The sequence below is a fragment of the Centrocercus urophasianus genome, unplaced genomic scaffold, assembly GCF_019232065.1.
Source record: "Centrocercus urophasianus isolate 14NV4802_14NV808 unplaced genomic scaffold, USGS_Curo_1.0 seq_5, whole genome shotgun sequence".
Classification (NCBI taxonomy): Eukaryota; Metazoa; Chordata; class Aves; order Galliformes; family Phasianidae; genus Centrocercus; species Centrocercus urophasianus.
The window spans coordinates 7,951,879-8,023,967 of record NW_024885088.1 but is presented as its reverse complement, the minus strand read 5'-3'; the positions used below and the strand labels follow the sequence as shown (position 1 = coordinate 8,023,967).

The 72,089-nt window shown below is 37.6% G+C and overlaps 3 protein-coding genes across 14 annotated transcripts in view; 1 reads left to right on the top strand and 2 right to left on the bottom strand.

Annotated features, from left to right (window-relative positions):
• Positions 1-28,832: 28,832 nt before the first annotated feature.
• KLHL42 (kelch like family member 42) lies at positions 28,833-45,941 on the bottom strand. Of its 2 annotated transcripts, XR_006171526.1 has the most exons (4): positions 45,043-45,941; positions 37,673-37,866; positions 31,959-35,890; positions 28,833-31,457 (listed from the first exon to the last, which is right to left on the bottom strand). XR_006171526.1 is itself a non-coding variant. In XM_042835137.1 (3 exons), the coding sequence occupies exons 1-3, from the start codon at positions 45,909-45,911 to the stop codon at positions 35,448-35,450; spliced, it is 1,506 nt and encodes a 501-aa protein (XP_042691071.1). In that variant the 5' UTR covers positions 45,912-45,941; the 3' UTR covers positions 28,833-35,447. The 2 variants fall into 2 exon arrangements, 1 of the variants encoding a protein (XP_042691071.1); XM_042835137.1 differs by having other exon boundaries at positions 28,833-35,890.
• On the top strand, positions 45,020-67,060 carry MANSC4 (MANSC domain containing 4). Of its 11 annotated transcripts, none has more exons than XM_042835139.1 (9): positions 45,020-45,208; positions 46,819-46,865; positions 47,928-48,040; positions 49,500-49,548; positions 50,214-50,312; positions 54,182-54,320; positions 59,573-59,911; positions 64,398-64,532; positions 65,378-67,060. In XM_042835139.1, the coding sequence occupies exons 7-9, from the start codon at positions 59,683-59,685 to the stop codon at positions 66,034-66,036; spliced, it is 1,023 nt and encodes a 340-aa protein (XP_042691073.1). In that variant the 5' UTR covers positions 45,020-45,208; positions 46,819-46,865; positions 47,928-48,040; positions 49,500-49,548; positions 50,214-50,312; positions 54,182-54,320; positions 59,573-59,682; the 3' UTR covers positions 66,037-67,060. The 11 variants fall into 11 exon arrangements, with proteins under 11 accessions (XP_042691073.1, XP_042691072.1, XP_042691080.1 ...); XM_042835138.1 differs by having other exon boundaries at positions 49,500-49,741; XM_042835146.1 differs by having other exon boundaries at positions 49,500-49,741; positions 54,159-54,320.
• A 4,536-nt stretch (positions 67,061-71,596) lies between these two features.
• MRPS35 (mitochondrial ribosomal protein S35) overlaps positions 71,597-72,089 on the bottom strand; it is an 18,063-nt gene continuing 17,570 nt past the window's right edge. Inside the window, exon 8 of the mRNA XM_042834954.1 lies at positions 71,597-72,089. This exon is cut by the window's right edge and continues 30 nt beyond it. Within this exon, the coding sequence (XP_042690888.1) occupies positions 71,841-72,089 (249 nt within the window). The 3' untranslated portion in view covers positions 71,597-71,840.

The following is a 72,089-nucleotide window of genomic DNA, read 5'->3' as shown; positions in this document are numbered from 1 at the left end:
CCCGTCCTCCCAGGGAAGAGGGAAAGTTAGTGGGAATACAGTGCTATATTGGAGGGCTCACCTCTTTAAACAAGATTTGATATCCAGAACTATCAGTATATATCAAAATCAAAACAGGACACTATCATAAATACACTTTTCTTTCAGAGGCTAACCAGCTCCCAGTATAGTCAATATAGCCAGATCTATTTGGCTGAGGAAGAGCATTTCACTAGTTCTTCACTACAACTCTTGTTCCTTTTTTCTCAAGTTAGGATGTCTACCTCTTTGTGTCTGCAGAAAAACAAAAACATTCCTGAATCTTTTTTTTGCCATACCGTTTAATGTAAAAAATGTAAGTTCCATGAAAACAGAAATCTTAATAGAAACTTATTAATTTAAAATAAACTTCTGCCATGAAATCACTCCTAAATTTTGAATGAAATTTTGTGGAAAGTTTGGAAGTTGGGAGTAGTCCAAAACAGGTTAAAAATATTCTGCTCGGAAGCTTAGTAGAATTTTTTTTCTCTTTGTGGAAAAAAATTGAACATTGAAGTCCTTTAACTGTGTATCAGATATTAGAGTGCTTGGAAAAAAAAAAAACAGGAAAACTAAGGACCGTGCTGATGTGAGACAGAAGAGAAACACATAAGAGGCTGACCAAGTAAATCCAATGTAGATGACAGCACAGTGATCGAGGCTGTCAGCTAGGATATTAAAAAGTACATTTAAACCTCCACTAAACCATTCTCTGACAACCCACAAGAGTGCCCTAAGTAGACTTAGCTGTCCCAAGTCGACTTTGCATATGTGTGTGAAAATATTTTACAAGGTCTTTCAGTTCTCCCTGGCCTCACCACTAGGAAAGTAAAGAATCTTTTATGAACCTCAAGCACTCTCATTGGATGAAGCACTCTCATCTTTCCGCTGTTGAAAGTTGTGCCCTTTTAAAGCTCAAACTTCTAAAAATTTTGACACAAAGGAATGGCCTGCCTTAGTTCTGTAGAGGATTCTGCTATGCAAATAGGAACTGAAGTAACAAAATAATCAAAGCAGTGTTAGCTATTCAACAATGAGCTGCCATTTGTAGAAATACTATGTTGAATGAAGTGCATTTAGAAAAACTTTACTGCAAAGAGAAAATATGGGTAATCAACCTAAAGCAATGAGCCATGGAAGCCTGTTTAGTGGAATGTCTTCCAGACTGTCTCAAAACATTAGACATGTTGACAGAGATATCAGGGATGTTTTCTGTTATTTTTTATGTAGATGCTTTCAGTTGAAGATATATCATCCCACAGCTATAACATCTTGGTCTACCTGTCAAGATAATATTTTGAACGGAAGAGACTGAAAGTTCAAATGTCATAAGAGAACCTGGAGGAACATAATTCCAACCAATATATTCATGGTTATGCAATTTTTTAAATTGTTTTGTGAATGTCCTTTTCTAATTCTTCCACATGAGTTATCCTTTCATGAAGACAGAGCATCAAATCCCAACCCTTGAACAAAATAGTGTATGAAAAGAAGCTCTTATATGAAAAGAAAAGGAAAATAACACTTTAGAAGCATAAACTGAGATCTCCAGAAAGACCTCTAGCTTTGAAGTCTCATTTGATTAAATCCATAGGCTTGAAATGTAACAAAGCTTAACTGACTGATGATGAATCAAGAATTCAGTCCACATATCATTATCTTTCTGCACTGACTCTGCACAGAAGATTGCAGAGTAATCTTGTAATGTGGACTAGTACAAAAGTAACACTTTCTTCATCAGAAGCAGTAAGACTGAATTCAAAAGGAACCTTGGTTCTTCAAAGCATACCTTCCTCTTTTATGTTCTTCTGGAGTCACACAACTTTGGTTTTGCTTAGGATGAGAAAATTATCAAGAAATCAAATAAAAACACACTGTTGGCCTCCTTAGCCTCCTGGATGATTTTAATAACCTGAAAATAGCAAATTAAAAATGAAATTAATAAATTATACATTAAGTATGGTAATACTGGCATTCCATATAAGAATACTAATGCAATTTTCATCTGCCCAAAATAAATACTAAGTATATTGACAGTATATCTTCAGATAAAGATAACGCAGTGCCTACAAAATCAAGAGTTTAGAAGAAATGAAAGATTGAATCCATTGAATTTAACTTTTTCAAGGGTATAGGATGAGCTGTGAACTTAACAAAGTACACTTTCAGGTTTCTGGGGAGTCAAAGAGAAATTAAAAGTGAATATTAGCTTCTACCTGAGCTTGGAACTTTCTTGATGGGTTGATCAACAGAGCAGGAAGGTAGAAGAAAACAAAGAAGATCTAAATCCCTTTGTATCTTATTTAGCTGTGAAAACAACATTAAACTGTAAAAACTGAATTACAGCAAATTGTTTTCTTTCCATTTGGTTTTTGTCTGTCTTGTTTCAAACATTAGCTAATTTAGGTGACTACCTACTTTGTTGAAATTCTATCAGCTTTATTATATTGTTTCCATTAGGTGCACCTTTCTGTTTTGTCTATATTTCTTAAAAAGAAGTGTCATCAGAATTAAAACACTTGGGGTTAGGATTATGCCTAAGCAGTATCCACTACTTTTGCTTGAGGAAAATAGGTTGGTGCTGTCACTTGATAAGTACTTCATGCATTACAACAGGATCTTTTCTGTAGTTCTGCTTCTACTCACTGATACATCTCCTATCCTGAACATTTTTTCCTCTGCCCTTACATATTTGTCATCAGCTAAGAAAACAAAATTCTAGGCATGTAGCTTGTTGTAACTCATAATAGGCACAATGTCAGAGTCCCTACCAAGCAGGAATGTCTGTTCTATACTGCTGTCATCCCCTGAGGACATTTTCTAGCTCCTCTGAAGCAATCCTAATGCTAATCCAGATAGAACTGAAGAAAGATGGGTAGCTTCTCAAAAGTAAGTGAAATGGAAAGATATATTCACTTCTCTAAATCATATTGCATAAATATTTCTGGTAGAGAGCATGCTAAAAATTCAAGTGATTTTAGACTTGATCTCTCTCCTGTACTTGGAGTGCTATTGAAAAAAAGGCATTAGTATGGACTTGCTGTTACTGCCTACCTACTTGAGTGCTATAGTCCAGTAAAACACTGTTGATAATCAAGACATATTGGAAATGTCCAGAGAAGGGTAGCGCTTCATATCACAGAAAAAAGGGCAGAACTGGGACTAGATGGACTTCCAGCATTCAGATCTTTCTTTGCTTTTATTGCACTATCCAAAACTCTTCATTTGAATTACCTTCATACTCAGCAGTGACACAGGAAGTTTGTTGTTTTCCTAGCGGTGGACTGAAAGCACTCAATTCCTTTTTTCCTACGCAAAGTGAAGCCCAGCCCAAAATTCATTTATGCCAAATGAAGAATTGTCTCCCAAGTGCCTCTGAATGGACTAAAGCAGCTGAGGAGGAGAGATTATTCCATATTGTCATTACTCTCATGCATACTTAGTACCTCATGGTCAGCCTCAGGCATTCAAGAACTATGAGTAAGCACTCTGCTGCCACACAAAGAAGGCAAGATTTAGTTTCTTTGAAAACAGAAAACAATAACAGTGGGTTTTGTGCATGCTCAGTTTTTAACTCCCACTAGCTCACTTGTGACATTTAGTTTTGCCAACTCCGGCAAATTCGTAGCAAGTGATCTCTGGTCCCAGGATCCCCACAGGAATTAACTACGCACTCCTTTGGCTTCATGATAATTCTCTTGCATTCAGAGAATTTTGTCTTTTGCCTCCACTACATTTCTGCTTCTCCTGTATCTGCAACAGATTTTCCCCTTCTGATCAAACCCGGGAATGACAGTTTCTAGATTTCTCTATACCTTGCTTCCAATACCAAGGCAGAAGTAATAACTTAAGAGGTATTTTTATTCCTATTCCTATTCCTGTCCTGGGATGAAAGTTAAAGGAGGATATTGAGGAGAGAAGAGGGAACCAAAGCGCAAACTGATTCTTTTTTTTTTTTTTTTTTTTGTACAGTAATGAAGCCAGTCCAGCTGTTCTAAAATGATGGTTAGTTTCTGTTTCACTTCCCTCCCAGGAAAACAACATCAGATGCTGTTTCTCCCTCAGGTTCTCTGGCAACCTGAGCAACATTAACAGAGGAAAGGAAGGCATAGCCTCCTACAGAAAGCCTCACTGCCTGTTCTTCCTCAAAAGAAGTCAGAAGTGGAAAGCCAGCTGTAGGCTGCAGCTTGGCACAGATACTTGTCTACTAGCAGCAGGGGTCAAAAACATGATTTAAGGTGAGAGGTTCACCAGCGAGCATGGCTGCTCAAATGAGCTCAGAGAACAGGGTGGCTTGAGATGGAAATGGTTTCTGATTGTATAAATAATTCCTGTGTTTTCTCTCCAACTCTCCAGCTCCTCTATGCTCTCCAAATATCAAACTAGATTAGAAAGTAGATTTGGGCTTCTTCACACAACTCCAGCAACAGAAAATGGCAGGAGCTAACCCTGCAGTGTATTCTTAGCCTAGGGAACTTTTCTGAGTGGCCAACAGAAGGTATCATGACCTGCAGCTCTCCTAACATTGGGATGACTGAGGAAGTAGCAAGTGTCTTGAGCTGAGGCGAACTAATTCAGCCTTGTGACTGTTACAGTTCATCGTTTGCCAAGATTGGGATCTGACTTAGCTGATAGTATTAGTGTTTGGCATAAAGCCAGCTATGCCATCCCCTTCTGAAAGGTTCCAAAGCTGCAATTCAAATTTTGTTTGGCTGAGTTGCTGTCCTCCTGCTTTGGTAGGCCAGACATCTTTTTTAGATATTAAATTTTACATGCATGTTTTAAATAAATAGCTTATATTTTAGGAGCACTTAGCCATAAGTATATAAACTGCTCTGAGGTTTACCCCATTGGAATTAGAATGAACCTAATTCATAATTCAGACATCAGGCTAGAAACAGTTCAGCTTCGCTCCATGGACCTATAACTTGATGTCTGAACTGCCCACGAGACGCCCTCTAATCCCAATAGCTGTAACCTAACCTCAGAGTGGTTTCTAAACTTACTAAATAAATACACTTTTTAAAGAGGAATGCACCATACTTCTTAGGGTTTTTTCTCCATTCGGGCAGACTATCATTTTAGAACAGTTCCTGTGGGAGACTGTGGAGTGACGCTACATCCAAGAGAAATTAAACAGAATGCTTTTTTTTTTTCTTTTTTAAGGAAAAATCCAGCCTACTTACCTAAACACAGAATATACCTGAAGATGCAAATCCTTGCACTGCAGAGCATTACTTCCCTTAGGCACTTATCCACTCAAAGCATTCTTGTACGGGTAACCGCAGTAAAATCAGTGTGATGGCCACTGAATAATGGACCCAAGCTGCCTCCTCTCTATTCATTCTTCAGTTAACACTTTTTCTTATAATCACATGTAGTACTCAGTTAAGTAAAAAATTATCTTCCTAGTTAACAAGGAATGGGTGCATTTCATTTTTCACTAACGTGTCAATTCAACCTTCATTCCCACTTTGTATTGGAATGTTGTTAATTACCAAGAACTATGTTATAAGCATCAATGTAAGAGGACAGAAAAGCTGAATTTAGAAAGTAGTGTTTTTGCAAGTGGAAGAATACAGCAATAGCATGAAAGCCTGGCTGTCTGAACAGATCGCGGTTTTCAGATTTGATCTTCGTTGATAATTTTTCAACTTCACTCTACACTTCATATACTGGGAAAGGGATGTGCAGCAGAGACTTTTCTGAATGCCTTAATACCATAAACTGTATCTGGTCAGTCTGACTGCTCTCCATGTGTGCCTGGCTTCACAGCAAATAAATGCCAGAAACAGCATTTCAACAGGATTTCCAGTTCAGAAGCCACAAGAATGCTCTTTCTCATGGTATGGCACCGTGCAATAAAATGGTGTCATCTGGAAAATTGCAGTCTTGGAAACAAATGCTTTTCCTTCTTCACTGATTTAAACCATCTAAAAATAGATGGGTTGTTCACATAGCTTATATATTTGTCAGGGGAGCCCCTCATTTCTTCCTGTGGCAGTACAAGAAATATACTCCATAACAAGATAGACAGATCTTCCTAGGGAATTCCCTAAGAATATCTTTTTTCTTCAGTTGTGCAAAATTCTCAGAGATAAAACCTGAAAGCAGTTCATCAAAGGTTGAGAATCTGTTTACGGCCACTCCAAGCAATAATTTCAGGGAGTATTTATATGATACAAATTCAGTGGGAGAAGGAAGGAAGTGTCACGGACTAAAATTTTCTTTGGTTCGTCTCTCTGTTTTCTGAAGACTTCCTAAATTTGAGTCTGTATAAACACAGACAATCACATCAGTAAGACTGAGAGAAACATCCTCTAATCCATCTGCCTAATCAGTTCATTTGAGATAGTCTTGACTTATATTTATCTCTCCAAAATCAGGAAAATTTCACATGTGAGAAGTCATAGAAGTATTTCACTTAAGAAATTAAGGCTCTTCAATGTTCATCACAGCAAGAAAAAGTCTTTGTTTTTTGACTAAGATAAAAGTTCAGAATGATTAGGATAGATTATTTATTCCTTATTATTTAAGGATAGTCACCAAAGCATAAAGTCTATCAGTGTGTTCTTCTCTATCCTCATTATAGGATTTTATTCCTTCTTTTTTTTTTTTTTTTTACAGTTTTTGCATGCTCAGCGAACATGAACTGCCCCATTACAAGTCTAGGTCATTATTTCATTCTGACAGGATTCATACTTTCACTAAAAAGTTCGAGGGTTCACTGATGATCTGAATAAGCACAGACAGAAACTATGGCAGTTACCTGAATAATACATTTGCAACTTTATATATGATCTGTATCACAACAAGCATCAGAGATTTCTGATAAGCAAAATAACCAACAAATTGCAGTGCCTGAATCCATCTTTGCAGATTACAGTGACTCACTTCTGAGACACGCTGTTGATGCAGAAAAGAACATGCTTACAGGTATGAAGTTGAACACCAATTATCATGGCGGGCATGCTAAATTCCTTTTCAGATAATGGAAGGGTATTACAACAATTAAAAATAATGTTTTAATAATTGTTTTCTTCTGGTAACAACCCTGTTATTATTTCTTACTACCCTACCTAGTAGTTGTATGCATGCAAAATACCAGTACACTTTATAAAACCTCTTATCCTAGAAAAATAAAGTTTTCCTGCTGGCTTCCAGCTTTCTGATAGCAGCTCAATACAAATTTGTAATAATGTACCCTACAAATTGCCCTATACATTCTGGAACAAAAATACATATTAAAAAGTAATTTTTCTAAGTGGAAAAACCTGCCCTTCCTCAGAGAGAAAATTCTTTGCCTTGCTCCAGTAATTTGCATCTCCTGGGCTGAAAATACCTCTGTTAGGCACACATTAAACAAAAAAAAAAATCCACATTAGCTCTCATCTACATACTTTTGTTCAACAAACTCACAAGATCAGCCAGGACAGCCATACGACATTCTTTCACACGAAATGCACATGTGAGCCATAAGCCTGCTAGCAATTCGCATAACCACACTTCACTTGTCATATTTCTTGGCTTCAGTCTTACACTGATGGAGTTTTATCTTTACATCCTCACTAGGAAAAAAAGGGATCTTATATATTACATTCAGGCATTTGGTCACTCATTAACAGCAGTATGATGTCCATGTTTCAACCAGATGTCTTTATTTTTCTTCATCTTTCCTTATATTTTCTGAAAGGTTATCTAGCAGTTTTGAGCAATTGACGTGTACTTCTGTTGTGGGTTACAGCATATCAACAGCTGACAACAGTTACAACACAGGAAGAAGTACCTCAAATCTTGTATGGAAAAAATAATCTGATTATCAGATTTATAAAAGTAATTGAGTACCTGAACAAGTAGGTAGAGATCTACTAGGGTTTTTAAATGACTAGATTTTTAATCTTCGAAAAACCTTTAGAAATATAAACCCTTTCAATATATGTAAGATACAATTAAGCAAGTCTAAATGTTGTGCTACATTTTGTGAATATTCATTCTGAAATTCTTGGCAGTTTGCTTTTTAGTTGACTGTTCCTTCTCTGCAGACCATCAGTAATTGTGCCTTGGGGCATACCCGCTCATCTGGGAAAGACTAAGGACAACGGTGGAATGAGTAAAAGCTGTGTTGCTATAAGCTTGTGAAGGTCAAATTTCTTTCACCATGACTTCCCACTCTCCCAAGCCAAAACTCAAGAGTGCTTGTGAGAGGATAACACTATTTGCAAAAGCAACAGACTGAGCTATTTTCATCGCAAGAAGGAAACATCTGCAGTGGAATAATTATATCAAGTTGTATAAGTCAGAACCAAAGAAGTTGTGTGTCCAGGTGGATCTCAAAGTGAGTGGAATAACTCTGTGAAGGGTTCTTCCATGAACACTAAAACTTGGATTGAGTTGGGACTTTTCAGTCAGAGTACGAAAATATCTCAAATGTAGATGAGTATATAATGCCAGTCATAGAGTGATATTGAGTTAATTGGCATCTATGACTATTCCTTTGAGCAGCCACGCACACCACATCTCTCCCAGCTGTAAAATGTTATGAAAGAAAGTTCATGAAGGAGTCCTGAGTGGAGAAGAGTGTATATAAGATTTGTTTTAGGTTCAGGAAGGGAGTGCCTGGACACTTCTTAGATGGACACTTCTCAATCTAAATGTTTAAGCACTAGATTATTCATATAAACTCATGTCTCTATTAATATCCCAAGTCCACATTAATCAGTGCAAGTCCCAGAGAATGTTTGAATCACCACTTCATTTCCTAGTACAGATTACATTAATAATCATGACTGTACTGACCATGCTCAAGCAGTGACAATTTCTTGAGAAAAATATATACAAAAAATGTATTTCAATTATTTTTTGTTTTCTCCTTCCTCACAAGAATGACAATATTTTTATTTGGAATTTTATAGAAACCAAGTATTCATAGCAAAACTGTTGCTAACTCAAAAAATGCTGGACTCTTTGAAAGCAAGATAAGGTCTGTACAAGAAACTCAGAAACCATCAGAAATAACTATGGTTTGGCATAATTGTGTCTTTATGTAGGCATTGTTGTTCAATATGTCAGTGCTTGCTATCAAATTGAAGATTAAATATATATTCAGCCCATGTCCACACATGTCCTGCCAGCGTGAAAAACCATGTACTTTAGAAATAGCAGATGAAAAGAGCATTAGGAAGCAGGAAGAATCCTGGACCAAAATACATGTTTTGTTCATTAGGCATTTTTGTCCCCATTACCAGAAATGGAAACAGCAAAACACAGCTTGTTATAACAATTTTAATCTTTCTGCATAATGAGATCGCCTTGAAGAGAATTATGCTGGTGAAGACATGACTGATACTTTTAGAGCATTTTCAGAATTCTAGAAATATGTTTAACCAATTTATGAGTGGTTATATGTCTAGAGAATTTGAATTTGTCTAAAATGCTAATAAAACGATCTTGTAAATTGTCCTTTATAATAAGTGTTGCTCTGGGCAGATCAGAGACTATTTCAGCAGTGAAAATTTTAATATAATAGTTTAATATCAGTGAGAACGTAAGTCCCTAAGGATCACATTCAGACTGTCTACAACCTATTTAAGTCCCTATTCTTACCTGGTGAAGAGAGCCAAGGATTTCTGAAGACCTCTCATGTAAGTTCAAGAGGACCAAAGTAAGCTGAGTTTGGAGATGTTTGGAGATGGAAAATGCCAGGCAGAGGCATTCATGGGATTTAGTCTGTCTGATTATGGCCTTAGTGTGTAAGCATACTGACCCTTAGCTTCTATGCATGTTTCTGTCATCTGTCAGTGCTAGACAAAAGTCTTATTTCAAGCAGCAGGGAGCTCTGTTTCAGAGATGCAGTTTTAAAGTTCTAGCCCCGTTCTTCCAGGTCTCTGGGATGTCAGGTTCTTTGTCACGGTTACTTTAATAATTTTTGTAATTTGAAAATCAGGGTGCACTCACACATACAGCTTAATCAACCTCTTGTATGTTTTACAAATGTTTTCAATAGGCACTTTTTAAATTAAGCCTTCTTGTGCAAATACGGCTTCGGAAGTGAAGCTTCCTATTTTATTATCTTGGCCCATAGCGTTCGAGGTGGATGTTGATGGACATACAGTAGAGACTGAACCATCTCACCAATATCCTGCTACATTTTTTGCAGCAGAGGGGCAGTTTGACAAAAAGCATGACATGGAAGTGCGTGTGCAGCAGAGATAAGGAATTGAATTCCCGTATATGGAAGAATTCATCAATGCTTGCTGAATGTTTGTGAAGACCAAGCCGTGGATGTCAGCACAGTGAGGTGGGAGTTGATGCGCTTCAGCAGTGGTGAAAGCAACAGTGGGCCACTTTCACTGATGCAGATTTTGACAAGCACATCATGCAAGCTCTTGTTTATTGCTGGTAAAAATAGTTGATGGTGCTAACTATATTGAAAAGTAATGTTCTGCAGCTGGGAATTAGCTCTACCAAATATCTTTATTGTGATCTTTGTGTTTATTGTAGTTTCCATGGAAATAAATTGGAGGCATTACTTTTGGAATGAGCAACTTCAATGCTTTCAATGCCCATCTGGATTGAGATCTTTGAGACAAAACAGACCAATCAGGAAGATTTTTAAAAGCAGAAAGCACAAAATGGAAACAAAATTTACACTGCTGGAAAACAAGATAATTCTCTTAAGAACTGCTGTGGAGACAATGGTTGGTCTCAGAACTCATCAGGTGAGTCTTCAAGATGCAAAAGAGATTCAAAATCAGGTAAAGTGACTCCTCATCCTGCATTCCCCAACAAAATGCCCCCCTGAATTCAGAGAAATTTTCCAAAGGTAGTAGCAAAGGAAAAGAATCTTTGCCAGAGGTTACATAGGGAATTTGCAGCAAAGCCAGGAACAGAATCTTGCTTGCTAAGGAGTTAGGCACAGGTCTTATCCATTAGACCACAGTAATCTCCATATTTAGATAGATAGACCAAAAGTAGTCAAATAATATCCGTCTTCTAACTTTACTGAATGCACTGATATTTCCAGATGAAAAGTATGACATGTGCTTAAAACATTACTAGTCATCATTTTCAGACATGAAATTATGCAGGTTTCTACCACAGCTGAAGCTTAAAAACACAGTACTCCATTGTTACTGCTACATTGTATTTTACAAAGTTTTAACCGTAACTTCTCACAAATTTTTAGTGTTAATTAGAACTCCTCACTTCTTCAACTGCCACAGATATGTAATGGAAACCAGAAGCCATAATCTGACTAACTAAGGCCTTTCTTATTCTAATGATTTCTACTGGCTTACATCAGTACATGTAATTTAGAGTTGACCAATAGTCAATATTAGACAGAGGGATTTAGTTGGAATTTAAGGGTGTGTGAACATGATTTCAAGCACTGCTCTGAAAGAAAATGTTAAAAAATATGTCTCCTGCTGTGGTGAATATAGCTACTGAGCCCTGAAAAAACGACATCACTTTGAAACACAACTAAGATGGTGACAGTAATAAAAAGAGGTTAAAAAGAGTTAAGTTCTTCCAAACCTGTATGTAACTTTAAACCAAATATTAACAGAAAAAAACTGGCATTGAATTTGGTGCTTAGCTCTAGTTAATGAGGAGTTCAGATTTCCATTCTATCCCTCTTTTTCTGTTGCTTGTAATTTTCTCAAATAAACTCCATTTTAGGCTGAAATTTTCCATGCTTGAGATTTTTTTTTTTAAAGTTTATATAAAATTGGCTAAGCAGTTTATTTATGTTAGTATTGAAAATAAAAAAAGCCACACACACACACAAAAATTCAGTGTATGTTCTCATCAGACATTTTCTGCTCAATGAACTCAAAATCAGCCACAGTAAAGAATTCCAAGTTTTGTTCGTACATATCACTGATCTCAGTGATTTCAGAAAAATAAGCAAAACAAAAACCGCAAGCCAAAAATGGTCATTGAAAAATTTAGTGTTATAAATTTTAAATTTCACCTTCAGGGTGCAACTTTAATACTTTATGTCTTTGAAGATGCAGTTTGAAAACTTACAAATATTTGGAGTGGAATAATCAACATTAGCATTATAGTATTCATAGGGTGCGTTCATACAGCGCTAAAAAGCATTTTAAATAGCATCCATTACCATAACATGCCTCATATCCTGCCTTTATGGCTATATCATGGATTGTGCATTTTTTTCAATCAGTTTGCTGAAACTTATCTGAGAGTGCAGCAATTAGCCTTGTTGACCTACACAAATGGATTTCCACTTGTAAGGGCTGTGCATCATTCTGTGAGCTATCTTCTAAGCCCATAAACCTACTTTCAATTATCTTAAAGTCGCTGATTTCAATGGAAAAAAAAAAAAAAAAGATAATGTTTATTAATGGAAATTCTCCATAGTTCTACCCACAGAAGCAGCAAGTCTTCCCATATGTGAATAATTTCTTCTTTGGTGAGAAATTGTAAGCAAAGTTAATGTGCATACAGCTCAGTGTGGTCTTGTTGGGAGAAAAAAGATAAGGTATTATTTGTTTAACGTATTCATCAAAGTACCTAAACATATACATAATTAGATATATACATGTGAATACATATATATGTACTTATATACAAGATACAAATAGACTTGCAGTATGTATAAGTAAAGTGGCTAATTTAGCTCATTTGAAGAAGTTTTTTCCTCATTGAAATGAGTAAAAGGATGCCAAAATGTAGTTTAGCAGAGATTTTTGTGCTGTAAACACAGGACAGTTAGCTATGCAAAGCACTTCAAATATGTGTGACATTTCCTAATGTGAACAAACAACCAAAGCAAGATAAATCAATTTCCCCACTGGAAATGTGCAATATCCTTTGTTTTATTCACTACTAACAATTTTGTTATTAATGGCTAGGCATGTTCAGCATGCTTTTGAAGAATATATTTTAATCCCTCTGATGAACATCTATACATGGACTAAATAGTTTATTTCCACCAAGAAATCTTGTTAGTTGTGAAAAAAAAAAAAAAAAAAAAAAAAAAAGAGAGAAAAAAAAAAAAAAACGGGGAAAAAAAGAGGTCATTACTTACAACTTTGTGCAGTCAGGAAGAGTTCACTTCCTTTGTGTTGTACTTTTTAATGCAAGCATTTCATTTCTGGGGAAAAAAAATCTCATTATTCTCATAAATGAAAAAAACATATTTAATTGTAGACTAGCCTAAATGAAGCCTTTCTCTTTCATTCATTTGCACTGTGATTAAAGCCTCATTTTATCAGTGGGAATATTGAACCAAAACACAACACTGGCCAGAATTCACAGAGTTACTGGGTCACAGTTGCACAGAGTGAAAGTACTTTTGCTGTATAAAATACAACCTTGGTGCTAGTTCAGCTAAATAATTAAGCGCGTATGTAGTATAAGCACAGACATTTTTGCTCAATTCTTCTATCATGCTGATATGCTGTTGTTTTTTAACTAGGAGTCTTATTACAGTACGTCTTTGGGCAATTTGGATGAAAGTTACAGGGGAATGGTACTTACTGTCTTTTGGTAACCTGCTTTTACAGTACTAGTAAATAAGTGATGTTTGGCAAGATGTGATGTGAGGGAAATATATTAAAACATAAAAAGCTCCTGTAAAAAAAATCCATATCAACATATTTTGCTGCCTTTGGAGAAAAAAAAGGAAGTAAAAGCAGGCAGACAGTCTGAACCACAGACTCCCCTCAGTCTCTGAAGCCCACAGACACACACTCTGTGCAAATATATGATCTTATATACAGACACACAGATACTCCTCTGCTTTCCCTTGCTGCCATACTTACTCAGAGAGGCTGTATGTAGGCTTTACATAGTAAATATGGACACTATAACATTTCTTGGCACACAAAATATTGAACATTGGCACAGAAAAAGATGAGGATGTGCAACATTATTCCTGAAGCAAGCAGCGAGTAATACATGAAGAAAAAGAAACAAACAAACAAAACAAAACCAACCAACCAACCAAAAAAAAAAAAAAAAAAAAAAACCAACAAAAAACAACAAAACAACCATTATATTCTCTTTATGTTAATACTACTTGACACTTCCAATGGGTTCTTAAATCCAGGAAACCAAAACTTTCTCCGAACACAATGAAAACTTCAGGACACATTTTCCTGATAAACACCATCAGTTCTACTGCACAAACAGGAAATTTGAGGAGCATGGTAATCAGTTTCCCTCTCAGTGCAGGCAAGCAAATGGCAGGGTTGGAAATAGAGTATAGGATATTTCATATTCAATCTCATGCCTAGATGGTCTCCAATGAATGCCTAAATGTAGGTTTGAATTATTCCAGTGCACAGCGATTGCCTACTGGCAGGCACAAGGTGCACCCAAGCAGCAGGTGTTAAGTTCACCATGGACAGCAGCAGTAAGTGCAGTGAGTAGAAGAGCAGAGGAATTTTGCCAATGGATTGGCCAATCCCTGAACCACAAAGCTTCCTTTCCTCTACAGTCCATCCTATCCTATGCCAGCCGCTAGCATGGCCTGAATGGTTAGAGGAAACACCTCTTAAGAGGCTGGAGGAAGCCCAACGCAACAGGGAGAAAGATTGGGAAGGACAGATCCCACATGCACTGACAATTCTGTTCAACTCTGCCCCACCTAAACTGCATTACTGGGTACATACTGGACAGTAAGCTGTAAAGAGCAGACTGTACTCTGTTCCCTCTCCACACACTCTAGAATCACCACCTTGCATTCATCCACTTTTCTTCTTGACCTTGGTATCAGGAAAGGTCATGGAGTTGATCATCTTGAATATAATCGTGTGGCATGTGTGGGACACAAGGGGATCAGACCAAGCCAGCATGGGCTCATGAAAGGCATGCCCTGCTTCATCAACATAATCTCCTTCTACGACCAGGTGACCAAAAACTAGTGGATGAGGAAAAGACTGTGGATTTAGTCAACCTAGACTTTAGCAAAACCTTTGACTGTCTCCCAAAGATTCTCCTGGAGAAACTGGCAGCTCATAGCTTGGACAGGTGCATTTTTCATGGATGGTCTGGAGAGTGGTGGTAAATGGAGTTAAATCCAGCTGACAGTCCTCTAGTGGTGCTCCGGGGGTCAGTACAGGACCAGCCCTGTGCAATATCTTTATTTATGATCTGGATTAGGGGACTGAGCGCAACCTCAGTAAGTTTGCAGATGACAGTAAGTTGTGAGGAAGTGTCAATATGCTTGAGGATATGAAAGATCTACAGAGGGATCTGGATAGGCTAGATCAATGGGCTGAGGCCAGTTGTACAAGTTTCAACAAAACAAGAAATAGTGTAGCCAGCAGGATTAGGGAGGTGATTATTCTTCTTTAGTTGACATTGGTAAGACTGCACCCCGAGTACTGAGTTCAGTTTTGGTCCCTCACTACCAGAAAGACATTAAGGCCCTGGAGCATGCCCAAAGAAGGGCAGTGATGCTGGTGAAGGGTCACTGCCACACACTTCCTGTGGTAGTTCCACAAGAACTAGGATTAATACCCACCCTTGGTCTGATATCAGGCCCACTTTATAGCATTACGTTTATGTTTTAAGGTAAGGCAGGTCATAATTTAGGTATTGAAACAACAGTTCTCTTATGTAATATATTTGATGTTATGAAGTGATTTTACATCTGTGGGCTTATATAGTATTTAAAAACTGAATAAACTAGAAATCATCTAAAGCTCTAAACAAGATAAACAAGAAGTACACAAATATCAGACTTTATAAGTGGCTAGTTTGTTAATGTGATTGCGGAGCTGTAGAACTATAGGCCAGGTCTGCAGGGCGAGAATTATGATGCTGCATTGTGATCAAAGCTGAGGGGTCAGCATAGGCCATGTCAGAGTGTTACCGTCTGAGGTCCAAGAACAATAAAGGTAAATCCTGCTATTTTGGGATCCCCACTGAAGTCAGTTCTCCAATGCAATCAGATGCAGATTAAGCTCATAGGAGCCCTGTCACTGGGATGGGACTATGACTACTCAGACTCACACACGATAATGCCTATTTTAAGTTTATGTTGGTTTTAATTTGTTTAAGGATGGAAATCCATAGTGTCAAAGAGTGCCCCAATGTCCCTTGGTAGAACAGGTGGTTAATTCCACATTACAAGTCTGCTTGGGGACTTGAGGTCAATAGGGCTCCTAAAAGGATTTCGAATTTTTCTCGTAAATGCTGAATGTTTAAATTATGATTAAGTCATGTTTACCCATTAATTGTGCAGTAAATAAAGCTGTGGCTTTAACTTTCTAGTCATAGCATGGCAGTGTTAATTAGGACTGAGGGACTGGCAGCCTGCCAAAGCTATGCTGTATGGGAGGTTGAAGGGTACAGTTTTGTTATCAGTTAAGTTGACATGTGCTGAGCGTTATGTGGTCATACTGCATACCCAACAGAACTAGCACTAGCTCTCCCAGTTATGAAAGGGCTGCTGTTCAAAATATTTGGCTCTCAGTCAAAGTCTCCTAGTTTGAAGATCAAGAGTTTTTGGGGTTTTTTTTCCCCCCTTCTCATTTCTGTTAGTTTTTATAGATCCACTTTCCCCTTTGGGGAGAGAAAAGGGGGGTTGCACAGGGAGAAACAGAATGACTCATATAAGAGCAGTGCATGAACCAGTGCTGTGGGGAGAGGGAAAAGAAAGAGTACAAAGATTTGACTTGCAGTTCTGTATCTATTTGCCCTTTTCCCACTACTTCTAACCTCAGTCATTTAACAATATTTGCAGCTGAGTCCTAAGATGAGCCTTGAAACTTTCCCACAAGTTGAACCTATTTAGATTCAGAAATCTGTACATGAATCAATTACCAAAGCCACCTCCTTTTAGGGTCCCAAGGTGTTCCTTGGACTTTGGAAATACATTATAGAGACACTGAAAGGGCAGATAATCAGGAAGTGTGGGGAGGACAAAGGTGAGAAAAACAAAGTTCATAGAATCACAACTGAAAAAATGCCTTCTAGACAGAAGAGAGAAATCTGAAGATTCTTGTGCAAATTCAGTTTACAGATGTATTTTAAATTTCTGTCACTCATGCTTGCAACTTTTCTTTGCATCTGCTTTCACACAGCACAGCGTTTTTCTTGTGAACTTACCAGCATACTAACGCATAACAACCTTGACATCTGTTAGAGTATCAAGGCAATTATCTTATTTTCGTTCCACAAATCAGATCACAAACTCCAAATTCAAGGAAATTCTGAAAGAAAAAAGAATATAAAATAGTGTTTGAGGAATTATAATCAGATGATAAGAAGTGGCTTTATCTTGAAATAATTAAAGATTTCCTCGGTTACACAATTTTTCTAGAAACAGTAATACCTGAGATAGTACAGTCCTGCAAACACAAGTCTAGTCTCAGGAAATACAGATTTGGTTTTCTTTCCTAATTCGTTATGTGATTTTCTGCCTGTTGTCCTCATTCTCAATATTGTCACAGAATCACACAATGTCAGGGATTGGAAAGGACCTGAAAGATCACCTAGTCCGAATCCCCTACCAGAGTGGGAATATCTAGATTAGGTCACACAGGAATATCTCCAGGCAACTTCTGAGTGTCTCCAGAGAAGGAGACCCCACAACATAACTGTGCAGACCGTTCCAGTGTTCTGTTACCCTCACCACAAAGAAGTTTTTTCTCATATTTGTGTGGAACCTCCTATGTTCCAGCTTGCACCCATCGCCCCTTGTCCTATCATTGGATGTCACTGAGAAGAGCCTGGCTCCATCCTCCTGACACTCACCCTTTACAATATTTATAAACATTAATGTGGCCACCTGTCAGCCTCCTCTTCTCCAATATAAAGACCCAGCTCCCTCAGCCTTCCCTCATAAGGGAAAAACCTCATAAAAACCTAACAGCTCATCTGTTCTGTACTTATGTGAAAGAGATTTGCATTCTTGTTCCTCCAAAGGCAAATTACCATTATATGCATGCTGTTTGCAAAGTAATGAAGGGGAGTCTGTCTGGATGACCTTAAAGAAGGAAACAAAAAATGTGTATAACTTGTTGTAGAATGAAAATGATCATGTTTCTTATAACAGGTTTCTATCCAAGCTGATTCTCCAAAAAAACCTACAGAATTCACATAAGAATGCTCACTGTGCCATTCAGATGAGAACATCTGCATTAGGGATGTGGTAATATCAACAATAGAAAAACACGAACACCTTGTGAATTCATTCAAAGTTCAAATCAACAAAATGGGCATTAAACAACTAAACATCTTCCCTGGTCAAGCAACAAGGCTATAGAATAAATTAGAACAGAATGTTCTCCAGTCTGTGTATCTGTTCTTAAACCACTCAGTTCTGTTGACCCAGAAACTGCAAACTGAATATTTTTTAATTTATTGCTTTTTTTAATTAGCTGTAATAGGGATATTTTTGTCTCTTCCAAGATGAAGCATGAAGTCAACAACAATCTATCTTTTTATTGTTTATCTGTCAAGGATAACATTTTTGTAGGACAAATTCACTGGACTACTTCTCAAGATACCATAAGATCTATGTAAAGAATGAAAATCAATTTCTCATTCCCCAAGTGCATCTCCACCTTCAAGTTCATTAAATTAAAAGGCTTGAGGTGAAAGGCCTCTTTTACTTCATCTGGGTACAACTCTCATTACTTGAAAGAGATGTTCTGAAATATCTCATGTTTACATGCAGTTACACATGAGAGCTGTAGACACAACTTTAATTGGCCCCAGGACCTTGCTTTGAAATGTTGATTCACAAAGAGTATTTTGTTGAGCCAACTGTGCCATAAAAATATTAAGTGTGGCTTAAAACAGTAAAGGTTTTATTATCCTGTTCACTTCCTGTCATGAAACATTGCATTAAATTGTACTGTTAAGGGATTGATGACCTATTTGCTTTATGCCACGCTGCATTTGTGGTTATGAAAATTATTAAATACTGTGTTATCAACACCAGTTTTAATGAAGATATTGGAAAAGCAGTCAAACACAAATATATTTTAATCCATGGTATTAATCCAATTGCCTTTCCTCAGGAGGTTTTTTACTGTTCTTTGGTGATCATGCAGCATCGTTGTTATTTTGTGGGCACAGCCAAGAAAGTTAAATGTTCGAGAGAGTGAAAACAGGGCAGCAAAAAACTGAGCAGATGTGATGCAAGCCTAAAACTCTCCCACTTCCTGTACAGAAGCACAGAATATGTCCACATGAACATACACAACAAACAGTATGATATGTCATTTCCACAGAAAAAAATAAATTCTAAAACATGGGAAGCATTCCAGATTTTTGTTTTCCTTGTTTTAAACACACTACAAGACTGAAAACTATTCACAGTTCTGCAAAATAATGATGAATTCTTACTGATGTTGCTTTTAAGTAAAACTAAATTGATTGATTCATCCACTTTTAAACAAATAGCTTATTCACAGAACAATGCAGTTCTGGCAAGGCTAAAACCAATTCATGAGGTTGTGTGAATTTCAGTAATATTTTTTACTAAAAAAGATAAAAATCTTGGAAAGTTGAAATGTGTTGCAATGACACTAAATGAAACATTTCAAACTTTAATTTCAAAACAATGTTTTTATGTCTAGGCAGAATTTGGTAAAGAGAAGTTAAAAGTTAAACATCTCAGGCAGATCAGAAATTCAATTATATTTCAGAATCACAGTAAACTGAGAAACCCATTGCTTGTATAGCTTGTTTTCACTTCTTATTTTTTCAAATTTTTAGCACTATCTAGAATGCTTCATGCTGATGTGCAGATTCTCCATTCAAATATATCGATGAGACATCACTTAAAATCACTCCACATTTAACACCGTCAGAAGCTGCACAGTAGAGGAAAAGAGGATCAGGAGGATTAAAAAAAAAAAAAAGAAGACGACCACCCCTCTTTCCCCTCCAAAAAGCAGATTAAGTCCTGCCTTGTGATATGGGAGGTTAAGTGATTTAGCCCCCAGCTCCCTTTGTATTTGGCTATTTTTAACTATGCATCCTGATGTTCTTTCCTGGAGAGGAGCTGTCACCAATGAGGGCTCTGAAGCCCACATGGCTGCTCAGAGAGAGAAGATGTAAGAGAAACCAGCTCAGGCGCTTCCCAGTCTGGTCACTCATCAATGGACCTACTATCTACACAATGCAGTTTTTAACATCTTATATGAAAGACCCATACATATTAATACACATGGCACTCAATTTATTTACCTCAAAAAGGTGAAGAGATTCAAAAATTCTGACTAGTGAGTAATTTGTGCCAAAGTAAGGAAACAAATTTGAGCTTTTCTTCCTTCTAGGTTATCTTGTTACTTCTACTGACAGCATGTATAGCTACTGACAATAAAATTTGAAAGCAACTCTGCAAAATACAAAAAAAAAAACAAAACTAGCTGAATTGTAAAAAGAGACATCTCTAATAAAAAGTGTGCATTTAATAGATCATTCCTTATGCATTGTAAAAGCCCTGGAGTTGCAGAGCTGACAAGCTGTATCAAGTTTTCCATCACATTTCCTTCTGTCAGGTGGAGAAAGCAAGCAAGGCCTGCTATGAATAACCAGGGCAGGAGTGGGCAAGCACCAACATGGTAACCCCTATTCTTCCCTTCAGGGCACCCAGATCATGGAGGGTCAAGGGTTTCTCTACCTTCATGTTGGCTGATTTCATCATGCAAGCAACCTAGCTATCCCAACACCAGTGACAGCTGACCTTGCAGAAACAGTAAGAACTGAAACCTCCGTTTCTCTCATATACTTCAGTCTTTTTGTCTTGGGAAGTTTCTATTACCTTTCATCAAAACTGACACCTCTAATCCAGAAGAGAATAATTATATGCAAACAGAGCTACACCCTCAATAATCTGTAATTTAGAAAGAGTGGTTCTGTCAGACATGACATTTGCTAACTGAATCTGTTACAGTGAGCCAGACCAAGGCTTTTGTACTGCTGGCTGTACGTACAAGTTTGGCTGATTTTACTCCATAGGTAATGGGCATAGGCAACTTAAGGAAACCTGCAGAAGCTCAAAACTTTGTTTAATATTCCACTAGCACACACACACAAAAAAAAAGAGCGAGGAGCATTTTCAAATCTGTTTCCAAGGTTAACAGCAGTGCAGTTTAAAATCAGCTACGTGTGGCTTGAGAAACAGATCAATATCTGAGTATCATAAGCAGTGGTATGTTAACTGAATTATCTCCTCAGGTTTGTACCCTCTTTTTATTTCTCCATTTCTTTTTCTCTATTTTTTTCCTTTTACTTTTTTTTTCCTTTTTTTTTTCCCTCTTTCTAAATACTTGTTAGTTTGTTTCTTTTTTTTGTCTTCTCTTGGGAACCATCTTCTATTCTTACCCTGCTGCACATTGTGCCTTCTTCCTTAGTTTATTCAGGCCAGGAAGTTTGGGAGATACAAGTTCCTCATCAGGCAATCGCATACTTAAGAAGCACAGACTACCAATGAAGAACAACTTTCAATAGACAGACAAACTGAAAGCAGATGCTATCCCTACTTCCAAAGCTTGGATACAGACAACCCATCAAATGATACCAAATATTATTGATGTTAATGTTGATACAGGTTGTCAATAATTTGTCATAAACTCTGTATCGTTTGAGTTGACTAAACACAAATCTGAAAACTATTGGAAACAGAAACCCATATGTACATTAAAGATTTAAAACAAGCTCAATAGTTCATGAGGGAATGTTCTGCATTGGAAAGCTTTCAGAGATATTATTTGTATTTTTTAATATGCTGTTTTCTATAAATTCTGTATCTTCTATCCACTAAAAATGATAGTGAATTTCTAAAGTTTTCAGTCAACACGGAGGTTTGAAATAGAGACACAAAATGCATGCCCACAGCCAGAAAATCTTTGGGAAATGCGTATAGAGCATAAGCCATAGCACTAAAAAATTCCAATGAGATCAGCTCATCTAATGTCAATGAAACTAAAGCACATCAAGATTTACTATTTAATTACGAGCACTTAGGGAGCAAACGGTTGTGTGCGTCTGATGCTATATTTCTCAATTACTCTGATATGTTTAGTATTTATAAAAATGAAATAATTCCACACACAGGAAGAACAGGGGTAAATACAAGCTAATGTAATACTTGACTGTTGTGAAGTAAGGCCACATACAGAGGTTGAAGTTTAAAAGGATTTTAAAATTAGAAGTAGAGTTTCTGAGCCTAGCACAGAAAAACCCTGACATTTGCAGTGCTGAGAGCAGGCTATGAGAGGGATTTCTATCCTGGTTTCCCACCCAGAAGAATATGTTTACTGTTCAAACATTTTGAGGCAGGCACCCATGGAAATCAACGGGAATTCTGCCACTGGTTTTAATGGGAGCAGAATCTGTCCCTATGTGTAAATATGCAGAAATACTTTTTTCCTCCGACTGTTAAAAACCACCATCACAACTGGACGGAACCTGGTTTAAACACTGACGTGGGGCCTCTTTACCTCAGGAGTCTCCAGTGATGTCCATCCTTAACACCACACCAGCTGCCAGTTGAAGGCTCTGAAATGCTGATTTTAATCAAAATCTTTCCTTTCAAATCTAGCTTACAGTTTACTCACAGTGCAAAAGTGCTTCTCAGCACTGGAATTTTCAGGATGCGATGTTGAGCCAAATACTGCAGGAACAGCTTGCTCATAAGACAGCAATCTTGTGGCCCACCTTGGAGGCTGTAATAGGGCTACTGTACTCAGCCTCCCACCCTTGGTGAAGCCCACTAATAACATCTGTTTTATAGCATTCACTCCTGCAACCTGCTAGTTCCTTGGCTCTCCCGCTGTCATAGAGAGGATGTGCTTTACTATGCTGCAGGTCTGGTGGAAAGTTGTCAGACTTCAAGCCAAATGTAAAAGCAGCCAGTGCTGAATAAATGACTTGAAGTGCTTTCTCCAGGGACTCCTTCCAGGTCCCAGATAGGCAGATTTGGCCAGTGTTTGTAGACAGTCTTGCTCAGAGGCAAATTAAAAACCAAAATACAGACACTGTTTGAAAAACATCGAAAGCTAGACTCAAACATCCACCATGTATTAAGACATTCTTATATAAAAATAACCACAAGGTTACAAATTCATATTTTCCTACTTGGTGAGACCAACTGCAACCAGGAATAAACCTGGATATGTGTGGGGCGGACTGCGGCACTGCCATAAGAGAAAGCATAAAACTGGAAGCTGAAAGCTGGAGGGATTAAAACAAGGCACAGTGAGACAGGCAATTGAAGGAGCAGTGGGTGGCATGGGGAGAGGCCCCACCTGCACCAGCCCCATGAGCTGCCCTGCTAATGCAATGGAAGCCAAATGAATGCCTAGGCTTTAGCAGTTAAAGCGCAGTATGAGGGGATAGGGCAGCACAGAGTGAGTGCAGAAGAACTGTCAGTTGGGATAAGTGGAAAGGAGAAAAACTTCAAACCAGTTTTACCGTCAGGTTTTATCTTGGAGAGCAGCAGCCTCCGAGAAAATCGGAAAGCCATCTCCCAAATCCTCTAGTCATCTTTTTTTTTGTAAAAGATGTCGTGATCTTTACAGCATTGCTGTGCAAGTGCCTTATCAGCACAACTGTGCAGGAAATGTGCTGTGGCACAGAGGCTGGAACGTGCAGAAAAGTCACAAGCCAGAACATCCATCAAAGTCTTGATACTGACAGACCTCAAGCTGTGACTCCATGAACGATTTTGACAGCAACTCCATCTTCTCCAGACCCCACTCTCAAGTGCTCAGTCATTCCCTAACAAAATGCAGCTTGGTACTTCTCAAACCTGCACCAACCTGAGGACAGTGGCAGTCAGGGATGGTTTCAAAGCAATCACGCAATCCTCACCTTAAAGCATGTTTACAACTACCCCTTTCTGCAAGACAAAAAATAAGTTCAGCGGATATCTTCATAAATCTCCTTTTACATTCTTCTACTCCCCTTTACTGCTCATCCTGACCTACATCAGGATCAGCACAAGTCATTTTTCTTCTTGTGTACTATGTTATCAATGCAAATATTCAGCAACTCAAGAATTAATAACTGTCTCTTCATGTTACTCCAGTTGCAACTTAGGACAAACATTGTACAAGAAAGCTAACTGCACTTGACAATATTCAGATGCAAACAATGTTGGCTCATAAAAAAACGTGTCTGCAGAGCTAAACTATTGCCACTGCAACAAAAATGGCAGCAACAACAAAACGAGAAACAGAAATATTGCACAAACAGGGATATCTTTGGATAGCAGTGGACTTACTGCAGAATACTTCAGCAAAATTTACTGCCATGAGTTTTTGCTAATTTGGGAGCATGAAATTAAAATATGATCGTGATTACTACATTCACATCTGAACAAGTTTTAAAAACAAAACTTTCATCTGTGGAAAAAACTAACTGCTCTTTGACGTGGATTTTAATTCGTCTATTCAAACCTGGCACTCCAAACCCAGAAGCTTGTCTGCTTCTTCCAGCTACGTTGAATAATAAAAGATATCCACATTTATGAATTCTGTTTCACAGGGCTTTTTCTCCCATTTCTGTGAAATTGAACCATTTCTTTCATTATTCTCTGTAATCTTCACAGAATTAAATAAGTTCTACTGCATTCTGATGGAGCGTTTTCTTTTTTACTTTCCTTTTCCATTCTCACCTTTGATACTGGTGTGTTATTCACCCTTTTACCTTCAGAATTTTCAATTCATAGTAGTTAGTGCTCTTAATTACTGGCATAACAATCTGGCCAAGAGCACTCTTCGGGAAAGGATACACTTTAAAGGCCTTCTGAACTGGGGGTAGCATTCATACTTGCATTGCAGAATGATTACTCAAAGAAGATTGGTTTTGCCTTAAGTGGAACTGAGCACCATACAGAGTTACCAGAGTAGTAGAAGAAAAGAGAATGTTGGTTCCCCAGTCTCTGAAGAGATAAATTCTCGAGTTTCCTTCATCTTGCTGGACAAGCAGCTGCCAATACTGCCTGAAGAATAACTTGATTTTTTAAAAAGATTTAGAAAACTTGAATTCTATGGATGTCTTACTACCTGTTGATGAAATGGAGAACAGAAAACATTGTCAAAAATTCTAAATTAAAGTAATATTGAAGTATCAATGAGTTCACCTTTCTGAATATAACTAGAGACTGCAGACTTCAGTTTTCTTAAGAGACATTATACAATATACACAAGTTCTACTCTTTATGCATTTCTTTGTACTTGAACTGATCTTGATTGTTGGATTATCTAGTAGAAAATGATTTGGTTGTTTCATATGTACATTTCCTTACAGAATGATCAGCTGAGTACGCTTCTCAGCACATATTACAGACCTGCTTAGTCTCACCCTCATGTTCTTCATTCTTGCTTCTACTTGCTTCTGGGACACATATTTTGAAATTTTTCCATCTTCATCTAGCTTTCTTATTGCTGCTAGCATTTACTTTTTGTTTATCATCTCACCTACAAGAGCCAAAATCATTCTGAAACTTCAGAGCTTCCCAAAGTTCTACTACTGCCTTAATGCTGACAGTGGTTTGCACATTAACTTTGGTCATCAGCTTATTATTTTCTCCTATTTGATCCCAGCCATAGTGATTACATTCAGATATAGCTGAATTACAGAAGTGCGAAGTTACAGAAGAAAAAAGAGCCTCTCTAATAACATTTTGTGCCACTGCTGCCTTCTCAGTGTGACGTCTTCTGGTGTATATCCTAGGGCTATGTGTCTGCTTGAGAATCTGTTATCGTGGTAATGTTTGGAATACTTTTCATTTTGTCTTCACTCTTCCTCACTATTTTCATCCATGCAGCAATCCTGTTTTGTATGTGTTACTGTCCCTATGACACTGAAATAGCAAAATAAAGAGGATTTCACACCTCCATGACTTAACAGAATCTCTCTAAAACACTTAACATCTCAAAGTCAAAATCTTAGAATTTTTTTTTACATTTTCATAGAGTGTATTGCTTGTGCAATTATTATAAATGCTTTCCCATTACCTGGATTTGGGAATCATTTGAAATGTGCCATAAATATTACTGAGGAAAAAACATCCCCATATTTGGTTTCCAAACTGATATTTAATATAGTCTTCAGTCATCTTACATCTACCTCTGAGACAATATTTGCCTACTCTAAAATCTTGCTATCAAGTGGAAAGTTGAATTCTGACAAACACCATCACAGCTTCACTACAACGTAGTGCTTGCAGGAGAGGTTGTCCACAACAACAAATAATCTGTCAAAATGTTATACCTTTATCTTTCTTAAAATGATTTTTCCAGATTATAAGGAAAAAAATCAATCAAAGATTCTCAAACTTTTCAAAAAAGTCTGCAAGCAATTGAAGTTGCAACAAGAATTTCTTCATATGCTTACTCAGGGACAAATTTCTTAAAAGGTTACAAATGAAAGTTCTTTCTTCAAGAAAGAGACAGAGGTTGTAGTCAGCTCTGGGATACCTTCATTACTGAAAAGAGATGCCAAGATCTATTATTCCGTATCTAATTTGTTGTCGCAAGTAGTTCAAAACCATATAGTTAAGTTCACATTAAAGCAAGACAATTAGGCAGTAAGAAAAAAACTGACAAGGATGTCAGAGCTCAGGGATATGCTCCTGGCTCATTGGGAGCACTTTCAAATTGCACAGCAACAGAGAGAAGAGAGAACAAGTGCTGGAGGCAAAAGCATAAATGAGAATAAGAATAAAAGTTAAACAGAATATGACCACATGTGTGTGCATTATTTTTTGTCTTAAAGGAACACTATGATAAAGTTGCAGGCAAAAATATCATATTTTTGCCAATGATCTGTGGTCTCTGGAATATTTTGACTGTATGGGAAAATGAAAGTCAATCTCCCATCTTTGACAGCTAAAAAGAGCTGACCTTCTCTGAACTTTCTTTGAAGACTCTATTACAGTCCATAAATAAATACATTTCATGGAATTCCTGTATCTTTAGCTGAGGAAAATCAAATTCCTCATTTTAAGAGGTGAAATGGATATGTAGGACAGAGAGAATAGACATACAGTTAAAAACAGGATACAGCCGCAAAACAGATAACACAAGTACAAAAATACCAACAATGTATTGCATTGAGAACACAGGATATGGTAGGCCTGGTTATACTCTGTTTAGCAAATCTGTATCTTGCAATTAGCAGCATACGTTAGTGTAGACTGCATCTCCTTGCACAGGGAATTATTACAGCTATTGCAAAGCCTAAAAAAATGTTTTTCCGTCATGATCAAGAGCTGCACAGATATACAATTGAAATAAGCTCACCATAGCTTTTTATTTCACAAATAACCAGAACAAAACCTTTTATCTAAAACAAACCCACATATTTATTCTAGATAACAGGCTCTTTCAGCAATGATGCACCAGTACTGCAAAAGCAGTAGCAACACCTAGCATCATCTTCCACCTTACCCCTGGGGAAATCTACATCTGTGTTGGAATAAGTTAGATAACTAAATATTTACTGAAGGAAATGTATTATATGATAAATGTTTATAGAATGCATAGTATGCTTTTTCAAAAGCAGCGCATTCAAACTGTGGAGTAGGTGCATAGGGTTTATCCTAAGTGTATGAGTTTTGTTTTTGGAAATGCTCCTAAACGATACAAAATATGTCTTTTCATAACATCTGATAGATGAGAGTTTCTGTTAAAACTACACGCAGAGTTGAAATCTAACTTGGGACAGAGTATGCAGACTGCTCCAAAAGTGATGTCTCTTTGTTATGTTGGTCCAGAGGCAGATGTTTAATGGTAAGGCAGCAGATATTCCCATTGGTATTGTTACCTTTTTTTTTTGTTGTACTGTGCTACACTGTGAGCACAGTGAGGTGGTATGTGCTGTGTTTCAGAAGTGGTGACAGTGGCGTGAAAGAAAAGCCATGTTCCAGACAACCATGCAGGCTTTTAGAAGTTTGGCATGCAGGCTCTTGTTCATTGCTAGCAAAAATGCATACCTAAACATGGAGACCATGTTGAAAACAAATGTTATGTAGTTGAGAATTTGCTCTATCAAATAATGTTGTGCTCCTTGTATCTGTTTCAATTTCCATGGAAATTAAAACGAGGTATTACTTTTGGAGTGACCTACATACATACATCACTAAGAAATCATTAAACCCATCTTACCTAGGATGTAGAGCCATATAAAATTTGATAATTTATCTTTTTATTTTTCAAATGATAAGATTATTTTAGTTTCTCTATTTCTACATGCTGAAACTGTTTAGTTTGCAATTACGCAATCAAAATCAGATCAAGTCAGAGTGGTTTTTTTTGGAAAAGGGAGTTCCAGATCTCCTTCAGAATAAACTTCTCCTAAATTTAAAGGAAAAGATTTGCAGAGATAATAGCGTAAGAAAGATTTTTGAAGTAACAGCATGCTTCAAAGCATGTAAAAGCTCATTTGTATACACATATACAGACCGAATTAACCAGAAATGATTTGCAAGCTTCCTTCAGACCATCAGCAGCTGGACAGATGAAGCTCTCAAAGATTCTGTCACAAATTGTACCTTGGCACCATGGCCAAGCAGAGCTGGCTGAAACTTGTGCAGAAAAGAATTTCACTCTTAGCTTCAGTTTGTTGTTACCACTAATGAAGAATAATTCCTTTCTGAGCTTGAAGAGTAGCATTTATTTGTTAAATAAATAAATAAGTTATTCTATACAATCTATTTGACGCAGCACAGATGAAGCTGTCAGCTACCCAGAACAAGTCTGCTGTGACATGCTCACAGGGTTGTATGAATGGAAAACATCTCTGCCTCTCCAATCTAGCTACTTTAGGAATACCACGGCATAAAACAATAATTCACAAAAAGTCTTCTGCTGTGAAGTTCTTACTGCTTCTTTATTCATAGCTTTGCACAACATGTGATGGTAAAGCCTCTGAAATGGCTTTTCCAAGAAAACCAAAAAACACTTCATATTATTCTTCAACTACCAACTCTCCTTAGCATAACATCATCTAAATAAACTAAATAAACTAAATTTACTAAGATCAAAAGGCTTTAGATCCAGATCTATTAAAAATATTTAAAAAATAAAAATAAAAGGTCTTTCTTCAAGCCCATTGTGCATTCGCTCCTAGATATACAATAGGGCTTCTGTAATTCCTGTCACATTTATTATTACGTGTGTCAAGTGATAGTATGTCATGAAAAATCATAAACATCACTTAAAGAGATATACTGAAGCTGGAAGTAGGTTTCTGGACCTGCTAAAGCAGCAGTTCTGATAAAAGATCATATTCCCAAGAACAGTGTATTCTTACCTCGTCACTAACATTTTCTTCCAAATGTACATATGCCTTACCAGAAATTATTGTGGTTGAAGGAGGAGAGGGGAAGAGGGAAAAGGGAGTTGTTACTTTAAAAGCATTTAAAACTTCTTCTACTTGCTTCCACATTTAAAAATTGCTTATGCCTGGAGGTTAGAGAATGGCTATTTCTACGCATCTGTTTTCTGACTTCATATTCATCCCCACCATCCCCAAATTATGTTTTTATGGGCTTCAGAGCAGTTATGAGTTGCTAATTTATAACAGCAAAATACATATTTCAGATTACAAAGTTCTGGTCTTCACAATAAATCAAGGCCCTACCTGTTAAAAGGCAAAATTTCTCTTGCATTACTAAAAAGACGATAGAATGCTATACCAGACATATACAGTAAGCCCAGTAGAAAAAAGAAAACTACAGTAAAAATTCCCAAAGATGAAAACAGAGTCCCTTTGATATCACTTCCAAATGGCTGACTGCTAATAGATTTTCTGATCTCGGTAAATAGTGTAAGTAATGAAATTAGACCAAGTTCCAAAGGAGAATAAGTAACATCACTTTTTTACATTTCAAGCTATGGTGGCTGAAGTCTTCTTGTAGAACAACAGATCAGGGTCTACTATCTTTACTCTGCATAAATCCCGTGTACCAAGACCATTCACTAAGTACAATAACATATTCAGAATTCTAAATAATTGTGTTTCTAATCATGACAAATAAAAGCTAACCGGAAAGTTTATAGGTTAGGTAATTTTGAAGATGTGAGAACTTAAAGTTAGGAAGATTTCTGGAAGGAGGCTATTAGGTTATACTAAAAGCTACATAGTATTTATGAGTAAGATGCAGAGGAACTCTTCATATTTACAGCAATCTTGAACAAGAAGGGCTAGAAATAATTCAGAAACAGACAGAAGCTTACAACATACAGAAAGTTGACAGTTTCAGAAGAAATCCTATGTCAGCAGTGATTTGTGATTTGTGTATCTCTTAATTCAAAATTGAGTATTCCAGTGCAGTAGAAGCAATGAATTTAAGGTTTGCCCTGGTAAAGTATTTCTTCAGCTACAATGGCTGGGTAAAATCTTCATAGGCAAATACTGGTGGAGCAGAGTAAACTACTTAATTTTGGAAAATTATTTGTAAAGGGCTTCTTATCATAAAGGCGTACCCTTAGAAACATCTGGAAAGTATCAGACAGTGGAAAACGAAACAATAAATCAAATAATCACTAATTGCAAACAGAATATAAAGTGAGGGAGTGAGAGATTAAGGATTCAGAGAGTTTGCGTTTATTGTTAAATGGTACAAGTTTCCATCAAACAGAGAATGCTCAAGAGCTGAGCACCTTTCTTACCTATCAAAGTTTGTATTACTTGAAAATGTACAGAAGATAATTGGATACTCTAAAACTGGATGTTGTCTAATCTGCCTTCCACTAGAAAGAGACAGTAATTGCAGTGATTCATTTTCTTTTTATAAAAAGATTTAACAGTCTGTATTTCAGTAATGAAAGCCTTCTAATTAAAATAAAGGAACTGAAACTTACTTACAGTAGAAAATACTGACATACTTAGGACATTATACATGTTATTGATAATAGCAATTAGCTTCAGGAAAAAAAAATCATACAGAATGCATAATTGGGATAGCAAGTTAAAAATGTGGATGCATTACCCAAGTAGTTCACAAAATCCAGACTCCATCCTTCCTTTGGTGAAAAAAAGACATTATTACACTAAAACAGACTCTAAGTTGATTAGAGAGAGAACATACTCTGAGAACGTGTTAGTACTGTAGAGAAAAATGTTTAAAAGTTCTTTAACTCATCTTTTGTTCATGTTCATAAGTAGGTATAGGGAGCCACCCTTTGGTCATTATCATAAATGCAAAATCAATATAGCATACTATGGATGCTGACAGTTCCCACCCTTAAAGGACTTTTGGTGACTCCTTTTAAGTTCACTGGTAACACTGACAAGTATCCCAGGGATTGTCACTGGTTTAACATCGTTTACAGTATGTACCTTATCTTACAGGGGTGATTGTGATGATAAATCTCTGCTCTTGTAGGTCTTCAAGCATGTTGTACACTGTCATCACTGCACTCTGTGACTTTCACTCTCACATTACTGATATGGGTCAACTTCCACACATTCTGAATCTGTAGCATTTCACACTAAAATGATGATTAAATGGGAAAAAAAAAAAAAAAAAAAAAAAAAGTAGCTTAGTAGACTTTACTTTTGAGAGCCAATAATTGAATAAATGAAAAAAAAAAAAAAAAAAACTTGAGTAACAAATCACTTTTTCATCTCAGTGGCTGATAGACACAGACCAGTGAAAATGAGACTAACAAAAAGAAAAGGCCAACAAAGTGTTATCACATGATTTCATCCAAACAGTCTGGACTCTGATGTAGAACAAAACACTCAAATAATGGAAAAAATATTCAGGCAAAGAAAGTTCAGCTGACAGGGCAGAAAGAGAAATCTATGGACATTGGCCAGGGAGATTAAACTTAAGCTTCACATAACTCTTATTTCACATTGAAAACCACAAACCATTCCTGGAAAGGAAGAAACTATTATGCTCTCTCTTATGCTTGATGTGAGCAACCTTTCTAAACACTTCTCTATTTTATGGGAACAGACTAAAGTTCCCAGAGTTTTCCATTTACCTTTCCCTCAGGACTTAGAGGCTGTTGTTCTTCCTGTTATTCTTTCTTTCAACTTGGGATCATCCTTTACTATAGTCAGCTGTTACTGGCTAGTATCAAGCAGACTCAGTCCATGAAGATGAAAAGTGGATGTGCAAGTACTGGATAACCAAGCCACGGCAGGAAAGCAGCAGTTCTAAATTTGGATACAGTCTTGAGAACACCAACTCTAAGAAACTTCGGCAAACTGTAAGCTAGTAGGTGACAGAAACAGAAGAAACAGATAGGAAGTAGCCATCAGCTCAAAATGAAGATAGTTAGCAGAGACCAAAATGAGGTTATTAGTTGTCTTCTGTCTTGCCACTTCCTATCAAACAATTTTAACAACCAAGTAAATAGTTACTACAAGCAGGATATTTGTTCTTCACACCTTCAAGAGATCTCACAAACACTGCCACACCACAAAAACCATGTGTCCCTACATGATGAGCATTCCTACTCATGTGTTATCTTAGGGAATGAAGACACAAGCAGGTAGAACAATCTCCAAGGCCACGTGGTAAGTTAGAATGTGGAAATCAGGATAACACTGAAGAATTTTGTAGCTGGTAAGATCAAGTGTATCTTACCAGCAGAAAAGTGTAAAGCAACTTACCTACACTTCAACTGTTGTTTTTCTGTCCATAAAATAGGACTTTTTCTCCCCACCAAGAAAGCAAACACAGCACACAAAATCACTGAACATTTCCAATGACTAAAAAGCAGCTATTAAACTACTCACTGCTAGTAACTCTAAACCATTTTTCCTTGCCCAGAAGGGTAGAAACTGTTCAGCAAAATCTTATGCGGAATGTTACAGTGCTGGAAAGAAAATAAAAAGGGCAAAGGACAGCCGTTACAGGTAGGATTTTTTCCTCTGATTTACAAGGAATATCCATTGCATATTTTTCCTGTAGTTATTTTTGCTTAAAAACCATATTTATTTCAGCATATAGTTATACAGTCCACTTAGCTTAATTAGTTTCATACTACTCAATTCAACACCAGTTTTGATTTGCTACTGTAGCACAGTTAATTGCCATTACTGATAAATTTGCTCCACAGATTGACTGCACTGTCTGATTGCATTTACTTTTCTAAATGCAGTTTAGAAAACTGTATTTTCCTTTTCTACATTTGAGCAGGTCCTCCACATTTCTGTACAGTCACCTAATTATCAGAAGCTGAAACCAACACATATATAATTCTGATTTCAGATGGCCTCTCATGAAAAAGACCACATTAAAAGCACCATATCACAGCTTTTATAATAATGCCTGCTCTACAAAATGGATGAGTTCGAAAGGATTAGACATACTAAACTGAAAATCTGGAAATGGGAGTTCTTCACAGATAATTTGCCAGGTGAGAGAATGCCACAACTCAAATATGATTTCCTCCGCTATTATTGATCTGAATTTAATAATGGATTATAGTAGGGTAGCATACACGGAAATGAAAAGGGAGGAAGTAAAATAATGCGGATGAAAGAATTTATAACCAGACAATAGAACAGTGCTTATATTTATTGTAAAACACTTATAAAAGTTAAAAACAAATCACTTAAGAATTTTAAGAAAGTCACCCTATTTCTTCATTGTAGAAAAGCCATTGTTTGGTCTGATGCAACTGTCATAACACAGCAGCCGCTCAGTGCATGAAGTTTTCAAAGGAATGAAAACTAACAAGTAGACAAAGGCTAAAACTTGTGAAATTCATGCATACAGATGAATGGCAGACACTATTTGGGGCTTAAGCATAACATGCTCTGCCAGACTGCAAAAATATCACCCAGAAGGTTAATTCTGGATATTCAAAGTACCTTGGTTAGTGTCCACACTAGACAAACAGAGTTTCCTGGAATTTTCTATTTGGGTTGCTATACATGATCAAAAGCATCAAAGTTATGCACCTAAGCACAAAATGTGTGAGAGATAATTGTCTGATAGTTCTTTTAGCTTCAATTTATTTCAAGACCATGGAAAAGATGGGAGTTAAAAGAACCTTGAGGGAACCATTGCAGTCTTTCCCTTCTCTGCACAACAGGCATCCATTTTCAAAAGTCAATTCAGATTCCTGAATTTCAAAAGGGGAAAAAAAAAATCTCCCCTTGATAGGAACACATTCAAGTGAATAACATATCATCATTTCGAGAAAGAGCTGGCACAAAATCAACATCAGTGCAATCTGTTCAATATATGCCTAATCCGGTTCTCTCTTTCCCAAAGGCTGCAGTTGTGAAACCTTCCCATGATAACAACCAAGGCCTTCAGGAGGAAGGAACCTGTCAGCTCCAAAAAGAGAAGAGTCTCAAGCAATACGTAGAATCTAGGAAACACAAATGAGAATCTACAGCGACTATCCCCTTATGTTCTTTGGAGAAACTAACAAACTTCAGGTAGCAAACTGGTTTTATCTATCAGGCTACTGGTAAAACAAGAAAGTCAACATCCACATACACCTGTTAGTGCTGGTGTCATAAGGAAGTTGTTTACAAAATGAACCCTGACCATCAAGTGATTCAGTCTCCTCTTTTGCCCTAGGTGACTGTTACCAAGCAGTAAGTGCCTGCTGCAGATTCACCGCAGTGTGTACTCATGTATATCTTCCTACAATGCAGCTTGCTGCTAACACTTGTTTCTTTGTTTCCATAATTTGATTTTTAATATTCAGCACTGCAGAAAACAGGATAACTGAATATCTTCTGGAAGATGAGCAAACTCCTTCATTTGAATTTGCAGACTTTTTACCTTTGTCATAATGGCAACCGTAAATTCTGCTAACTGCCATTAAAGCAATGTCTAAAATCCAGATAGAAACTTCAGTCTCCAGGTAATTCTTCCCAGTCCCTCGTGAAGCATTTTATGAAAAAAAAAAAAACTCAGAGGATGTTTCTTGGTGATATCTACTTGCTGGAACCCTTGAAACTCTCACTTGTGACTGTAGAAGAGAGAATAACATGAGAGTGTAAGAAATTTTTAACATTATGCGTTCAATAGAACATAGTTTGTGTAAAAATCGTATTTTAAAAAAATACCTTTTTTGATTTCTCTTATATACAGTATTTTACATAGCATTTATTTTATTCAATGATATTCACTTTCACCATGTGTACTCTCTCTTCTGCGTTGTCTATAATGATGGAGAATAAAATGAGAATAACCAGTTTTGCCTTTGGAACTATATCCTTCATTAGTTACCAACATAAAAATTTATGTTTAAGTTGTAAACAATATTTGGTGAAATTTAAATACAAAATAAAAGAAAAACTGAAACCTTAGAACCATTTCTAGAGCTATTGCTCTTAATAATGGATTTTGAAACTTTTTAAGAGAAGAATCTGTATTTTATACCTATGTTATGCAATCACATAGGTATTACATTCTGAAACTGGAATTACACAGAGGGAGTAATATGTCTTCTGAGAATGATTAATGAGCTGCAAAGAAAAACCTGATGCCATTACACATCTCACACATCAGGCAAATACATAGAACAGATCAGTATGTTCTGTCCAAAGGCTGGAAAGCGTCTCAGTGACTCCCAACTGTCTGTAAATATATTGTACTTCAGAAAAACACGGTGCTCCAAGCTCGTAGATAAAGTAATATCCCTACTCAATATATAAACTCCATCATTGTGTAGAGTGCAAGTCAAGTTAAGACCCGACTTTGATGCGTTCTCTTTGAGGTAGAGCCATTCTTTGGTAGCAGTGTTATAAGACTGCACAGTTAACACATCTTCACTTTGGCTGGACTTTTGGTTTGGTGCAAGTTCATGAATACAACCTCCTACTAGATAGATTGTTTCTTCAACAGAGACCATCTGTTGTTTCCGAACATGGACATCACAGAGTTCAAAGTTGGTCCAAGAATCAGAAGTAGGACAGTATTGCAAGATGTTCATATTCCTGTCTGAAACAGAGAAGAGAGATTTACAAATAAATAAATGGCACTTATGGAGGAGTATTCTTTCCGTTCATGAAGTGAGTCTCTGTCCCTAGTGATAAAGCTAGGACATTTTATTCTACCATAGCAGGAAAAATTCAGCTGCTGCTGTCCTATTGAATGATGCAAATGATCTGGTAAAGTACACTTCAGCAGCATAAATCCTAGCTATTACCTAATAATTGTGATTTTGCCTCTGATCGACATGCAAGATATTTTTAATGAAAAGGTAAATTGAACAACACTCTGCTTGGTGATCACAGATGAATCAAATTATCATAATAATTGTATGCTTCATTAATAGCTGTCAAGTGGTGATTTATCATCCAAGCTGAACTTTGCATTTCAATCCACAAATCAAAGTTTTAGGGAATAACATCCATAAAGCCAGCTATATTCCATCAAGAGGCATGGATAACCTAAGGGCTCATTTTCAGTACCTCATAAAGAGAGAGATGCACTAGGTCAAACTCATTTAGAGACCAGGAAATCCATGCAACAGTACCAAATGAAAGTAGAGAGAGAAGCTGAAGTCTTATCTCTGCTTCAGCTACAACTCATTGGATGTGTTTGCAACACTGTTATCCTGCAAAATTGTTACACTACCTCCCTGATTTTACTGCCGGGTAGCCCAGGGCAGCATCCTCATTGAAGGCTTCACTAAATTAACAAAGAATGCGCTTGAGCTTTTAGCTAGTAAATTCAGTTTCAACCTCCAGAGACCAGAACTTAAATACAAACCCAAGTGACAAGTGGTAACAGGCTTGCAGACTCCAGTTTGGTTTTTCAATAAAATCCACTCTGTATTACAAGCTATTCTGCGCAATGACCTCCAGACGAACTCCAAAGTGGAACAGCAGATGGTGACACACTAACAAGTTATGTAAGAGCACAGGTATAGATAGCCATAAATATAACTGTCATAAATGAAGTTCATGAGCAGCATGGCTTTGCAGGTGCTGCTACAGCATTTTCTTGCACTGTAATGACCTTTGGTCATTGCTTATTACTCATCTTCCTGTACACTTAATCCACATTAAATAAAGAAAAAAATAGGAAACATATTAACAGTACTATATAAAAATGCTGATCAAAAATCCACATATAAATGATCTTTGCCTATAAACAATGAATAATTCCCTGACTCACTAGGGTGGTAAAAAAAATCCCAACATTCCTGGAAACATTAAGTTCCCATGTCTTTCCACAGCAGTAAACTTCTGAGGAAAAAATGGGATGCCACTATTTGAGACAAGGCACATGAAATGGAACTCTGTGATGTAGCCCTCATTTACTCAGTACAAAGCCCAAGTTTTTTTTATATGCACAAGAAAACAAAAACAAAAAACAAAATGCTATATGAACTATAACAAATATTTAAAAGTCTATATTGTTTATATTGCGCTTTTCATATTTTTCCACAAAGGTCTACCTGTTGAGAACTTTCTTTCTACTATATGACCAAAATCTAAGAGGAGGAGGACTAAGCTGCATTCTGTAGTACCGACTGGTCTATTTTATCAAAGGGCAGATTTGCAGGTTCAAATACCAGTTAGTCATACGGGAAATTACAGACAGCTATCTGGTTTTCAAGTACCTATGTTTGGCATGCAGAATTACAGCTCCTAGGTACAGACTGTGAAAAAACCCACAACCTGATGCCAGTACAACAGAACTAATTTTTTTTATTTTATTTCACGGGTTTGTTTCATGACACCAGTTGAAAATAATAATAAAAAAGCTTTCTACCTCTTGTGGTGTATCCTCCAATAACGTAAATCTTGCCCTTGCACTCGCAAGCTGAGAATTCTGCAAGAGGATTTGGCATGGATGCTACAAAACTCCACCAGTCATTTTCTGGGTTATAGCACTCCACATTGGAAAGGGATTGACCACCAATGGCATAGAGCTTTCCATTTACAGCCAACAGCTTAAAATTTGACCTGAAAGACAAAGATCGCAGCACTGAAATAGGTTAAACAAATGCACAGAAAAACAGAAGAAAGAAACTTCTTCCCAATCAGGCTCCAACACATTTATCATCACATTGTATCAATTAATATTTTACAGAATCTGAAGAGTCCAGTGCATGTTCAAAATTCTGTAATTACACTTTAATTTTTCAGGACAGCAAACAATGGCATTTTGATATAAATGATGCTGATGCTGAGACTAATTAATATTTTATTTTGGATTTCAGTCTATGGCAGTTTGAGCTGTAAATGTTTCGTTAATTAATCTGTTCAGTAGATGACTCATTTTTAATACTGAAGTACATTTTATTGAAGTACCTTTAGCACAGACAAATATATTATGTATACAAACACAGTCAAGAAGATTATTTCAGTTAAAATTACAGAAATTTCAAACAGGACTATCAAGTGTAGGAATGCATACACATTCTGTTATACAGTCTCTTTAATAACCTTAACAAATAGAAATGTAATGTGGTAAACACTGAATTGCATCCTGCACTAGAGAAAAAAGAGAAACTCCTGTACCTCATTTAGCATTAATTTAGACTGCTAAAGACACTCTCCATCCCAATGAAGGAAGATGTATCTGTAAATTAATGTTCCATTCATAGCTGAACAAAATACACTGCACTTCATAGATGATGATCTGTTTTTATTTCTTATTCTACTTAATTAGGTTGTTATATTTTATCCATAACAAAGGGTAACTGCCCAGTTACTGAAGTGCAAGAAGCCTTACATCTCACAGTTTTAAGTCAATATAGAAATAAGTAGTCTGTGGATAGCAGAATGCAAGCATGTAGGATCTGAAGTTCAATCTGTCCCTTTTGGCTGTGGAAGATGTTCTCATAAAGTCTTTCTTCAGAAACAGTCCTGCTCACAAGCCTATGCCATCATCTAAGCAAGGTTATTCCTTCTGTACTGCCCATCTCAAGCCAAATCCACGAGATTTTACCACACAGTATCCTGATTAACTAAGTGCATGAAAGTCATTGGTGTGCAACAGATTAACACAAAAACAAATGGGGAACTGCATTATATCTGCAAATCTGTGGTGCTTTAGCACTGCACTGGCCTGCTGAGCTGTAAAGTAAATTTCATTCCCCATGAATCCAAGATCAAAAACTTACCACCAAGCAGTTTTGCAGGGTTTTATCTGGACAAAACAAACCTCTAGCTGCAGACTGTTCTGCAACTTCTTTTCATTAAATGTATTCAGGATAAAAAAAAAAATTGTTTCCAGATGGAATCATTCTGTTCCTGTCATCCTGAGAAAGTTTTGAAAACTAAAAAGCTTCTTTGAAGGAATTAATTGCCCTTTTTTTTTTTTTTTATGGTGATCAATTGTGGGCACAAAATGAGGATAATCATTTCAAAAACATAATTATTTTTAAAGTAATCTATCTCTTGTAAGACTTATGATGTAGAAAAAAGTCCATAAACTAGCAGAGACAAAAAAGAACAAACAAACCACCACCATCACCACAAACAACCCAAACCATAGTAAAACTTCATTTTCCAAACATCCTTTAAAATCAACATTAGAAAGTCTGCAACTTTGTGTCCATGATGGAGATGGTACAGGGTTTTTGGCTTACAAAATGAGTTTGTACCCACAGAGACGGTGTTTCATTATTAAAATTTACTAGTAACATTTAATATGCTAATTGCTGCAAAAGTAATGCCTCCTGTTTATTTCTGTAGAACTGCAATAGATGCAAAGAGAACAATAACACTATTTGACAGAGCAAATTCTCAGCTACTGAACACCTTTTTTCAACATGGCCACCACCACTAACTACGCACACTTCAGCAATGAAAAGGAGCATGCGTGCTGCACGTATATGGATTTTTATCCACACCAACAGAAGTGACACACTGTTGCTGTCACCACTGCTGAAACACACCACTCACCACTTCACTGTGCTAACATCTATTGTTCGGTCTCCATACGTTCAGCAACCCTCAATGGAGGTCAACTAGGTGCCATTTTTTCCTGTGTGGAGGAATTCAGTTTCACACCTCTGTTTCATAGGCACTTCCATGCCAGATGCCATTTTGTCAAACTGTTTCCTTGCTGCCATCTGTCACACGGCAACAAAATTTAATGGCCTATCAACAGGAAGGTTCAACCTGTACTGCCATACCACCAGCATCCACCTCAGATGCTGTGGACTAACGTAACAAAATATGAGACATTACTGTCAGAGTAGCACTTGTACATGCTATAACTTCTAGAAGATAAGACGTGAAAAACAGGTGTCCAAATACATAAGAATTCAGGTTTCCTAATTGACACTCGCTTCTCTGGTAAGCCAATAATTTTAACTCCTGCTGGAGTGATTCAACCACTTCCAACATTCATTAAAATGGATGACAATCAGTGCAAGTATCTCAGATTTATGGGCTATGTTACTCAAAAGCTGCAACAAGTACCTATTAGCACACTTTACATGAATGTTTGGACAACAGCCCAATACATTATGAAAAACAACTCCCATTCACCTTTCCTTGCCAGTAACAGCAGGTGTTTTTATGGAGAGAGAATATTAAGAAATACTTTGTGTGTTTTTACACTCTTAATGTGGTGGAGAAGCTGGAAACAACAACAACAAACATGGAGCCAGCTCTCTATAACAAGCTCTCCATAACAAGTGTTCCATGGACTACAGCTTGGAAACAACCAAGCTTAAAAGTTTGTCAGATTCAGCTGTGGTAACTCCACTCACTTATGTGAGTTACCTAAACTCAGGAACATGAAATACTCTCTAGTGATTATCCCTTCTTGTCGGGACATGGCTAAGTCTTCTAAAGATGTTCATTTCCTCTTGAAAGTTGTCCCAGGAACACAGTCAAGAGCAGGTTCTACAGCAGTTCAAATTACAACTTTTTTCATTCATTGAAAGAAGTGCAGAGTGCTTCATGCAGGAAGGAAAAAGAATCTAATGTACAAGGACCAAACAGTCGGAATGCATAACTTTCCAAACATTTTGTGAAAAGTGTAGGTTGCTCAGGATTGCATTAACAACCATATAACCTGTCTATAAGAGACCACTGGCTATGAAGAAGAGAGCTATTTTGTTCACTGACAGTGACCTTACTCATTTAGTATATAAAAAGTTAGCTTAGAAATTTGAGAGGATTTTCTGATCAGGGAGGTAGCTAAGTATGGAAATAAGTTACTTCCAAAGCGCTTCACATTTATTGCATGAACTATTCTTTATACATCCTTTATATGACTGCAGAACACACTGCTTCCATACTTGAGCTTTGGAAGCACGGATGATATATTTGTGATAGATGTGACATGTATATTTTTTACCTGAAATTTTTTGAAAAAAACTATTTTCACCCCCAGCAAAGTGCAATTTTAAAGGGGAAAAAAAAATATTAAAAAAAAAAAAAAAAAAAAAAACACAAAAAAAAGAAAGAGGAAGTCTCCTAACCCATTACCAATCCCTAGGAACATTCTCTCCTGCATTCCTGTAAGAGTCCCCAGAGTGGCAGCAGTTCAGGCAGAGATGGCTCACAAAAACCGTATTCAAAGTGCACGTATATAATCTCAGCCAGGGGCTTAAAAGGGTCTTCCAAGACTATAAGATTTATCTGCCATGAGAGTGCTGAAAGAAAATAAACATGAAATACACAGCTGTGACTGGAACATGCAGTAGAAATCCTATATTATTTCTACATGGTCAATTTAAGCTGCTAGCATAAGAAAGAAAAAAAAAAGAAAAAAAAAAAAGAGTATGGAAAGGTACTGAAATACATGACTTGAACCTCAAATTTCCTTATTACCTTCCTATCCCCAAAGACCCCAAGTAGTCTTAGGCAACCTTTACATGAAGTTTCTTCCTCAAAGAAGTCCATGTAGTTCTCTGAAGACACTATTCCAAGCACAGCAACACCTCTAGAATGAAAAAAAAATTAGAGATCTAGAAACTATGATCTGTTATGGATTAGTTATGGCTGGCATCAGATTTAGCCTCAGATGATGAGAAATTCCTGGCTCAGACACCAGCTCCCTATGAACCTGGGCAAATTATTTTATCTAATTTTTGTACGTAAAAAAAGGACATAATATTTTCTCAAATTTACATGGGCATTGCAGGAATAATATATGGGAGCTACCTATTATAAATGAATTTAAAATGATTGTAGTAAAATCTCTATGCCTAGAAAGAACTAAAAGCTATTACACAAACCAGAGTATTCAGCATATATCTGACAGTTTTTTTCTATTTAGAGGTAAGTTGGGAATATTTCACCTATGCATGCATAATGCATAATGCATCCCAACATCCTCAGTTTCTACATTATAATAAAGCAAATAGTTAAAGAGTTAAATAGTTAAAGTTAAATTTTAGGATTCACAAGTTCCTTGAGGGCAAAATACTTGATTCAAATGAAATAAACACAGTTATATCCATAACTATATCCATAACTTTTATTCTTCTCATTCTTCTCTTAAAGCCAACACATGGTTCCAGTCACAAAGGCCAAATCTAAACACTGCTAAAATGCTGTCTGAAGTCAAACCCACTTCAGTGAGAAGTAGAACTTTCTCTCAAGGTATGTAAAAGACACACCCACAATATGTAATTGTATCAGCTGACATCAACTAACTTGGTAGACAGCCAAACAAGCCAATTACCTAAGCAGTATACTAGGCAACTGCCCTGCTTGTTTTTACTGCAGCAGAACAAACTAAAAATGCAATACGAAGCAAACTACATCTCATCTAATCAGCAGATTGGAATCAGTGCTGCTCCTGTTGAATGTAAACACTGAGTACAAAAATTCCTTTCCCCTTCTTATCTCCCACAGCACAAGCCATCCTTCTTTGGATTTTGGCCACAAGCTGCTCAGCTGGTCAATCTGGTAGTTTCATAGAGTTGAAATGTTAGGTTAGAGAAGCTAAAAAAAGAAAAAAAAAACTTCAGGGTTGAGACTCCACAAAGATGTTGAAGTTAACAAGTTTTATGATGGGATTAGTAGAGTTTCCATGAAAGATTTCCCCTACTCTTTATTCATGAAGCTACATCCTCATTAGCTGCCATCCAGCCTAGAAGGCAATATGATGTTTGCCCCTTTTAGCCTGCAATTGCTACACTGAAATGTAAGACTGGTGACTATTTCAAAAAATCTATTTGCATGCTCCTTTTCCGACATAAACTGCCAACATGAAATCCCATGCTGAGTAACACCTGCCAGGTGTTGTGGGCTTAAAGATTGTTGGCAAGGTAGTGCAGATGAAAATATTAATAAAAGGAGAAATCATTTATTTCTTTCATGTAATGACTATATATCCTAGAAAAAAATGGGAAAGTGTGAAAGCAAAAGTCTCATTTAGAATTTGAACAGTCAGGTAATAAAGTGGAGGAAAAAAAAAAAAAAAAAAAAAAAAAGGGCCTTTAACAATACATTTTTGAAACCCCTCTCATTTGCCATGCTGCAGAGTTATTTCACATAGTAACACCTACCTTGTTATGGACACCATGCAAACCAATACCAAAATTCATAATTTGATCAAAACAGGGCTTCTACAGGAGACACTGATTGGTTTGATCTGTCATTCTTTTCTACTGAGTCTAACGTGGTTTCTGCAATTTTGGCAGGCAATGTTGTATAGACCAGGCCTACCAAAACAGCTCAGTCCCCAAAGGTGCCTCCAGAGATTACCAACAGACTGCAAGAAATACACACACAGAAAGAGCTGTTCAGTGTTTAAAAGCTAAACACCTCGTAGCAGTTATTTGTACAGTGCCTTTCCAACAAACCAGACACACCCTATGTTTCCAATCAATTCCAATGACTGACCAGGTAGGCAAAATTTCAGTGAATTTCTCACAATGATAAACACAGGCAGTGAAAGAAGCTTGAAGTAGAAAATTGGTCATTTTAGGTCAAACCTCTGTTTTTGAGGCATTTTAGCATGCAAGCTCAACTGGAAGAGAGATTACAGATTTACTACACTAATTCAAAGCATTCATGCCAATGGTTGGGGTCTCTGGCTGCTACTTCAATTTGTTGGACAGAAAAGAGAATTTTCATTCTTAAGCAAATTCTAGACTCCCTACTTACTTCAGCTCTGATTCTGATACAGAAGAAAAAAAAAAAATTAAACACTTTTTTCTAAAATGAAATACCTAGAAAATTTATTTTTGATATTTTGTTTCAATGAAGTAAAAGCCTGTATTTTGATGACTCTTCAACACGACTAAGGCCGAGCAGCCACAGCCTTTCCTGGGGAGAAGGACTCTTCTTGGGTCTTCATCAACACTAGCTCCCTAAACAAGTTTCTGAATAACAACTTCATCAGAAACATTAAAAGAAAAATAAATAAATAAATCAAGATGCTGAATGTTTACTAGGCCCAAATAGTCTCATAAATTGAGAAATTTCTGACTATCTTCCTGCCATTTTTTTCTGGTAAACACTTCACAACAATGCAGACCTACGAAACACTGGGATTTTTATAAAAGTACAAACTAACAGCAATCTTTTTCAGCAATCCCTAACTCTGACGGACTGAACACCTCTATTATGAGTAGTAAAACTTCTTACCACATAGAGTACTGAAGCTAAAATTTACAAAAAAAAAACAGTAGATTTTTCTTTTGTGTTGTTTTGTTATCTTAAATGGAATTCCAACTACCAGTACTGATGGCTGTTTAGAGAGACCAGAGCTCCTAGAACACTATGATTTAAAGGAAAAATGGGAATCCACCATTACTTTACACAGAGGTGAAAGTGACCACATATGGCAGATGGCCACATCTCAGTACTCAGCTGATGCCTAATTCCCATTTCCCCACAGCTGTGGCTTCAATCACCTGCATTTGCTCACAATCCCATTCTCCTCACTCTTCCTATAGCAGCTCCCTGTGCCCAATTCTAGGGTCACCAAGAAGCAGAGAGGCTGCCAAGCTGTGCCACAGCTGGGGGGCTGCTGCCAGCAAAGCCAAAGCCTTTAGACTGCCATGCTACTGCCAAACCCTTCAGTCCTTCCCATCACACGGTGCAAGAGACAGCTCTGAATCACTACTTGTAAGGTTGCGTCTGTCCAACTCCAGGTGACTCAGCAGTTTCTGTTTTGAAAACAGACAGGGACGCATGCGCACACCAGGGTGCAGAGGTTACCTCTTCTGGTTCATTGAAGCCAGCTGACTCCACTCATTTAGGCAAGGGTTGTAACAATGGGCAGCTGAGATTTCCTGACTGGTGGTGATCCGGTACCCCCCAATGATGAAGAGATAGTTGTCCAGCATGGCCGACCCGTAGCCTCGCACGTTCACCAGATCTGGAGGTAGGTTGTTGGCCAGGGGTAGCCACTGCTCTGCTTCCTCGTTGTACCTCAGCATGGACCACGGGGCCTCTGGCTGTGGGTGACAGCCTGGGGACAGGCCCAGGGATGAGGTACCCATGAAGTCCCCAATGGCTACCAGAGTGGCAGTGCCTCTCATCCGCCTCTCCTTCAGGTGCTGTTGGAGAGCATGAGGCAGATGGAGGTGGGTATCGGGCCTGCGCAGCACCTGGTGGTAATGGGAAGCCATGAAGTCCAAACAGGCATCGTGCAGGTCCTGCAGGCCATAGACCTGGGCCAAGTGGTGTAGCTCCAGACAGTTGCCCAGTCGCACCTGGGAGAGCAGCAAGCGCAGCAGGGGAGTGACCTGCAGGTAGGAGGCGGCCTCCACCAGCTCCTCTAGCAGAGGGGGCTCCTCCTCACCCTCCTGCTCCAACCAGGCCAGGCAGGAAGTGTTGATGAAGTCCAGCACCAGCTCGAGTCCTAGCGCGCTCAGCCCTCCGCGCAACAGCTGCTCTTCCTGGCCCTGCCCTGCTTCCCGCATACCCGAACGGTACAGGGCTCGGAAATAGTCGCTCTGTTCGATCAGCTTCCTCTTGCACACCGGGTAGCACTTGTCTCCCAACCGGATCTGAACCACTTCCTCCCCGCCGCCGACTCCTTCCCCCTCCTCTTCCTCCATTCGCTGTCGCTCCGCAAGGGACATCGCGACCCCCTACAACCCAACCCGGCCGCTGCCGGCCCCAGCCGGCTCCACCTCTGCCCCAGGGATCGCTGCCGGGTAGGAGGAGCTGAGCCGGCAAAAAAAAAAAAAAAAAAAAAAAAAAAAAGCCCTAAAAAGGGAACGCCGCTGTGCTCAGCCGCCTTGCTCCACCCCCGTGAGCCCGCTGCTGGCCCTCTGAGAGCCCGCTGCAGGGTGGGGAGCAGCTGTTCACGTCCTCCTCACGCTGCCTGAATTGGGCCGGTCGCGCTGCCCCAACCCGCTGCCATAAATGTCCCTGTGGTGAAGCTCTACAGCGGGGGGAATGTTCTGGAACGTGGGATGAAATGCGTGTGACCCTGAACAGCTAAGGGGTGGTGGCAGCGCGATTCGCTGCTGTTCTGCATAACAAACACAACGAAAAGAAACATCTTTCACTTCTAGTTCCAGGATTTAGTAACTCTTACTGTGCTCCTCTTGTGCAGGTGCCAGCTCCTCTTTTGGCGTATAGAGACACTGTAACCTTTTCTGCTATTCTGTCTTTTCTATTTAAGCTAAGTTCCAGGAATAGGAAATACGTGTTAGTCACCAGAATCATCCCCAAGCAGAGCCCTGATCTTGTTTGCATAAGTAACCAAGGAGTTAATAGCTGAGCATCTAGCTTCATGTTTAAAGTGGCTGCTCTGGTGCTGGCCTTATTGCATGCATGAAGCACAACGGAAGTGGTTGTTTTTTCTTTTTCTTTTTTAAACTTCTGAAACAGGTGATGCTGTAATAAGTACTCTTACATAATGACAATTAATATAAAATGCACAACAAAAAGGCTTTAACAATCTATTCTCCTATTTATATATATATATATAATTTTCATTCTATGCATTTCTAGTCTATAGAGTTGTTTTTTTCCTTTCAGCATTAATGTGACTTATCTCCAGTTACTGCAGATTGTATAGATCTCAGGTAAATCCCTTCTTGCTCTGCTCATTTCCTCCTGTTAATAGAACTCTTCAGAATGACTGGGTTTGGTTTGGTTGATTGCTTGTTGTTTTTTCATTTGTTTTAGAAAAACAGTTGTTTGCTTTTTAGAATTTCCTCTGAGAAATGATCCTCTCTCATTTTTTTTTTTCTTCAGCTACTTTATCCTAGTCCATACAGATGATATCAATGCCAAGCTCAAGGTTAAAGGTGTTATTTTCTGCCAACTTTCACAAAAGCATGTATGCGTTGAAGTAGGGTAGATTTCTCTTCATTTTTATTTTCCATCTCAGTTCAAAAGCAAGATGATGCAAGTGCTTTAAATGGCCTGTTTTGTGGTATGAAATCCTTTCAGTCCCAAAGCAGTTTCAGCAGTTTCAGTGATATCATTCACAACAAGCTGAGGTTCCTACCTCTTCAGAAGAAATCCAATCTATACATCCTATTGCACTATAATTCCCAGAGCCAGACATTTCAAGTCATTGTAATGGTTAACATCCTACATGTAAACAGAGAGCTCATGCCTGTTAAGGCCATTAAGATTCCCTCTGGAATACAGTGTGATTGCCAACATGGTGGTATGTTTGCCATCTTTAGACATCTGGTTTGGAATCTCATATGTTTGATGTACTGGCAAGTTAGCTACTAATTGGTGAGTGATTTTTTCCATGTAGTGAGTTATGATAAGTTCTGTTCCCTTTAAGTAAGAACACCAGCACCTAAATAGTATATTTCTGCTGCTGCCTTAGTGTCTTCCTGTGTGCTTTCACCTGTCACTCTGCTAGGGATTTCAAGCTCACCTTCCATGAGATTTTTATTAGACAGCATCACTTCTGTAATGTACTAATAGATGTGAGTACTTTCTTCCCACCACTTCTGAGAGTGCTAACTTCTGTAGGTCTCATTGTAGGAGTTGCCATATGCACAGTGAGACAGCAGCACTCCTTACTAAGTAGCCACTTGTGCAGAAAGCTTAAATCTGTTTCCTCAATCTATGGTTTTTCCTAGACTGATTCTCAGCTACCTATGTTTTTATCCATGCTTTAGGACTCGGCAATTCTGTTAAGTCAGAGCACACTGGCAGGGTAGATCTTCTGCTCTCTTACTGTATTAATCTGCGTGCTGTGTTTACGTGGTGCTAATGCTGCAGTTGTATCAAGGTAATGACTGCCTTTTTGTTCCACATTTGTACACATAATTTGATCTGTCTCCCAGTCCACAGATATACTGTAGTATATATAGGTATATATATACTACAATATATATATATGTATAAATATATATATATATATAGCTATAACTTTAGGTATATATATATACCATATATACTATAATGTAGTATATTGTATATACTACAATATATATATACCTATACATATATATATACCTGTACCTATAGGTATATATAGTATATATAGGTAATATATATCCTGCTATACTGGAGTCAAAGAAAAGGTCTTGCTGTTTCACTAGCAGTCATCTTAGCTGATCTTAAGAGAGTAAGCAACGTATTTTTCACAGCTGAAAGTGGAAATCTCTAGTGCTAGAACTACAAAGTCAAAATCTGTAGGCAATTATAAAAACAGGCGTGATCTTTGAAGCAAATATGAAAGACTATCTGTATCTCTAACAAGTTGAAGCATAGAACAACATGAAAACAAGTTTGGTAGATATTAAACAAGTGTGTGTAAAAAGAACATGACCCAAAGAACAAGACATTTACACAGCGAGGAAGACAAGTGTAATTATGCTTGGCTTTTCAATGCCAAACGTTAGGATTTGAGCTTCTGGAGTGAAATCTTGAAGCTTGTTTTAGATGCTTCAGGTCTCCATCTACAGTGTCTGAGAGACAAATTAATTTCTAAAAAAAAAAAAAAAAAAGAAAACGCTCGTGTGCCAGTAAATAAAAAAGGAAGTTACCAGTAATGGTCAGTAAAGGGCTCTCACCCTTGAGATGGCCATTTCTGCTTGGCATTCACAAGCTAGATACATCTGCTTGTGTGCAGTACCTAAGCTATTCTCTTTACTTAATGCCTAAATTGTTTCCAGGACTGAAAAAAAGATCACTCTTTTCTATTGGAAAGACTCAGAAATGGAAAAATCTCTTTTACACAGCAGCCTTTGTAACAGACCATTCAACCATGATATGGGAAAACTAAGCTTCTGATCCCAACTGTGCCTGGGCAAACATTCTTATAGTTCTCTGTCTTTCCTAGCGTAGCAAAAATAAGGAAAGAGAGAGTCAGGAGGAACTGCTGCTGCTACAAATCAAAACAAAGTAAAGGTAGAGATAACAGAGAAGTGGTACTTGTGCGTGGCTCCCCGCTTTAATCCCTCACGGAGAGCATGGATGCACAGAACAGCTATAAGGCTGGTGCATGCCTTCTGTGTGTGCTAAGACTGAAGCCTGATTAAACTTTAGGGTCACTTTAGGTATTTAACACCACTACAATTTACTTAGTAAGCTATGGTCACTTATTTTGTCTCAGCAAACCACTTGATGATTTTCTGTGGCAAGCTGGATAGGTCTCCAGTCTTTTTTCCTATGATATCTCTACAAAGTACCAGCAACCGAAGTATCAGTCAGAGAATCAGATTGACAAATGCTTTTCTTCACAGGAAACTTGGTTTACATACACATAAAATACAGCCTGAGATGATGGACATGGTGAGAGTCCCTCTCCATTCTGCATTTGTGAGGTGCCATCTGGTGAATTGCATCCAGGTTTGGGGACCCCAACACAGGAAAAGACGTGGATCTTTTGGAGAGGTTCCAGTGGAAGGCCATGAAGATAATCAGAGGACTGGAATACCTCTCCTATGAAGACAGGCTGAAGGAGCTGGGCTTGTTCAAGAAGGCTGTAGGGAGGCCTTATTATAGCTTTCCAATATTTAAAAGGGAGATTATAAACGGGATGGAATTCAACTTTTCGCATGGGTAGATAGTGATTGAACAAGGGAGAATGGTTTTAAACTAAAGAAGGGATTAGATGTCATGGGGAAATTTTTTTTTACAGAGTGGGTGGTGCTTACACAGGCTGTCCAGAGAGACTGTGGATGCCCTATCTATGGAGGTGCTCAAGGCCAGTCTGGAGGCAGCCCTGGTCAATCTGAATTGGTACTTGATATAGTGGTTAGCAACCTTGCCTGTGGCAGGGGGCAATTGGAACCTGATGGTCCTTGAGGTCCCTTCTAACCCAAACCATTCTATGATTCTGTGACCCTATGATTTCTTTGTGAGTCTAGCCCAAGACTGCATAAAAAATCTGCAGCAGTAGAGAACTGCATTGTTTTGTGTATGTTTTAAGCAAACCTTATCTTGATTTAATACAGAGGCACTGGGTGATACATGGGAATTAATAAGAAACATCAAGCTGATTGTTTTAAGGACCGGACATGAAGAGGGCAAAAAAAAACCCAAAAAACAACAAGGTAAACTCTAAATTCCTTTCACCATGTCGGTCTGAAATGTGAGCTGGAAAATCAGGGGTTGTTTAAAATATTAATGCTATAATATAAAGTGCCACATTCTTCCCTCTGGATGCCAGGGAATTGTACTGTACTGCCAGGGAACTGTATATTGAAAAATAGTAAATTACTCAAGAAAGGAATTAGTCTTTGGAAACAACTCACTAGCTGTTGCCATTATTTAGTATTTTCCTTGTTACGATATACAAAGTAAGTATCTGTGGAACATAGGAAATATCCTGCACTATTTCAGAATAAAAAATGTCAGTGTTTTAAATTATATTTGCATTTCTAAGAAAACCTGACTGGAGCATAATTAGGCTTTAACTGAAATCTTTATCATTTGTGAAGAATGAGCTGCTGCAGCATCTGATGCATGGACTCAGATGTGAACGATCCAAATCGTTTATTACAATTTCTCACATCATTTATGTACCTTCACAAGTTTTCTTTTTCTAGCTTTCCCATCCACCCTACAACTTTCCCATCCATCTTTACATGTCAACAAAGCATTCTGCAAAACAGTCTTCAACCGTTCACGCAGGCACTTATCCAATCAGAGCTGTGAGACATTCTTTCTTCTTCTACAAGTGTCCGTGGTTCTCATGATGTTTAGTTTATTTTGCTCCACTGCTTCTGCTCTGAACAGTTTTTCTTGTATTCCCACAAACTGCTAACCAAAGGCTTTTTTTTTTTTCCTCTCCATATTTGTAGCCAAACAAAGCATTTCTTAGCACTTCTTATACAATTCCATTAACAATATTATTAAGGAAAAAAAAAACACCAAACACTCATTTTTAATTTCACATTTTGATTTTATTCCCTATTCTTTTGTTTAATTTTTTTCTGCACTGAATGTACAATTTAGTATTTATTGATTGTAACACAAATGTTTTATAAAAGACTGCTTGCATGATGAAAAAATGCTTGCATGATATTTTTGGAATCAAATTTAATGAATGATTAAGACTAGACTGTATGTCACAGGCAACAGAGGCTGTTCTAATTGTTTGTGTACTGTTGTTTTACGTGGATTGTGGTAAGTTTCAGCCACCAGACAGCAGAATCGAGGTGGGAATGTGTAAATAGTTAAAATGCTGTTTAGTTGCTTTGAACAAATTCATTGGGCATGCCTAGGCCAGAATTTTCTTGCATAACTTTGTCTAGAGGAGAGTAAAGTGGTAGCTGTTAAAACATCACGCACATTTCTATCCTCACATAAACAGATGGAACCAAGTTTTAGTACAAAACAAGTGGGTTAGATAAACAGTATTCTGCATGGAAGGTTTTCACTATGCATCCAGCAGTATGAATTTTTTCACAATATTGAAACTCCATCTATTTTGCTTAGCTCTCTGTTCTGTCATAAATAAATGTTCATCATACATTGGAAAGTTTGCTAAACATTGTGCCCTTTTGTCATAAACCTGGCTGAAGTTTATATGTAGGCTAGTAGATTTATATCTGTATAAACTAATCTGTCTAAGCCTTATGTTACTCTTTGTTTGAACACAAGGACTCCAGCTTTCATATTGAAGCTTTGCCAGAATTATTTTGAGGCTAAGTTCTGAGAGAATCTTAGGGCCTGGCAGCCCCTTGGAAACTATGTTTAAAATATGTTTTCTTTTTTTTTTTTTTTCCACAATCTCTCAAGGATAGAAAATGTAAAGGTTTACCTCTTTTTACCAGAGAAGAAATACAGAGAAATGTGTTTATAATCAGAGTCTTGGATCCAACTATCCCAAAATTTGGAGAAAATTCAATTTATTAAGAAGTCAGTATATTGTTCCAAACCAAAATCTTACTGCTAATAGTTGTTTTTAACAGAAGTTATCTCAAGAAATCTAGGGTTTATTTGTTTGTTTACTTAAAACACTTCACAGATATATTTTGATTTCGAGGAAATTTGAAAGAAGAAAGTGAACACAGTTTTTTCCAGTAGTGTCAGAGATATTTTGCATTTATATATGTTTCAAAGTATTGTATTTCATTATTTCATGATACATCTACAACTTCTGGACTGTAAGAGTCGCAGTGATATATTCTGACATTATCGAAATATTCAGGCTTAGGTAAAATTTTTATCTTTTCACTTCTGTAGTAAAATAAAAAACACATGTATGTACTTAAGTCAAATGAGATGAAGATTTCAGTCTTGCATCTCGGCTGCAATTGTCCACTTTCAGCTGCTCTATCAGTCTATAACACAAATGGATTAAGTCAGGCATGTCCAATCTGCAGGCTGTGTGCAGCATCACACAACTCACTATGCATCCCACCCTCTGTCCTGCACCGTAATGGCTGTGTCTCTGCCACACCAAGCAACCCAGCCAGCCCCTAAGCACTAATCAAACATTAGCTTTTATTGCTGTGCAACAGATGGCAGCCAAGGGGCAGTCTGACAAAATGGCATCTGACATGGGTATGAGGCAAAGCTGTAGAAATGAATTCCTCTGTGCCAAAAAAATTGCACCCACTGATGTTTATCAACACTTGCTGAATATATATATAGACACCAAATAGTGGATAGCAACACAGTGAGGCAGTGGGTGGTGCATTTCAGCAGTGGAGACAGCAATAATTGGTCACCTCTGCTGACAGATTTTTACAAGTAGAGTATGCCGCCTTTTGTTCATCACTGGCCAAAACACATAGTTAATGGTGGTGACTATGTTGAAAAATAGCATTGTGTAGATGTGAGTTTTCTTTATCAAACGATGTGGCTGTGCTCTTTGTATCTGTTGTCATTTCTGTGGAAATAAATAGGAGATACTACTTCTTAAGCGACCTATGTAAATGCAGCCCAAGACAATTCCTCTTCAATTAATGCAGCCCAGGCAAGACTAAAGGTTGGACACACATGATTTAAGCTAATGTGTATGACTTCAGCTGCAGTAGAGAACATATATATACTGGTTTCTATATTTAGCAGTGGTCAGTTCCTAAGCGTGAAAGAGGCTGGGTCTGTGTTTGCAAGAATAATTTTCTACGTATTTTCTACACTGTGTATCAACATGGCAGCATCAAGGAGTGATTCTTGGCTGCATACGGGCATTAAGAGCATCTCTTGCTTCTCTCCCATAACCTTCTACAGAGAAGGCCCAGACATGAGGCCCACCTGTTCTCTGTTGTCTAGTCTGCATCTACACGATGGATGCATCCATCTCTCATGCACCTCTGGTTTAACCAGTACTGACAGAGCAGAAAATGGGAAACTTTCCAAGAAAGGACCTAGTGCTGGTTGGGAAAGAGCAAGGTGCAACACTTTCTATCATAGCACTTCAAGCAGAAAAAAAGTGTAATGCCACAAAGCCACAAGGAGACATCTACTGTTCATCTGTTCCCTCTAAGCAGCCAGAGGGCAATTGTGAACAAAGCCGAACTATTTGTGCTCTATAATTTAAGATTGGCTGACCTGACTACAGAATCAAAGCCTTGGCACTTTAGATCACTTTCAGGAACGCTTCCCTGAACCACAGAGATCTTCTTTTTTGGTCTTTACATATTCCAAGTACTAGAAACATATATTCCATATAAGCTAAATAAAAAAGCATATATATATTTGAAACTACAGGTGGAAAAGTTGTCTACTTTTATATAAATCTGGCAAAAAAAGAGTTAATGTCTGATGAATCCTTTGTACTAGTAAGCTTTTGGATTGTGCCACTATTCCTGCCAGCTCAGGTGGAACTCTTCAGGTGCTGTTTCTGTTTATAACAAGAAACATCATTCTTCTCCTTTGTGCCAGGTACACTTGTATCTCTTTTACTGAAAGACCTGCAAATGCATCTGTATTCTTACAGAAAACAGGTAAATGACGGTTTGTTTTCCAGGAAGAAATTTGAGAAGAATGGTGAAAAGAATTACAAATAGCATGATATCTGGCTTGATACCGGAGACTCCTTACTAACAGCAAAAGTCTCTTGATCCCTCCTTTCAGAGCACATGGAACAGTCGGTTACTAGTTTGCAGGTAAGATTCAGATATCTACTTCTTATGAAAAGTTTTAACTAAATTTCAGTATCAAATATGCATTTTCCATCCAAAAGTCAAAGTGAAATTTTGGGTAAGGTGGCAGAAGACTTCGAGCTTTAACAGAAAATACTTTTCAATTTTGCAAGAAAGTTGTCTACGTAATTTATCTATTTATTTCAATATCTTTATGATTCTTTAAACAAGTGCAGCTGTTCCTGCTCTCATAATTTAGTCAGAAACAGAGAAAGGAGAAAGTTTTGAGTAATGAGGTAGAAAATAGCTGCTTAGTTGAAGCAGGCAGCGGAACAGGATAAAAATGAGAAGGTACTGAGAAAGACTAGCAACATGTCTATTGCCAAGCAGTGGCAAACTAAATATAGATATAAAATATATTGCAGATACATAAATCTATACACAACTTGACTGGTTACCAAATCTCAATCTTGAAAACAACATAGTTAAACACAAGGAGTACTTTCACTTGACCGTGTTCGGTGACTGCATCAAAGGCAACAGCAGATATTTGAGTATTTGCTCCTTTAATCAAAATGTGATGCCAGATGAAGACTTAATGAACAGTCTGAAATATGATTAGATGTTCAGGCATGTTTCACATCCAGCGTTACGCTTTATCCTAATGTCTAGAGACAGCATCATTGAAACTGAAGAAATTGTATGATATTTCAAGTCCTTCTAACTGAAATAGGGCACAAGGCTAGTCTTTAATTATCTTTTCCTAAAAAGGAAGAAGTATATCTACATATATAATTTGCAAGGCATCACACTTATATAAAAGCAGATGATGAGTCATCACAGTATTTAGCAACCATAAATATATACACCATTACTGTTAAAGTTACCTATTATATCAAATTTTTTGTCATACAAGTAGTCTAATTCAGTTCAGTGAACTAAAGACATATTCAGCTTTACCCAGTAAAAATGCTTCTTTACTATGAGTTTAATCTTTATGTTCTACATTTCCCCATATTATTCAGAAATACATTATTCAGAAACTCTTCTCTTCTTCGAGAAGAGTTGGAGCAAAGAAAGCAGTCAAGAATGAATATTACTGTATATCAGTCTTACAGACAAAATTCATACTAAATGCTGGAGGTAAAACCACAATACAAGCATATTTTCAAAAAAGTGTGTCTCATTTCAAGTGGTGCGCTGGAATATTTGGAAAGCTTAAACCAAAATGTATCTCAGAAAAATACATTCAGTGGTGCTCGTGACAATGGCAGATGCTTACAATCACCTCTTTGCATTTCACTGACTGCAAAAAAGTATATTGAAACCTGTTCAAGGTTTTAAATAATGATGTTCAGGCAGAGATAAAAACAAAAATAATGCACAACAGACTACAGATAAATAAATCACAACAACAAGTAAAATAACAGAAATGCCAACAGCTCATTTTAAGACAGATGCCTAAATAATTACTTGCTTAGGCTCCTTTTAACGATTTAATGAATGCTCTCACAATAGACATTGTATGAGAACATTATAATATGAAGGCTTCTCAGAATGCAATGTCTTCCATTTTACTGTGTTAGTCCACAACATCGGAGATGGATGTTGGTGTATGACAGTAGAGGCTAAACCTTCCCACCAATATTCAGTTACACATTGTTGCCATGCAACAGATGGCAGCAAAGCGGCAGTCGGACAAAATGATGTCTGGTATGGAAGTGCCTATGAAAACAAAGGTGTGGAACGGAATTCCTCCATGTGGAAAAATGGCACCCACTGATATTTATTGATGCTTACTGAATGTTTATGGAGACCAAACAGTTGATGTGAACACAGTGAGGTGGTCTGTGGTGCTTTCAGCAGTAGTGACAGTGACAGCGGGTCACCTCTGCTGGTAGATGGATGCAGATGGTTACAAGCACAGTATGCTGGCTCTTGTTCGTTGCTGGTGAAAATGCATAGTTAATGACTACACTGCAAGACAGTGTTCTGTAGCTGAAAATTTGCTGAACCAAACAGTGTTACTGTGCTCTCTGTATTTGTCATAGTTTCCATAGAAATAAATAGGTGGCATTACTTTTGGGGTGACTTACATATACATTATAATCATAGACAGTATTTTAGCTGAAGAAATAAATCCTTTGATCTTGCTATTTGGTCAACAGGAGTTAACCTGTGCTGAGCTCATTACCTTTTAAGGAGCTCTGTAAAGAACAAAACTCTGTACGTGCTGTCTCATTTCCAAAATGGGGGATCTGTTTTGCAAAACAAATGCTAGCAGTAATGCCTAAGGAATTAAAATGACCTTGAAACTCTCTACGCATCTCACAGGACAATGCTAATCTTGAAGAAAAAAATTCCTGTCTAAAACACTGTTGTCTGTTTCACACATGATCTTTATGGTAGAAAACTGTATTTCTGCCTAATTCTGTCAGCACTTCTATGTGAGTGTATGTGAACACGTGTATTGTAGCATTTTAAATCCTTTCTGTATGTTATGTTATGTTGCACACAGCAGTGGGAACCAAAGATCAGATTGCATCCTTTTAAGAAACAATATGCACAGGAGTTTCAGGTTTCAGATCAGGTGCTTGAAAAGTTGCCTTCCTATATGCCATCTGTAGTTTCTTACACTCTCACAGGCTTCTTCCAAGCTTTAACGTAAGCAGAAAAATTACAGAATCACACTGAATCACAGAATTGTAGGAGCTGGAAGATTCTATCTAGAGATTGCCTATTCCAACTTCCCTGCTAAAACAGGTTCCCTACAGCAGGTTACACAAGAAAGTATCCAGGTGGGCTTTGAAGACCTTCAGGAAAGGAGTCTCCACAACACCTTTGGGCAGCTTGTTGCAGTGCTCAGTCACACTCAAAGTAAGGAAGTTTCTCCTCATGTTCATATGGAACCTCCTGTGTTCTAGTTTGTGCCTGCTGCTCCTTGTCCTGCTGCTGGGCACCATTGAAAAGATCTTGGGTCCATCCTCTTGACACCTGCCCTTTGGATATCAATAAGCATGGATAAGATACCCATCTCAGTCTTCTCTTAATCAGCTACCTGCTATTATGAAACCTTCTTGAAGTCATCCATCACAAAACTGCTTAAGTGTTTTTGACATAGTCTCTTATCAATTAAGTTTGAACCACCTGATTAATATAAACAAGCAATAAATAAATACTTTTAGAAGTCAGTATTTCCTAGAATACAATCCAGTAAGCTGGAGTTTTAACCTGCATTTTTAGTTACTGTAAACATGTTATATGTTACATGTTATTTTGACAGTGCAAACCATTCAGTATTCTTAAATATGTGAAAGATTAAAGGCAGGACTACAATTACTTCTCTAGTCTGCAGACAAATGTAGAGGATGATTTGGGAAACTGCAGACCAGTCAGCTTCTCCTCTGTCCCTAGAAAGATGATGGAATTTGCTCTGGATACTATCCCCAAACAATTGGAAAAGAAGGAGGTTTTCAGGAGTATGGATTCAACAGGGGGAAATCATGCTTGAGCAACCTGGTAGCCTTCTCTGATGTCTTGGCTGCCTGAATAGATGGGGAGAGAGCAGTGGATGTTGTGTACTTTGACTTCAGCAAGACATTTGACACTGTCTCCCACAGTATCCTTGTAATGAAGTTTAGAAAGTACAGGATAGATGAGTGAACAGTGAGATAGGTTGAGGATTAGCTGACTGGAAGAGTTCATAGAGTTGTGATCAGTGGCATAGAGTCTAGCTGGAGTCCTGTAACTAATGGGTCCTGTAACTGACCCTAGGGGTCAGTGCTGGGTCCGGTTTTGTTTGTCAGTGATCAGGATGATGGAATAGAGCCCACCCTCAGCAGTTTGCTGGTTATATGAAGCTGGGAGGAGTGGCTGACGTTCCAGAAGGCTGTGCTGTCATTCAGCAGGACCTAGACAGATTGAAGATTTGGGTGGAGAGGAAACTCATGAGGTTCAACAAAAGCAAGAGTCCTACACCTGAGGAGAAATAACTATAGGTTAATGAACTGTCTGCTGATGAGTAGCTCTGCAGAGAAGGACCTGGTGGATAACAGGTTAGCCACAAGCCATTCATGGCCTTGTAGCCAAGAAGTCCAATTTTATTCTGGGTTGCATTAAAAAGAGTAAGTTTAACAGGTTGAAGGAGGTGCTCCCCCTCTACTCTGCCATGATGAGGCCAGATCTGGAATACTATGTCAGGTTCTGGGCTCCCCAGTTCTAAAAATACAGGTATCTCCTAGAGAGTCCAGTGGATAGTGACAAAGATGTTAAGGGGCTTGAAGCATCTCCTATTTGAGGAAAGGCTGAAAACCTGCGTTTGTTCAACTTAAAGAAGACTGAGAAGGAATACGACCAGTGCTTATAAATATCTACAGTGCAGGAGTCAATTGCACAAGTCCAGACTCTTTTTAGTGGTGTATAGTAATAGGACAAGAAGCAATGCCCAAAAGCTGGAACACAGAAAGTTCCACGCAAATATATAGAAGAACTTCTTTACAGTGAGGATGACAGGGCACTGGAACAGGTCACCCAGAGAGGTTGTGGAGTCTCCTTCTTTGGAGATATTCAAGACCTGTCTGGGCACCTACCTGTGTGACCTACTATAGGAAGCCTCCTTTAGCAGAGTGTTGGACTTGATGATCTTCTGACCTCTGCAATTCTGTGATTCTGTAGGTTACAGCCTTCTCTAGACATAGTAATCTATTGCTAGATCCTTGCAAATAAAATCATTCCACTTTTACAACAGAAGTAGAGTGGAGAAGAACAAATTTTCACCTCTGGCTGGCAGACATTATTAGATGCTTCAGTTTGTTACTCAAAAAGGAAACTAAATTTGCAAGAACCAGATAATTCAAAATGCATTAAGAAACTAAGCGGAGCTGTTCTTTCTGTACTGAGAGTAGCAGTGAGGACGAACTAAGTAGCAGACCCACCTGCTCTCAAATGACAGGGCTGCATACTTTCAGAGCTGAGGTGAAACAGAATACTGTGCTTACCATTATTTGTCACACACTAAGGCTGTCTGCATAGTTTGGTCTTAGAAGGACTTACGACAAACTTGAGATTACAGAAGCAAGATCTCTGAATGACTACAAGCAGTACATGCACAAGCCTGTTGTCTCTCAAAAACTTTCTCCAAATAATGCAGAGAAAAACAGTAATTATTATTATAATCATATGTAGCTCATAGAATGACTGCTTCCCTTGACAGCAGGCCAAACAGCATCACCAGAATTGTTTGAAAAAAAACTTGTCTTGACTTCTTCCCCTGGCAGAATTGGTAGCGTCCTTATGACTCGAGATAATGTCTCTTAAAAAGCTGGTCCAAACTTCAGCACATCCATGAAGGAGAAAGCACACTCACTAAGCCAATTACACAGAAGAGATGGTTCTGCTGGTGGCAATATCAGAGGTGCTGTTGCTTCTGGGATTGGCAGTGGAGTCAGATTCTCTCTGCACACCCACCATGTTTTACAAGAACTGCTGGATCCGACGCTTTCCTGGTCTTCTGATCGACCTGCAGGAATCACAGAAGAGAGGAGCCCAGGTGCTGAAGATTTACGCAGAAGTCTCCTCCCAGCAGTGCAGCAGAACCTGCTGCCTTCAGAGGAATGGTGAGTGTTTATTATAAAGACTGTGGCATACATGAAAACAAGAACAGAAGTACAGAAAAATTCTACTCCACTGTAAATAGACACCGATTACAATAGGGTTCTTCCTTAGTAGATGAGGACATGGTTTGTGGAAGGGAGGGATCACACTACTTAGCTATCTCTGAGATAGAAGGGTATTCATTTCTTTGAGAGGAAAGAACACTCTCCTGCTCTGTGTTCACACCATATTTCATCTAATTAATCTTCCCTTTTATGATCCCAGTGCATGAATGTTATGGAAGCTAGTGAGAATGGCTGCGAGGGGCGGGGGATAGAATCTTCACACAAGTCTGTTATATTTGGGTCTTCTTTCAATTCCTATAGTAGAAATATACTCTGGAGCCAACTTCTGTTTTAAATAAGGTGAATAAAGAATAATTATAAAAATTTTAGTAACATTTTTTCCTTTTTGGACAATAACCTTTTTGGTCATAAAATGTGAGACTAAGTACGTAATGAAGTAATGGTAATTGGAGTCTTGTTTTTATAATCTTTCACAGTCAAGTGCAGATTTGTTATAACCTTAACTGAAGTACGGAGATATCAGATGGCATTTCATAAACATGCTTTAAATCAGATTGTAATTTCCATACAGTCCCAAAGAGACAGATGTAGCCTACCACAGATGTTGTCAATAAATGTCCTAATTAAGACTTCAAGAGATATTGACAATTGATAAGACAGTCTTATTTGCTGGATTCTCAGTAATAGTACAGTTACTGAAAGGTAATTATAGAAGATAAACACAAATTTTGAAATAATTTAAAAACAGACAATGGCATAGTTGGCTTGTACCTCCTCAAGGTGATGTGAAATATCTTATAGCATGCTTTTTACGTATTTTTCCTGACCAAAGAACTATTTTTTCTCACCCCAAAAATAGGTTTGTGATTTACTATTCTTACTCAATTTTATGCAATAAAATCTAACGCATTTACCAGTACTTCCTCAAAATACTTCCTCAGAATACTCAGAATACTTCCTCAAAAGCCAATTTCTTCAGAAGCTATATGTTTTTTCTTTTTAATATTAATGATATTTTCATAAAGCAGGTATACTAATCGTGATGAAAAACTTCTGGAATTATGTTGTGCTAAAAATATGATTTTCTAACAACAACAGAACTTTGATCAAACTTTGAAGATAGAAAAGGATTTGAAATCTCACTCTTACCTTAAAACAAATTCATGTATTTTCATTTATCTTCTATTTTTTCAACTAAGAATTTATATCCTTGCAATATATATCACCAAACCTACACTATGTTCATGTATCATACTGAAAAACAAGCATAAAACATACAGATAGTACAAAATGTCAATTCTTCAACAAAATCCAGAACACTAAGTACTTGGGTTTCAAAGCAAAGTTTTACGTTGCTATAACATACAAGGAAAGTGAAGAACAGTTTTCTGCTGGAAAAAAAAAATCACTCTGAGCAAGCATCAGAAAATTTTGATTAAAAAAAAAAAGATAATATTCATAATATTCTATTTTTAGTGTTTCCAGAATGTTTAACATTCTATCAGCAAAAGGTATCACAGAAAAGCAACTACTACACAGACACTTCATAGAAATATTTGAAGGCCTTTGTTATTTTTATTGTGAGCTCATACTAAAAGTGATACAAAATGTTTACTGATGACTAGAACTGTTTTTATATTCTTTTTTTTTTTAATCTATATGTCTATATTTTCATATTCTTTTTTGTCTTTGTGTAAATGTCTATAGTTCTCAGGAAGTACATCAAGATGTACTGGCTACAGATGTTTTCTGAACACTACAATGTACTTGTAATCTTTTAAAGAAAAATGTAAACTAATTGATACATAATAGAGTCAGAGTTTGTGTAGTCCTTTTAAATTATTCTGTTTCTGGCAGGCACTGTTCTTCTATTGCTATAAATAGCCATAACTTTTTTGTACCAATTCTAGTTTTGTAAAAGCCTTCTCTAAGCTCAGCTGCTATTTTCATAACTGGAAACTGATGAAGCCTAGTTAGAGATAGAACATGGTCTCAGTGAAAGAGAAACTGTTGTTTAACCCCTTTGACTTACATTCAATATCAAGTACTGACTTTACTTGCTATTCATTACAGCTTAGGATTCTAGTTGTTCTTACAAGTATTACTATTTTTGTTTGAGCTATGCAGACAACTTTGAATACTTCATGCAAATAGGTAAAAAACATAGTACAATATACATTCAGTAATCCAGAAAGCTGCTGAATTTGTATTTTTCAGACAGGGTGCATTTTGATTGCAAATTTTAAATCACATGGTATACATCTTCTGAAAACAGTGTTCATCTCTGACATCTGATATGTTCATTATGATGGAAAAATATTTTCTAGCTGTGTTTACCGAGTTATTCAATGCAGTATTTAGATTACTAACTGAAAAAACACAGTGAATACAGAAAAGATAGCAAGACTGGGTAAAGAGAATGTTCTTTCTTCTTCTCATTTGTTGATAAGATAGGGTTAGTTTTCTAGTTACACATACTGTGGAAAGAGGAAAGAGTTGCATTACTTTTTCACTACATGAATATTACAAGTTGGTATCATTACTTATAAATGTAAGGCAATATTTACAATAAATACCAAAGTAAATGGAAAATATTTTAAAGCTAGGTAGTTTCTTAACAATTCATGTAAAATAAAGCTTTTCCATTATTGTCTTGACATCATTACCCTGCAACTAGAATGATTTTATATAATTAAAAACAAACAAAAAAACCTTCATCTGACTAAACAAAAATTAACACTGATCCTACTCCAAGCACAGTGATATAAAATAAACTCGACTTCTGACTTGATATTTTGACTTTGAGTATAACATTCACCTTGAGTATCGAAGCATCTCTATGAGCACATAATATAACATTTTCAAAAGCGTTTAATTGAATTGACTCCTAAATCTCCATTTTCATGCTTTCAGCTATCTTAAACCACCAGCATTCGGGTATTTACATAGTTCTGAAAATTAGTTCCCAGTGACACTTTCCTCAGGTGGTAAGAGAGAAGCCAGTCTCCAAATACAGATGATGAATTGTTTTAAATATTATATTCACAGAAATAAATAGCCCAAAGCCAGACAAGATAAAGCAAGGCAGGATGCCAGTTACATATTGTAGTTCAGGATACGCCATCTGATGGTTGTTTAATAGTCTGAGGAAAGAAATGTTTGCTCTCCAGTTTCAAGTAGACAGGTATCAATTGCACAAGAGCCAACACCTCAAACTTGTACTGACAGCTTTACTTTCAGAAATAGTCCAATCACTGCAATAAAGATATAAAGGAAAGATAAGAGAGGACTGCAGGCTACAGCACATGGTTTTATTTATTCTGAGAATTCATTTAGAATTCATTTGGCTATCCTTTTCATCTTCTCTAGGTATAAAATATGAATATAGTTAAAGTTGTTCTACTTTTACAAGTGGGTGCTTAAGAAGTTTGCATGATAATGAGAGAATCACAGACTTGATGTACTGTGCAACTAGTCAGTATTAATGTTTCTTTTAATGCTAAATAATGCATGTAGGTCACTCTGAAAGTAATGCTTCTTATTTATTTCCATAGCGATTACAACAGATATAAAGAGTACAATAACACTGCTTCCTAGAGCACATGCTTAACTACAAAACACTATTTTTCAGCTTAGTCACCACCACTAGCTATGCATTTTTGCCAGCAAGAGCCTGTGTAGAAATCTGCACTAGTGGAGTTGACCCACTGTTTCACAGCTGCTGGGACAGTGTGATTGCTAGGAAAATACTTCACATACAGTCCGTCTTCCATCAGCCCAAACAGATGGTATTCAGAACATGCTAAATCTGTACAGTGGGTATGGAAAGACAGTCCAGCCAAGACTCTCTATTTCTTGTGTGAGTATTTGTGGGACCCACATGGTGCAAACTGTGATGCTCCAACATTACCACCACAGGTTCCAATGCACTGAAGCCAATATTTCGTTCCATACATGATTCCATGGTTGTAATCTGCCAATTGACTTGGATCAGCTGGCCAAGAAACTCTTCACTTCATGGTAGGACAGCTGTACCTGGCTGTCTGGAATGTGGCTTGTCTTTTGCATTGCTGTCACCACTACCGAGACAAACCACTACTGCCTCACCAAGCTAACATCCATTGTTTGGTCTCCATAAACATACAGTGTGTGTTACACTGTGATGATTGTGTGCCACTTTTTCTGCATGGAGGAATTCAATTCTACACCTTTGCTTCATACCCCCTTCCACGTCAGACACCATTTTGTCAGACTGCCCCTCTGCGGCCATCAGTCACATAGCAACTGCCACATCACTAACATCCTCTGATGTTATGGGCCAACAAATTAGGAGGCATTACTTTCAGAGAAGCCCTTGTAATAACATGGAAAATACAACAGTTATAGTGCTGATAAATCCAGCTTTGTTCTTTTTGTATTATAGTTTCCTGTAATCTAGCAGTGTTCTACCATGGAGCTACTAATGAAAATATGAATTGCTTGCACGTGTCTTGCCCAGCACTGGAAAGTTGCATACTAAAGGCTAGAATCAACGTTGTTTTGTACAACATCACGACAGGTAATCAAATATTGTGTGCATAAAGGCAGAAAACACAGCAATATGTATATATATAGTAAGTTGCTAAAAGACCTTTTGTAACAACACACAATGATAAAAATGCGTAATACTTTTTTTTCTTTAATGTTCATACTTTTTGGGATACTTCCCCACTCTTTCTTTCATTCAGCATTTGGGAAAGAGCCTTGAAGGTGCACCCTGCTGCCAAGATTTGTTCTTCGAATATTTAACGAATACTATTGTTAAAGAAAAGTACCATGTAAGATCTGACAGAGAGAGGAGAGGCTGTTGCTGCTCTGTGCCCCTGGATTCACACAATAGCACGGCTAAAAATCTGTTCCCATTCAGCACATGCATATCGACCACGCATACAAGTATATCACATGTGTACATATACATATACACACAGCTATCCACATAGGCAACACAGTGAGATGCATAAAGCAGAAACATGAAGGCAGTACCAAGAGCCTTGTCCTCCGTGCTGTGCAGCCACATAGAGAACTGCTACTGAAAATATACGTATGTATATATAGTGAGAATATACAGTTTAATATGCGTGTATATATATTTAATATATATATGTGTATATACATATATATATGATAATGTGTATATTTAAATATATATTTAATTCATATACAAACTGTCTTAAAGCTCCAGTAGCTTGGCTCAGACAACCAGCATCTGCCCCTGGATCCCAGTCTCCTCAACTGCTAGCACCTGGATGCATGAGCCCCCAGGAGCACAATCACCCTAGAGCTGCTGGTCAAATGGATTCTCTTCTTCTCTTGTACGCAGATGAGCTTTTATCACATAAACTAATATTGTTTATGATTTAATAGGGATTGATCCAGACCTTCTTATTTTTGAAAGACTGAAATTCAAGGGGCCAAGTATTTACACCTCACAGAGTAAATACGAAAGGCTAAACAGCACAAAGACCTCTGAGTGGGAAAGATGCCAGCATGGTAATGTTACGTCAAGTTCACTTCTACTCCAAGCTCCATCTTCTACCATCACCTCCAGCACAAGCCTGATGGCTGTAAAAACAAAAGGCAGCACATATTCCAGGGAATCAACTTCTCTGCTGGATAACCATTTGGCTAAGAGGACAAGCACAACTTCAGGAAGTACTAGACTATTCACTAGCTCAGACAGAAGGACTATACACTCAACTTTGATACCTAAATCTGCAGAGGTGTTATCCCGCATGCCCACTCCTCCTCATCTGAACAGCAGCAAACAACACTTAAATGAAACCAAAGGTTACAGTGGCAGGAATTATACTTCAGACAATGAAGCTCCTGTTTGGGAAGCTGCAGCTCTGGGTGTCTGGCTGATTCCTGTTATTCTCTGCTCTTATCTCATCTTCCTTTGCTTTTGTACTGTGGCTCCTGGAGCAGGGTGCTGCAGAAGTAGGAAAGGTCACTACCAACCCATACAGAGAGGAAGAACAATGTCTAGGCAAATAAAATACACTACTGTCCAAGGTGGCCTGTAAAATACAGTCACCACCCTTGCTGTGGAACAAACAGCTTTTTTAAAATGAATTGTATTTCCTGGCCTGATTCTTTTACAGAACAAAGAGTAAGTTTCAGAATCATTCAGCTATAATTTCATTCTCAACAATTAAACATATTTCCATGGTCTCTTTGGGTAAGAATTGCACACTCACAGGTCTCATTACATATTCAAATCTGTTTGAGCATATTTTAGTACAAAATCTGACTCAGAATAACGCCTAACAAAAACAATACGCTTACCCTAATTTAAGAGAGCAGATTCACTGCAGCTTACGTGACCTCTGCCCTGACTTTGACCAGCCTTAGAAAAACTGATTTAAATGTTATAATATCATAAAAGATTTAATGATAGCATTTATTTAATTGCCCTAGATCTAGTTGTTTTCATAAAAACTGTATTCATCTTTTCCTGTTAAATTCTAGATTGTTTTTTACTATATACTCCTAATACTGGAATAAAACAATTTAACACGCACTGTTTACTTCCTCAAAGAAAAATGCCCATTAGTAAAGTAAGGCTCCAAAACTACTGACTTCCATTAACTCAAACATCTGATCATCCAATTATTTATGCTTTGCTTTCACTTCAGTCTTCTGACAATTACTTGAAATGTTTCTGAAGCCCTCCTAGACTAGTACCACTACCTCCTACTACCATTAGACTTCTTTTTAAAACTTAATTGCTGTGTGATGCACTGACAGATCCACTCTACTACTACTAAGGAAAGCACAAATGCAACCACCAACTGTTCATGAATTGCAGTTATGGTCAATTTGTACTGTCCACCTTCACTTGCTTTATTATGCCCACACATATTTATCATTTACATCATTTGCTTTTTTTAATACGGACATTTAATGTACATTGCACAGAGATATACAAAAGATTTTAAAGCTTTAGAAGTTAGAATTGTAATTAAAAACAAACTTTTTGTTTCTTCACCCTGTGTACTCTCTTCATAAAACTGCTACTCCTGAACATAAATCAAATGACTACATCAACAAGATGTTTCTTTGACTTATCTTGCTCAGGAACATTGCTTAGGAAAGCAAACATTTTCAGCAGTAGTCACACACAATCACAGAATCACAGAATCACAGAATCACAGAATCACCTGGGTTGGAAGGGACCTCAAGGATCATGTAGTTCCAACACCCCTGCCTAGCAGGGCCACCAAACATACACAATCAGATCTGGTTGCCCAGGACCCCGTCCAGCTTGGCCTTGAACACGTCCAAGGACGGGGCATCCACAACCTCCCTGGGCAGCCCGTTCCAGGGCCTAACCACTCTCCTTGTAAAGAAAAGTCAGGATTGTTCTTTCTCTTTTGTATTTGTTGATGTCTCAGAGTTTCTCACTTTGTTCACTAGATATAAGAAGAAATATCTATATCCTAGACAAGTTTACACTCATGTTATTAAAGGAAACAAGCAACAATAAAATTGATTGTCATGTGTCTATGTAGAAAATTATGTTAAAAATAGTAAGATTTATGTAAAGCTTAATAATTATAGTGATGAAGTTAGAAAGTCCCATGTATATCTAATTACAGTTGAGCAGCTTGGTTTCAGAGGAAAAGACCACCCTAAAATTATATTTTAGGGAACACTGAGCAAACTGCAGTTTAAGGAGCTGAAGTTTATAAGAAATTTTAGTTCTTGATAGAACATATTTACTAATTTACATTGTCACAAAAGAGAGAGACTGACATAAGACAAGAAGCTTGTCTGGTGGCTTGTCTTTCATGTCGCTCTCACCACTTCTGAAATGCACCACCCACCACCCCACTGTGCTGAGATCCACTGTTTGGTCTCCATATGTTCAGCAAGCACTGATGAATGATAATGGGTGCCATTTTTTCCACATGGAGGAATTCAATTCCACACCTTTGCTTCATATCCACTTCCATGTCAGATGCCATGTTGTCAGACTGCCCCTCTCTGCTGCCATCTGTCACACAGCAACAAAATGTAACAGAATATTGGCAGGAACTTTCAACCTCTACTACCATACCACCAACATCCACCACTGAAGTTATGGGCCCACATAGTAAAATGGGAGGCATTACTTTCAGAGCAGCCCTTGTATAAAACACAGTTGTAGCAGGACTACTTTATTACAGACTAGTGCAGTAACAAGAAAGTTAACACACACATTTTAGGTACCAGGGACTAGGTAGAAAGATTTTTTGTTCAGATAGTACGTCCCTTTTATAGTCCTTTCATTTCTTAGCTGTGTTTGCAGCAATGCTATGCACAAAAACACAATCGGAGTGTCAGCTCCTGCTAGGAGTATCAATGACTTCTCAGAAGTCCAGCAGACTGTCTATAACTGAGTTTTCAGACAGTCAGTCACATTTGAGCGAAACCCCAACCAGTTCTAACATCTATCCTCTCTGCCAAAGATCAAACCATGTCTGTCTTACAGCCTTTTTGTCAAATCTAAGAAGCAGATTATGTTTAGTGTCACTTTTAAATGGCAAAAGCATGACACAATGCAGACAATAAACCTCAAGAAAACATAGTGACAACAAACATCTTACCTCACAATTCCTAACACAGTTTACTAAAGACGTCTTATGACAGTGCTTACAGCAGTTTCTAAGATGCAAAAAATTAGTCAGAATCCTGACAAAGCAAGTTCTTTTCCTGTTTGACCTAACATCAGATTTCAACTTTTCTTTGGAATGTTTATACGGGAGATAAAAGAAAAGTTAGGCTCCTCAACAGCACCAGTGAAGCTATGCATCAGAACTCGTTCAGAGGGCCAAGAACTTAACTTCTGTGATCTTTTCCCATTGGAGGCAGCTTATTTTTCCCTTGCAGCAAAGAACTTTTCCAGTTTGCGGAGACAAGTGTTTGGATTTGAAATAAGGCATCTGCTACTTGGAGGTTAGAGAAGCAATGACCGCAGAGAAGTACATCTAGTAGCCTTCCTGTTCAAGTTTCAAATGGTGGTGGACAGAGTTGCCTGAGGCCAGGGCTGTCACGAACCTGCCATTTGGCCAGTAATCACCAGTAAAATAATTGCCCAAGGAGAGAGACAATGTCTCCAAATACTGTATATCGTTTCCTGCTCCACCTTACTTCCCAGTCTATGCACTGGGGGGTTGCCCTGATTCCTAATTTATATGTTAACTATCTTCATTGCCATTTAAAAGTAACATAAACCCTGAGCACTTCCCTGTACTAGAATGTGTACATACACTCGCACATAGACGTATTGAGGGACACAAATCTTAGAGTCATGCATTTGTATTATAATGTATGATACAGACCACTGATAAAGATGTATTTACTACTATAACCTGCAAATCTATTACTCTTAACTCTTCACAACTTTTAAACTACAATAAAAGTCAGAAGGATTCACACTGGAGTTAAGATCCCAGAGTTTTACGTATTCTACAAAATCACAGCAAAATACTGTCACCCCTAAACACATAAACAATTTTGAGGGAGAAGTAAGAAATAAGAAATATCGAAGATGAGAGCTCAAAATATCATCCAGTCTACCTGTGATCCAGTCTACTGCATTACACAAATTCTGCACTTCTGATCTGTAACACAGATTATTAGCTAAAACCACAAATGCAGCTGAATTTGATATTTCCTTTCTAGCAGTTAGACTGAGCACTTGCAGGATTATAAAGATCTTATTCTTGCTCATATGTTTCTTAGCAAGGAGAGGAAGTGACAAAGACATTGAAAAGAAAGTTGGAGGTCAATGCTGTAGATTTTTAAAGCCATTTGGCCAAGCATTCTGTAACCAAGGAGTCAGTAAGCCAGAAATGACTGGAAAATTGGTATCTTTGATTTAATGGTAAGTGTTGGATGTGTTCACGGAACATAGTGAATTAGTCCCAATATTGTTCTAAGCAATTCCCATTAAATAGCTAGAATGAGAAAAAAAAACAAACACCACTCATGTGGTGGTGTCACGATCCAGCACTTTGATGCCCTGCCACTAAGGAGATGTCAGCTTTTATCTTGTCTTATTTTCTGAAGCTTTTATAGAACATAAATAAGCTTGGCTCAAATACTTCTGAGAGAACTCTAGAAGCCTGGTTATTTTTAGGTTTTTCATGAATTAGCTGCCAAGTTAATGAAATGCTAACGTAATAAAAATGAAAAATCAATTTGCCTTGCTTTGCTGCTCTTTCTACTGGTATTATTAAGTCAAATTTATTTGAACTACAACTGTCACAGGCATCTACTTAAATCCATTTAAAGTCCATGATGAACAAAGGAAGAAGTTAATTGCTATCTATTACAAAAAGGAATTTATTATTTATTAAGTAGGAAGCTACACACATTTTTTCCTTGCCAAATCTGAATACTACACACAAGAAAGAACACAGAAGGCCCCAATGTACTAAGACTCAATCCATTCCTGTTTAGGCAGTGTACTCACCTCACCACTCCACCAGCCCTCAATTTCAGCAACCCTCATTCTTCCCAAGCTACTTTCGTATTCTGTAAATAACTGTCAGTTCATCTTGCAATCCTCATCTCATTTTGTACCTTATTTTGTTGTGGGACAGTGAAAGTCATTACCTTGCTAAATGAGTAAACAAGCTCAGCAACTACTTGAGCCAGATGTAAACACACACAAGGTACCTGGTTCTACATGTGACCAAGTTGTTGCACAGGTATAAAAAGTTGTAAGCACATACAATAAAGGTGGTTCTTAGGTCTCTTGCCATATTTTGTTCCATTATTGTATTCTAATTTAGAGTATGTTAGCCCTTGTGATGTCAACCGAGCACCTCATATCACTCAGTGTACTTCAACATCTCTCCAACAGTTAAACCTAGGTAACACAATCTTTACTTTCCAGAAAGGAAGCTGAGGTAGAAAAAAATCTGAGATGCTGGAAAGCATTGAAAAACTTTGGATCTCTTAATTAAGTTAATGGAACTTGGAACCCAACCCATTTCATAACTTGAAAGTTTTCAAAAATAATACATCAAAAGAAGTTGTGTGAGAAGTCAGAATGTGAACAAACACAGAACTAAGACAGGATTTCTCAGGCTAAGAAACGGAGTCACGGAGTTGACCAGATCAATCTATGTCCGTGACAGGGGGCAACAGGCCTCTGCCCTCCCCCCCCCACCCCAGTCCCACAAAAATGGGAAGGAAGGAAGGGAGGAAAAGAGCAGCGGCAACAATCTATGGAGGAAAACTTATTTTACTATAATATTGGAATGCAACATAACACAATATATACAATTTAATTGAAATTGAGATTAATAAATCAGACAAGATGAGAGAGAGAGAGTTCCCGGGACTGAGTCAAACCTGAAAAGCTTGGAACGGCCAGGAAAGCACCTCCAGCACCCACTGCCAGGCAGCAAGAGAGCGACCCCCCCACCCAGAAGGGCCAGATCCCATGACTGCTGTAATGTACAGGAATAGGTACCTGGGATTGGGGCAGTGACACTTTAATACCCCGTACACTACATGATGTTTTGATGTGGAATACTGAAACCCAAAAACAAAAAACATAGAACCATGAAAAAAGTACAGAACAGAATGTTCAAGTCACCAATATATGACTTAAGGCATACTTTATTCAAGAACAAGATTCCTGGACAGTTATGTTTACAAGAAAATCTTAAAAAAAAAAAAAAAAAGAAAGAAAAAAATCTAACTACTTTCAAGACTAACTCATCAACAAGTTTCATAGTTTTGGTTAAAGTTATGAATCCATATCATACAGTAATATCAACATATTATAATTTAGTATTTCTGTAATAACTAAATGTACCTGCAGAATCTTTCATGGTAATGCTTGTATATTTAATAGTTTTTTCACGGATTCCTTATACTGAGACATGTTACTTTCTGTTTCACCTTCATTTTTAAGTGCAATTACAGAGTTTCTGTAATTTCTAACTACTTCAGACGCAAGAAGCTCTTCCTTAGTTACATTACTGACATTCTCCGTGGCTTTTATTTGAAGTAGTGTAGCCAGGGCATTTCTCTGCGAGGAGCTGTTTTCCCAAATATACTCTTCCATGTCTTCCTC

Excerpts from the sequence above, each read along its gene's own strand:
- KLHL42 (XM_042835137.1), bottom strand. The coding sequence starts at position 45,911 with ATGTCCCTTGCGGAGCGACAGCGAATGGAGGAAGAGGAGGGGGAAGGA. Across the intron at positions 37,867-45,042 it reads GCTTCAATGAACCAGAAGAG|GTCAAATTTTAAGCTGTTGG; the intron begins GTAACCTCTGCA and ends TTTGTCTTTCAG. Across the intron at positions 35,891-37,672 it reads TGGAGGATACACCACAAGAG|ACAGGAATATGAACATCTTG; the intron begins GTAGAAAGCTTT and ends TCTCTGTTTCAG.
- MANSC4 (XM_042835143.1), top strand. The coding sequence starts at position 59,683 with ATGGTTCTGCTGGTGGCAATATCAGAGGTGCTGTTGCTTCTGGGATTG. Across the intron at positions 59,912-64,397 it reads CTGCTGCCTTCAGAGGAATG|TTTCCTGTAATCTAGCAGTG; the intron begins GTGAGTGTTTAT and ends TTTGTATTATAG. Across the intron at positions 64,533-65,377 it reads TTTGTACAACATCACGACAG|GGATTGATCCAGACCTTCTT; the intron begins GTAATCAAATAT and ends ATGATTTAATAG.